At 39.5% G+C, this 60,948-nt stretch overlaps 2 protein-coding genes across 6 annotated transcripts; both read right to left on the minus strand.

Moving 5' to 3' along the window:
- Positions 1-2,632: 2,632 nt before the first annotated feature.
- LOC132116802 (POU domain, class 4, transcription factor 3-like) lies at positions 2,633-4,287 on the minus strand. The gene is made up of 2 exons (XM_059525659.1): positions 4,141-4,287; positions 2,633-3,861 (listed from the first exon to the last, which is right to left on the minus strand). The coding sequence occupies exons 1-2, from the start codon at positions 4,234-4,236 to the stop codon at positions 2,959-2,961; spliced, it is 999 nt and encodes a 332-aa protein (XP_059381642.1). The 5' UTR covers positions 4,237-4,287; the 3' UTR covers positions 2,633-2,958.
- Positions 4,288-30,635: 26,348 nt separating this feature from the next.
- Positions 30,636-59,659, minus strand: LOC132117489 (RNA-binding protein 27-like). Of its 5 annotated transcripts, none has more exons than XM_059526810.1 (21): positions 59,448-59,659; positions 58,733-58,851; positions 58,423-58,541; positions 57,937-58,016; positions 57,269-57,468; positions 54,315-54,617; positions 52,898-53,119; positions 51,896-52,072; positions 51,087-51,233; positions 50,860-51,001; positions 50,616-50,769; positions 50,260-50,463; positions 49,935-50,078; positions 47,822-47,947; positions 47,639-47,713; positions 41,950-42,117; positions 41,649-41,753; positions 33,190-33,387; positions 33,009-33,092; positions 32,797-32,907; positions 30,636-32,604 (listed from the first exon to the last, which is right to left on the minus strand). In XM_059526810.1, the coding sequence occupies exons 1-21, from the start codon at positions 59,504-59,506 to the stop codon at positions 32,515-32,517; spliced, it is 3,027 nt and encodes a 1,008-aa protein (XP_059382793.1). In that variant the 5' UTR covers positions 59,507-59,659; the 3' UTR covers positions 30,636-32,514. The 5 variants fall into 5 exon arrangements, with proteins under 5 accessions (XP_059382793.1, XP_059382790.1, XP_059382791.1 ...); XM_059526807.1 differs by having other exon boundaries at positions 32,767-32,907; XM_059526808.1 differs by having other exon boundaries at positions 54,315-54,620; positions 59,448-59,658.
- Between the last annotated feature and the right edge of the window lie 1,289 nt (positions 59,660-60,948).

The raw sequence follows: 60,948 nt of genomic DNA on the forward strand, positions 1-60,948 counted from the left end.
ATAAAGAGAAAACAGCCTGCACAATTCCCTCTGAATTGGCTAGTTAAAATAGTCCAAAATAAAAAGGCCTATTTATTGGACATAAAATGAGGAAATTAATCTAAATCGTTCAATAAGCTATTATAATTTCAGTAAGACTTTATTTCAGTTGGCTACACGGAGTTCTTTTGAGGACTGAAATAGCCTATCAAAAAGCTTACAAATCATTCAATCAATCAAATTTCATTGATTCCAAATTATTCAATATTAGAATTTCGGAATGGAGAAAGGGTGATGAAAATTAACCCTAAATTGAGGCAGCACATTTCCTGCCAGGATGTTCCTTATGACACGAATTACTGGCCGATGGACCTCTACCTTAGATCATCAATAATTGAGTCTCCACCACTGGCCACATGCCCCTGCTCTGCGCTCAGCTTAGATTGGTTTACACCATTGTTTGGGGGTTATGATATTAAAAAAAAAGTTGTTCTTAATTATTAATGACCTGCCTTCTCTAATGAATTTAACCCTTCTTCATTATCATATTAGTTTAACAACTTCAATTTGGACCGATGATCCTTCTCGGCAATTAGGAAAGATTATTATTCAGGCTAAAAAAAAAAAAAACGTGCAATTAACAGGACTGTAATTAGTCGTTACGCATTATTTCAATCGCTTAAGCTGCCATTTCTTTCGTGCGTTAAAGAAAACGCCAATAACTTAACTTAAGAGAAATGCGAATAATGGATATAGGGTTAAAACTTATAATTATGCCTCAAAAAGTAATATTTCATACATTCTAATACTAATTTTGGCAACAACATCGTTATGATAATAACAGGCTAATAATTAAAATACCCAGTTATTGACACACAAAAAAAGAATAGAATAGAATAGAACCAAAATTAACTCATTAAGTTGTACATTTCATTCTTTTAATTCACGAAGCCTAATAATAATAATTAAAAAAAAATAATTAACTAAAAAATAATTAAGCTAAAACATTTACTCATTTAAAGATATCAAGCGAAAAACATTTAAGCACATCAGCCTTTAAAAAAAAGAAGAATAAAAAAGAATAGTTATTCCATGCGAACTGTTCGGCTCTAAAAAGTAAAACACTCGAGTCAAGCGAATCTGATTAAAAAGAAACATGGTATCACTTTTATCCTTTTTATCGAACTTTTCCAAAATTTCATAGGCTATACTTTCTTGTTTTTGTTGTTGTATAGAATAATACGTAAATGTATAACAACATCATCTTTAACAGACCTTCGGCACAAAAGGACTCTGATGATCATCGTACCTGAGCAGCGTGTCTTCCTCCTTCCCTCGAGTCTGTGAAGCCTTTCCTGACTAACTACTCTCCCTTCAGCTCTCTGCCTGTTTTATACCAATATACAATTAATATTGCATCGTCATTGCTTAATAATTTCAAATCCCTGTGCACTAAGCCGTGACAGACATTTATTATTTACCAGTGTCTATTTAAACAAGCTGGAACCCGAATTAGAAAAGAGGAACCCCGCTTAAAGTTAGATTGTCCTTTTGTTCTCTCTGTAAATGTTCTTTACATTAGCTGGTGATTAGTCTGTTATTTCGTTCATGTTTAATCACTACTGAGCTCAAGGAGCTAATTAATAAAACAACACCTCATTTTTAAAAATTAATGATAGTACAATGATTTTTATGCGAGTAGCTTTCTTGATATAATTTATGCATAATTAATCAGACACATTGGTGTCCCTTTTCCATATGTGTAATTATTAAATGTTTATATATTAAAATAATAACACATGAATCAAACTCCCACAAAGGCTTTGAAAAAAATCAACAATTTATTAAATAACATTCAAAGTCACACATTTTGTAAAGTGAAGTTTAAACGTGAGAGTGTTTGCAGTGGCTACATTAATGCAAATCAAATAGCAGCATTCTTCATTACATCACCAGGATTTGCATATTATTATCATTTCAACTGATGATCGTTCACGAAAGAATTCCAGTTTGTGAGAATATGTGATTTCCACCATGATTGCATTCACACCTGACAAGAGATTCATTCAAACATTACAAACATTAGTACACATATCTCAAATGACATTTCATGTGACAGTAACAGAAGGAAGACCTTCTGCGCAAATTGTATAGTATACATTTTCAAATACCAAAAACACACGTACACACTTCAAAATATATTTTCACGTGTGATAATACTGAAACAAAGTTTTAGTAGCGGTTAATCTCCTGGAAATGCAATTAAAGTTTTATAATTTCGAAGCTTTTCAAAGGTTTTAGCAGTAGCTATTGCTTCGAAGAGTCCTTTAAATAATAATTTACATTATGACGTTACATAGTGCATGTTGTTGTAATTATTTTATAACCATAATATTGTGCAACCACAATCAGCTAAAAATTATTACACATTAAGTGCTACACAAGTGTTGCTTGCTTGTACAAATAGAAAGTAACACTGTAATGTAAATGAATCAGTTTTTTTTTATTAACTTTTTTTCCAAGTTTGTTTAAATGTTTAAACGGTGTGCGATTTATTCTGCCTTCGGTTGTATGAAAAAAAATATTTCAGTGATTTTCAGAACATAATCGTTTGTCGATCTCGCACAAACCAAAAATATTTTTTGCGCCACTTTTTGCTTTATTGATTTATGTAAATCCCGATTTTAATGCTCGTTGAAAGTGTTTGAACAACTTGTGTTGTTATGGTTTCCTCAGGCACACAAGCCACGACTTAATGAACTTTTAATGTAACTTTTGTCGTTACTGAAATGCTGCAAAAATGTGCAAATAAGATCATTTGACTTATTTATGAGAGAGGTCAAGCCTTTATTAGGGGTTCAGGACCCCTGGAATAATTCGCACACTGGTCCCATCATTTGGAGGTATAGGCTTCTCAAAAGAAAAGATTTAGATCCCTGCATTTGGTGTTCCTAAAATGTCTACTTTGCTCTACCAGCACTAGTGCACTGCCGAATATTTCATCCGTTTCTGTTTTTGCCGCTGATTACAGAACCAAACCCGAACCACGTTCTTCTTTAGATCCAACTTCTCTGCGATCGCCGCGATTTTCTCCGACGACGGTCGCGGCTGGATGGCAAAATACGCCTCGAGCGATCGCTTCTCGGGCGCCGCGATGGACGTGCGCTTTCGTTTCCTCTCGGCCCCGTTAAAAAGCTCCGGTTTTCCGTTCTTCTCCCGGTAAGCCGCCTCGGCCTCCTCCAGCCAGGCTTGGAGGACGTGTTTGAGAGCGATCATGTTGTTGTGGGACAGGGTTAGGGACTCGAACCTGCAGATGGTGCTTTGGCTGAGAGAGCCGACCCCTGGGATCTTCAGGTTGGCAAGGGCAGAGCCCACATCCGCCTGGGTCACTCCAAGCTTTATCCTCCGCTGCTTGAACCTCTCCGCGAACGCCTCCAGCTCTCTGGGATCGGACTCCACGTCGTTGATGCACGCCATCCCGTTGTGGACCGACAGGGTGTGCGGGTGACCCATGGCCATGGCTTGGTGCAAGTGACCCATTTGCAGGTGGTGCTGGTGGGCTTGAGTGGTCATCCCCGACGGGTCGGGCGGCGCACCCATGCCGCTGACCGATAAACTGGAGGAAATGTGGTCGAGCAGATCCCCGTCCAGGCTCTGGTGGCTGAGGTGGTGGTGGTGGTGGTGCGAGGGCAAGTTGGATGAAGGGTGGGATATGGGCACTGTGGACAAAGAGGAGGTGCAGGGCACGCTGCTCATGGTTTGGTAGGTGATGTCCGTCTTGAAAGGGTGACTCTTGCCGTGAGACGCGATGTCAGCCGCCGCCAGAGCTTCCGCGCGGGCCAGCAGACTCTCATCAAAGCCGCTGAATATATTGCCCTGGAGCTGCAAGCAAGAGCACGCATAGGGAAGTCAGTAGGGAATTGTGTCAACTCCGGATTAAAGAACATTCCCAAGCATCCTCCTCAAAGCACAGGTCATAAAAATTAATATGAAAGCAACAGCTTTTCTTGGATAGGCATGTGGGGGGGGGGGGGGGGGGGGGGGCGTGAGCTCAGAGGAAAGAAAGGCCGGGGAGGGAGGGATGGATGGATGCCGGGGCAACTCAAAACACCTCAAAGTGACAGAACGAAGACAATACGAGGAGTTTAGCGTGAGACGTACCTGCGGGGCAGGCAGGCACACCCGCCGCATGCCCTCGGAGCCCGGGTGCAACGCAGGGTGCATGGAGAAGTGCTGCTTGCCGTTCATGGCCATCATCTTCGTTGCGCACCTTGCAGGTGAGTGGACCTGACATGGAGGCGACGCGGCGCTCTGGCTCGACGCTCCTCGTGTGTGCTGTTTCCATTGGCAGCGCCTCCAGGGCTCTCCCCCCACCACCTCCACCCTCACACCGCCCTTCCACCTGCTCCTCTATTTAACTTACAAGTGGTCTGTGGCGCAAGTCTACTGCACCACAGGACAAAAAAAGTTTGACAGTATCTCAATACTTTACACTTCATCAGAGAAGGGATTGTTTTAAATGGGTAACACTATTCTCTATTAATTAGACTTTGTACTGTTACTTTGTAACATTTTTTTTCGGTAATTTCACGGATATTTGTTACAACGCAATGAAGTGCATATAGGATGTTGACTATTTATTAGTACATAGAAAGCAGTTATTAATGCCTTATTCTGCATGATCATATTCCAGATCTCTTCATCCTCCTTAATTAAATGCACAACTACCTTACAAGTGAGCAGTATCCTAAGTAGGAGTTTATTGAGAGGAAACTTTTAGTTAATAGTGAATATGTGTTCCCAAACACTTTAGTGTTACTTTTAAATCATATATGACATTTAACAGTTAATAATAATAATGATATATCTTTTTTTTTATTATTGTTTCAAATTAAATAATATTGTCATTTTAATTTCATATTAATGTCTTAAATGATTACATTTGTAATATATTGATATTGCTAATTTAAGTTTGATAATAATGCATTTTATTTTCATATCGAAAAACAGACAAATAATTTTCTAATAATAATAATCAATAATATTGTTAAATGTGTTAACTATATTAATATATTAAAAATAAGTGCCAAAATGATACTTATGTGTATGATTCTTAATTGTATTCTACAAATTATACCAATTATATATTACATGAAGGCTTTATTAAGAGTCTTACATCATAGGCTACATAATAATTGGCTATTTTTTTTTAATTCGTATACGTATATATCCAGAACTATCTCACATTTAGTGCAAGGAATACATCAAATGTGTAATCAAAGAACGGTTTTGTATATTTTCAATATTAGTAAGTCCATCATCTTGTAGATCATTAAAAATATGCGGTGGCCCGTGTTGTGTAAAATGTTTAGGGTATTTAAAAATGTTGTTCCTATTTTTTTGTCCTTAAAAAAAAAAAAATTCTACAGGAAATCTCCTTGGAAAATACCGATCACCCATATTAACTTGGGAGGAAAGTTGAGGCTCAAGATGAATGGCACAAACTTTCACCTTGGCTGACCCCCAATCTTCACTGACAGAGCTGCTCTCTCCTAACCTGCCCTAACAGCGTGAGCATTAAAAGTAAGCCCTCAGAAACACTTTGACAGCGCTATTAAATGTACAGATTCACCCAGCTGTTGTCCTTTGTTATCAAAGTGAAATGAATGATGTGTAACTCTATTAGAATGAATCATACACAAGAGTTAAACTAGCAAAAGAAAGTCATTAAATAATATCAGATACATAATTTACATACATTTTAGAGTGATGGAACATTTTATATGAACACCACTGAACCTCTCTAGCAAGGCTCCTCCAACTCAAAGTGGGTCAGTAAATGAATGTCATTGCTGTTGGTAACTGGAAGTAAACCCCTGTTCTCCCTCCATGGCTTTTTGACGTGGTGAGCATGCTGCTGGCTGCAGAAAGAGAAGCCAGGCAGTGCAGTGACACAGATGCACCATCTGATCCCATCCACCTCTCCTGTTCCCCCAGACGCTCAATTATTTATCCGCTATGTGGCGGGCATCCATTACCTCTCTGCCATTTTCTCATTCATTACGCAAATTAACAGTGTGTACTTTTTTTTTTTTAAGTCTTGGCAAAATTATAAACATGTCTTGTTTTGCCAACAGTGTCATGATATTCCCAATCTTGTTTATGATACCTTTTATGATAAAGTCACACCCCTATCCTTCTCAAGATAAAGTTTCAACTCATGAATATTTTACAAGCATAACCTAAAAATGCATTCATAGCTCATCGGTTCATCTTGTTTTACATGAACGCTTACTTTTACGTACTGTGAGCGAAATCTTGAGTTGAGGATCAAAATAAATGTTTTGTTTATTCTGGTACTTTTTATTTGTGAGTTTTAACAATCATGGTCAAAAGTTACTTGAATTAAAAAAATAAATAATAATAAAAAAAGTACATTTAACAATGTATACGACATATAAACAAACATGATAAAAAGATATAAATTGATAGTAATGGGTCAATGACATGGTGCATCTTTCTCCTTCATTGGGACAACAAACTTTTAGCTTCGCAAAAGCTGGAGCTACGTTTCACTTTGTATGGATGACATGATGCACATGGTCAAATAATGAATGTATACAATTTTCCATGTAATTTATGTAATACTGCTTTTATACATTGGGTAAATAAACAACAAGTTAATATTAACTTTTTTATTTTTGTATTTTACAATGGAAACATTTTGTCAACAACAAAGTCACAGCATAATTCATATTTTTACTCAAATTGCTTGAGTAAATGATTCAAATAACTTTTTCATACAGACGATGGTTGCACCGAAATTGCTAGGTACCCTTAAAAGAGCATGATCTATGAAGTACCTTGTGAAGTATATAATTCAGACAAACTTCATTCCTCATATTGTCATATTACCAGCCTAAGTTGCATATCTTCAGTCATTCACAAATCCTCCCCCATGGGCTCATGGGAAAGTAAAGTGGCCTCTTTAGAATCACACCAGTTGTAGTAACGCATGCAGGTAATTTTTGTCTACTCTGTTATGAATACAACTAAATTGTTATAATAACAATTCAAAGATTAACACTATTAGTAAAAAAAATACTTTTTACATTTAAAAGTATTAATTAATTAAAATAAATTGTTACTATTTAATTACTTTTTAATATTATTTCCAATGTTGAATAAAGTTATTAGATTACATTACAATATTGTGTTACTAGCTAAAAAGTATCTAATCCCGATGAAAAAGTAACTCAGATATTTTCTTGTAAATTAAAATGTAATGTGTTAATTTACTAGTTAATTAAGGGGAATTAACATGACATTGTGACATCATGTATGTGCGTATTACATGTATTTGCGTAGGCATGTAATGTTTCTGTATAAAGTGACATTGCTAACTGTTGGTCTGGCATGAATAATACAGCCTTTTAAGCAGATCCTTGTGAACAGGGATCATTTTTTTACATTGTTGTCACCTGTACCCAAAACATTTCAGAAGCACAAAGGAAAACCTTTTGGCATGTAAAAGCAAGGAAATTTTAAAGGGATACTCCATCCCAAAATGAAAATGTTGTCATTAATCACTTACCCCCATGTCGTTCCAAACCCGTAAAAGCTTCGTTTATCATCGGAAAACAATTTAAGATATTTTGGAGATACACTGGGAGGCTTGTGACTGTCCCATAAACTGCTAAGTAAATTACACTGTCAAGGTCCAGAAAAGTATGAAAAGCATGATCAAAATAGTCCATCTGCCATCAGCAGTTCAACTGTAATGTTATGAACCGACGAGAATACTTTTTGTACACGTATAAATCAAACATTTTGTAGTGTATGAGCTGAACGTATTCTCCAAAATTGTGCTACAGTGATGTGGGATGACTCAGTGGAGACAAATTGTTGAATAAAGTCATTATTTTTGTAATATTCATATACAGTCAGTGTTGGGAAAGTTCACTTTCTACATGAACTTGTTCAAAGTTCAATTCACAAATTTTAAAATGAACTAGTTCAGTTCATAGTTCAAACTACAAAATTTTGAACTAAAGTTCACAGTTCTAAAAATGAACTAGTTCATAGTTCTTTTTTTTCCATAGCCTACGTTGCTGCGAGCTATTGTTTTTCAAAATTATTGCCACAGCCCATATAGAATCACAGACAGCAATTATTTTATCAGTTTTAACAATGAAGCTATGCGTCAGATTTCATCTTCATATCCAATTTTGAATCCTTATCCAACCATGGCTTACATTAGCATTGAGGGGACAGCATTTCCCCATTGTTGCTTTAATGCTTTGTCTCCCATTCTCACCGACCTTGTCATAAACATCATAAAATTATTTTACATGATCATACGCCTTCTTGCTACATGCTGCTGTCGTTTGCTGTTTTTTTTTGATGACGCGTCACGCATGCGGCGGACGGCGGTGCGACACTGGTGGTTGGTGTTGCCAGATTGGGTGTTTTTCCGCTACATATTAAGACCCGTTTACGGTGTGTTTTAGCCGGACTTTCGCCTGGAAGGCTCTATAGAAATCTGGCACCCTATTGAACGAAGTTAACCTGAGAGAGCGTGCCGTTCACAGACACCAGAATGAACGAGTTCACAGTAACGTTCATCAGGCAGTAATACAGCACGTTCAGTTCACGTTCGCCCAAAATATGAACGAGTTCATGAACTATCGTTCAATGAACGCGTTCAGGCACAACACTGTATACAGTACAAAAAAAGTATTATTTTCGCTTCATAACGTTAAGGTTGAACCACTGATGGCAGATGGATTATTTTGATGATGCTTTTCATACTTTTCTGGGCCTTGTCAGTGTTATTTACTTGGCAGTAAATGGGACAGTCACAAGCCTCACGGTTTTTATCCAAAATATCTTAATTTGTGTTTGGAAGACGAACAGGGCTTTAATGGATCTGGAACGACATGGGGGTAAGCGATTAATAACAACATTTTCATTTTGGGGTTGAGTATCCCTTTAAAAACATATACCCTACAGTGGAAAGGAAAGGAAAGGAAAGGAAAGGAAAAATTTGTGGAGTAAAAATAAATAATTGTTTTTAAAAACTGAAACAAATGTTTTTGCGTTAAAAGGAACAATCAGGTCATGATGACATATACCACAGACAAACTAAACAAACACATTATCAGACGGGTTGAATGGTGACCATGTATCACTGGGCCTTGACAGTCAAACCACCTGACTGATGCTTCTGTAGCATCAGGTTTCACATTGCATGCGTGGAAAGATCAGCCTCACCGTGTCTCCACAAGTCTCTCACTCTGATAGCCGTGCATCTGCCCACATCATCTCAAAACCTCCCATTGTCATCTAAAAACAGATCCATTATTTAAGGGTTGCAATGGTATTTGTGGGCTTCTCATCATCCGGCAACAGCATGGCACTGATTTCAGGTGACATGTTTTATTGATATGGTTTTGGTGAGATGTGACAGGAGTTTGCTCTTCTGCAGGCATTATAGCTCCGATCCACAGAACGACCTCGCCGTCATCATCGGTGTGTTTGCTCCATCCATTTCCATTCGTATCCAGGCTCTAAGCGTGCTTTGAGTGCTTTGCAGCAGCAAAGGATGAGAGAATGACGAGTTGGTAAAGTTGGTGGTTGACGTGCCGTCCCACTGGGAAATCAACACTGCTTGCATTAAATCAAATCGACTCTGAGTGTTTTTCACTTGGCTTCCCAAAGTAAGGGATGGCTGTGCATTATTCATAAGCATTTGAATATGTCAAAACCACTGAAGCCAAATTAACTTTTACACTGTGAGGGAAGGTTGGGTAAGAAGGGTGGGATATGTTGGACAAATATAAGGCAGCAAAACCCAATGTTATTTATGAGCAGCAACCAGCCGGAAATTAAATTATTATTATTTTTTTTTTAATTATTTAGAATCCTGAACAATATGACAAATCGGAATGTGACTGTGATTTTGCCGTGTAGAATGTAAACAATATTTCTGTCAACCAATAAGCTCTGCACTTTTTCTTTGTTTCTACTTTCAATTATATTTACATATATAATGGTTTATAGTATTTAATAGTCATAAATTACACAGTCTACATTAAATTGACTTTTTCATTATATATGTTCAGGTCCAGTTCATCTCCAGTTTCTTATCAAACATTATCTGTAATAATAATAATAATAATAAAAAATGGTTTTCACAACAGGTAAAAACATAATAAATGTGTAATATAGTGCATTTATTTAGCAACATTAATTTATAGCTCAAATTAAATTTAAAAAGTGATTTAGTTATTAGTATTATGATTTTTTTGTATGCTATAACAGAACAGTATTTTGAAATTGTCTTTAAATGTCTATCAAGAGGAATAGTAAGTTAATAATTAATAATTATAAGTTCATAATAATAATAATAATTATAATAATAATGTGAACACACACAAAAAATAGCTTTTACTAAGATTAGCCAACTACTATTCAGCTGCTAGTTAATGCAAATATCTAATCAGCCAATCACATGGCAGCATTTACGCATGTAGACATGGCAAACACAATCTGCTAAAGTTCAGACTTTAGAGACTGTTGAGCTGATAGAAAGACAACACTAACTCAAATAACGACTTGTTACAACCGTGGTCTGCAGAAGAACATTTCTGACACACAGATGGGAGTCAGCAGCAGAAGACCACACTGGGTGCCACAGCTGTCAACTAAGAACCAGAAACTGAGGCTACAATATGCATAAACTCACCAAAAGTGGACAATAGAAGATTGTTAAAGGTTTGCTTGGTCTGATGAGTCTTGATTTCTGCTGAGACATTTGAATGGTAGAGTTATATTTGGGTATAAACAACATGAAAGCCTGGATCCTGCCTTGTATCAAAGGTTGTATCAAAATCATTGAGAATCATTTAAACACAGCCTACCTGAGTATTGTTGCTGACTGTATCCCTCAGTTTATGGCCACAGTGAACCCATCTTGTGATGATTACGTTCAGCAGGATAACGAACTTATAGTGTCACATAGTTCAAATCAAAATAAAAACATTATTAAAAACATAAAGTAAAAACATAGTTCAAATCAAATTCATCTCTATATATATATATATATATATATATATATATATATATATATATATATATAAATATATATATATATTCTTTTTTTTTTTTCAAAATAAAACAGAACTCAAAAACAATCATTTAGAACATCTTAACTATATATATTGTTATAGGAGGAACCAACGACAGACACAGTGGGCGTGGCGTCAGGCCTAGGAGAGGCTTTTATCAACAGAAAATAAAATAAAAGAGGAAATAAACGTGGCCAAGGGGGGAGAGTGTCCAAAAATAAACAGGGGCTTTGGTGTCCTCGTCGTGCTGTGGGGTTCGTGTGGGTCGGGCAGTGTTCATGGAGGAAGGGTCTAGGTAAGGGGCGGAGTCCGGCGGCTCACGTCTCTGGTGGCGCGTGAATCCCTCAACGCACCCTTCCTGGACCCACGAGGACACCAGTGTGCATGCAAGGGGAAGAGACCGGTCTCTCGAGGAGAGGCGCGTTGGGCTCTTAAACAGCGACGGTGATGAGGCTCCATCCACATCAGGTGTGCCCCATTACACGCCGCTAGCCCTGGCTCATCCAGCACCCCTCCTGTCACACACTCACTCCTGTCGGGAGCCTGGTGAAGGGCGGCGATTTAGGACGGGGTGCCGATGATAATCAGGGAGGAGGCAGCTGACTCGTCACATTCCCCCTCCCAAGCTCATCAAGAGAATGCTAAGAGTGTGCAAAGCAGTAATCAAATCAAAAGATGGCTACTTTGAAGAACCTACAATATGACATATATATATATATATGTGTGTGTGTGTGTGTGTGTGTGTGTGTGTGTATGTGTGTGTGTGTGTGTGTGTGTGTGTGTGTGTGTGTGTGAAAGCAAAACAACTCAGACAAGACAAACTACCAATACATCATATTAGCTGATATTATGGAAATACAAAATGCTCATCAGTACAACCCAAAAAGTCTGTTTTAGAGTGGATTAGACGTGAGATAATCCAATGGTGTCAGTTCCATCAACACTTTTTTTCCATCCTTTCACAGAAGGGGGTTTGTCGATTACCCAGTGCAAAAGAATATTTCCCTTTCGAATGTTCACTTCACGTTTTGTATGGGGTAAACTCCAGTTTACTCTGTTACTGAATTTCTGATTTGTTCATGTTTGTGTAACTGCACAAACCAATGGCGCTTTAGCCAGCCAGAAGTGGCGAAGCCAATGTGAATATAAGTCGGCTTGCAGCGTCATTTCATCAGAATCTTTTCCTTCAGCAACGAGGATCATCTCTTTGCTGACTCTGCAAAAAGCCAAAGAAAGAGAAAGAAACTTAACCCGCTCAGTGCCGTCGAAGATCCCTGGCAGAGGATGAGTCTCCCCTGTGGCCATCTGGCACTTTCTAAAAGAGCAAATTAGAGCAAATTTCCACTGAGCATTGTTGCAAAAGATGCGCTGTGAGTGCAGCTCGTTGAAGATGGGCACAGCAAGATTGTCGCTTGCGCTTGCTGACAGCTCATGTTCTCATTGTGAGAATACGAGTTGGTCCAGTCTCCATTCGTGTATTGCCTTCTTTACTGAAGAGAGTACCTCCGGCTCTGCTCTTCCATTTTCTCACTCTCCTAAGAGAAAGAAACAGCTAGCAGTGGCTCTCTGTCAATGGGTGCGAGTGGTGTAATGACGGCCCAGTGCCAGCGTGCCCCTCTTTCTCCACTCCGGCTCATCGCACCGGTGTACTTCGCATGAGAGGATCAATGCTCCTCCTCTACAGCTTGGTTTCCTTTGGCGCTTCTGGGGAAAAGATTGCTGTCGACAACTTGATGTCCTTGATGGCTCAATTCAACGCTACGAGCCTGAAGCCCTCCCTTCATAACAACCATCGTGGCTGAAACCGGCCAACGAGCTGATCCGTGTTCTCTTCAAGGTGGTGGAGGATCTGGGTCTCGAGTGGTTGGCTCCAGATGAGCCTTTTAGACGAGTGGTTCCTGCTAGCGGTCTGCCCAGTTCTTGGCTACAGTTCATGAAGGAATGTGCACAGCGATTGATTTGGCTCTGTGCACTACAAAAAAACATAGCTAAGGCTATCAGCAAGACCATGGCCAGCCTGGTATGATTATGCTTAACACCATTGGATGCAATTCCAGCTGACATCCTATGCAAGCCGAGGAAACGAGGAAGACGAGGAGGGGCACGCGCCAGGCTTCGGAGGCGTCCTTTTAAACCCCCCCCTTCCCTCAGTCGTGATGGCTAATGTACAATCTCTCCGGAACAAGATGGACATTTTACACGCTAGATGCCAAGGGGAAAAATCTTTTCAGGGGCTTGCATCATCGCGCTGTCCGAGACTTGGCTGAAGGACTCCATTCCCGATGAAGAAGTTAGGTTGGATAACTTCACCATCATCCGGGTGGACCGAACGAGTGATTCCAGTAAGGAAAGGGGTGGGGGTGTCTGTGTTTATGTTAATAACCGGTGGTGCAATAACATCAAGACCCATGATAGGGTCTGCACACCTGACATTGAAATGCTGACTGTTTCGCTTCGTCCGTACTATCTCCCTCGGGAATTTTCCACGCTGGTTATCAGCTGTGTTTATATTTCTCCTGGTGCTAATACCAATGCGGCAGCTGAGCTAGCAGCCCAGAATGTTTATGTTATGCTGAATAAATACCCTGAGACTCCGGTGTTTATTATGGGGGATTTTAATAGCTGCAAACTTGACAGTGTCCTCCCATCCTTTAAGCAGTATGTTGATTCCCCCACTAGAAAAAATAATGTGTTAGATCTGTGCTACGGGAACATAAACAATGCTTATACTGCTAGCGTGCAGCCTCCATTAGGCTCCGTGGATCACAACATCATCTTTTTGCTCCCGCAATATAGACAATTGTTGAAGAGAGAAAAGCCAGCTACATACAGCATCACCCAGTGGACAGAGGATACAACTGCACAACTTCAAGGGTCATTTGCATGTACAGACTGGAGTATTTTTGACGGCGACCTTGATAAAAAAAAACGGAAATAATAACTGACTACATCAAGTTTTGCATGGCAACTAGTATTCCAGTCAAAACTGTTAAAAGATATCCCAACTCGAGACCATGGATGACTGGCCAAATAAAACTCAAACTCAAAGAGAAACAACAAGCATTTAATTGCAAAGAGTGGCTTTCACTGAGAGACATTAATCGCTCTGTGAAAAATGAAATCAAAAAGGCAAAACTTGCCTATAAGGACAAATTAGAAAAGGATTTCAGTAGTATGAACACCAGGCAGGCTTTTCAGAAGGTGAAGACACTCACTGGAACCACTTCAAATGCCAGCATTCCTACATCTACTGATCTCAGCTCGTTTGCCAAAGACCTGAACAAATTATATGCCAGGTTTGATACTCTAAATTGCACCATTGAATGTGAAAGAATGCTCAGGAGCCTACCCACTCCTGAAGAGCCACATTGTGCCCCATTAACGGTGGGAGATGTCCACCAGCAGCTCAGGAGGTGCCACACTGGAAAGGCCCCTGGCCCAGATGGAATCACCGGGAGGCTGCTCAAGAACTGTGCCTTGGAGTTATCTGTCCTTCATTCACTTTTTAAAGAGTCACTACAGACAGCAACTGTCCCCCCCCTCTGGAAAACTGCCACTATTATTCCTGTACCCAAAAGATCTTGTCCCTGTGAACTGAATCATTACAGACCAGTAGCACTTACCTCTATAATAGCAAAATGTTCTGAGAAACTGGTATTAAACAATATCCTTCCGGTTGTCGGCCCACAGCTGGATCCTTACCAGTTTGCCTACAGGGCCAAAAGAGGAACAGAGGATGCTGTTGCATGCCTTCTTCATACTCTCCTCCAACATCTGGATTCTCCTGGCCATTATGCCAGGATTCTTTTCATAGACTTCAGTTCCGCCTTTAATACGATACAACGTCACCTCATGATAACTAAACTCCAACAACTTCACGTGCCAACTCTTTTTATCCACTGGATTTATAATTTTCTCAGTGACAGATCACAGGCAGTAAGGGTGGGTAGTATAACATCCTCCACCATTACTGTCAACACTGGAGCCCCCCAAGGCTGTGTCCTCAGTCCGTTCCTTTACACATTATATACTGACGACTGCCGTAGTTCTTCTGACATGACAAAGTATTTCAAATACTCGGATGACACAGCCATACTCGCCCCCCTTAACGGTACGGAATCAGTCACAGCATATCACCAATCTGTTGCCAATTTCACCCAATGGTGTACAGATAGTCATCTCCTTCTTAACATTATTAAAACAAAGGAACTTATCCTGGACACGCGCCAAAAATCCTCCACTGCTCACTGCCATATCTCCATCAAGGGCCAGTCAGTGGACATTGTGGACAGCTTCAGGTACCTTGGCATTATTTTGGACGATAAATTGAGTTTTCACCATCACACCACAGACATTCACAGGCGCTTCCAACAGAGACTATCTGTCATACGTAAACTCAGAACTCTTTCAGTCAAACCACATCTTCTTCTGCTTTTGTACCGTAGCATCATTGAACCCGTCCTTCTATACTGTGCCACCTGCTATTTCACTATGCTTTCTCTCACTAATAGGAACAAGCTTCTTAGAATCACTAAGACTTCTTCAAAAATAATTGGTCTTCCCACACCCAACTTGCCGGCTCTCATTGATGCTGCTACCATTCGCAGAGCAAATACCATCATACAAAACCCCAGCCACCCTCTTAACTCATGTTTCACCCTTCTTCCCTCAGGTCGCAAATATATACAACTGCCTCATAAAAAATCACGACTAGGGAAAAGCTTTGTAATTTCAGCAATAAGAGCGCTGAATTTACAGAAAGCCTAATCTACTCATGTGTACAAAATTCTGTGTTGTACGTGTATGTTATGAGTGTTGAATGTTACTTTTGGTACGGACTGTGGAAACAAATTTCCTCTATTGAGGACAATAAAGAATTAATAAAAAAAACTGTAACCAGAAGGTCTGATAGGAAATCTGCAAATTCTTTTAAGAATTCTGTATACAGCCCTCGTGGTCTATACACAGTAGCCAGAGCAAGAGATACATTAGATTTCTTTTGCATATCTGACAGTGTAACATTAAGCAGAAGTATTTTGAATGAGTTAAACCTGTATTCTGTTTTCTGAGTAACCTTGAGAATATCACTATATATTGTTGCAACACCTCCACCACGACCAGTCTGACAGGGCTCATGCTTATAACAATAGTTTTGTGGAGTCGACTCATTTAGACGAATATAATAATTTGGTTTTAGACAGGTTTTAGTCAAGCAGAGTATATCAAAACTATTATCTGTGATCATTTCATTTACAATAACTGCTTTGGGTGTGAGTGATCTAATATTTATGAGCCCAAACTTTAAAAATGTTTTTTATTCATTTATTATTTTATTCATTCATACTTTACATTGTTCTGGTTTAATCACGATAAGATTTTCTTTAGATCCTACATTAAATTTATATTTAAAAAAACAGCCTAGGATGCTCCCAGAAAAGATGCCAATTGGAGGTCTGCGCAGGACTGTTTTTTAACTCCTGCTCCCGCCAGCTCCCCCTGGGGTTATATCCGCACCCACCCATTCCCGATATATATACACTCTTTGTTCACCCGCTGTCTGCTTAGAATAATTTTCTTCCCGACCACCCCGCTAAATTTAGATTTCGTTTCCAGAATTTCACATTTACATTTCCACGGAGAAAATAAAAATGCAGTCTGCACAAAAATGTTAGATATTATTTTATTCGCCTTGTCAAGATACAAAATTGAACATTTTGCTGCCAACACAGTAGGGGGAAAAATGTCGCAGAGAAAAAATACATAAAAATGTACAAAAATGGAAGCCTTTTTGTTATTTTTATTTGTATTGTCAAAATAAGTAACATTTTGCTGTCAACACAGTTGAACGTCCTTCAAGGACAGCGCATCCAAGCTTTGCCATTCTTTTTGAGGGCCGTATATTTACCACCGGTACAGTCTGCCCTGAGGACCATTATGCACATGCTGCGCACACAGACCCCTCAAATACAATGCATGATGCAGAAAAAACTGGTCCATGCATGCAGCGCGTGCATGCATAAAGGTCCTGAGTGCAGGGCAGGCTGTAGCCTATACCGGGTGGTCGATAAGATTAAGATTAAGTAAAGCGAAGATATGCTGTTCTGAAAGGATGTCGGGAACGTGATATTGAATGACCGACCGCTCCCAATCAAATTACACCAGAGTTACCGACCGCTACCGTGTTCTAATTCCAATTATTAACAAATAGTAGTTTCTGTTCTTTACACCATGACAACTACCATTCATTTAAAGCAACAAGTCTACTGAACCTTTCGTGTCCTTGTCAATATGTGGGCAGTGGTCCTGACACAATGATCGTCGCTGTGGGCGTCGTGCTGTGAACCGTCTCGATCAGGCTCCTGAAGTCCCTCTTCAGCATCTCTGTCTGCCGTAGTGTGGCGTCGTTAACCCTGGCATGAAGCACGACCGCTCTGGGGCTCTCGTTGGCCTTCAGGATCATGGGTATCTGTGCAGAAACATCGAGAACACGAGCACCAGGGAAACAGTGAGTGTGCACTCTACCTTCAGCTAACGTAGCACAGACGTGTCGAACGATGGAGTCTCTGATGATCACAGTGTCGTGTCCCATCTCGCGGAGGGGAGCGAAGCGGTTCTGGTCGGAGATCGCGAAGAACAGAGGGGGAGAAGTCATCGCCCCGGGGCCTGTTTCGCATCCTCCGCTGTGGTGTCCCGGCGCTGGAGTGAAGGACATCTGGGAAGATCGCGTCCTGGGTGCACCGGGCCTGTGCAGAGAAACACACGGAGTAGACGTGGTGGGAGGCTTCCAGCATGGCTCTCCGCTCTCTGCTGGGCCTGCCTCACCTCCAGGTCACGAATCTGCTTCTCCACGGCCTCCAGCTGCATTTCAAAATGCATCCAGCTGCAATCAAAACGCGTCCTCACCTACAATCAAAGGTAGACATACATCTGTCATTAAAGCAAGTAACAGTGAGTAAAGCAATGGTAATGTGTGTGAATAGAGTATTAGCAATGCAAGCGCGGTAAGCAGCAACCATGCTGCCGATGCTAATGGGCGATAAGCTAATAGCGGACCTGGGAGATCAAAATAAAACTAGTGATAACGAGGTGCTCTGAGTGATTTTGTTGTAGAATACGATAGAGGATATATTCACACTTCATAGAAACGGAAATTATGGTGTATAAAATTGATTTTTAAGATTAAAAATAGTCGATTAAAAGAGTATAGTGACAGAGTTCAAACGCAGTACAAACGGCAACCACAAACAGGTCACGTCAGAATGTTCAGAGCATTTTATATCAAAGTAAAACATTGCTCTATTAAAGCTGTGGCCCCTTTGACATCTTTATGCCTGTTTCAGTCAGGTGTACTGTTGGGACTTACCTCCAAGAGGAATGTTGTTACGACAGATGCTTCAAACTCAGGTTGGGGAGCTTTGTTGGCGGGCAATCCAGTGTCCTGCTCCTGGTAACCTCCAGAACGGTGCCTGCATATAATTGGTCTAGAGCTCCTAGCAGTCTTTCTGGCCCTGAAAACCTTTCTGCTGGGCTTTCATAGGTACCATGTCCTGGTCCATTCAGAAAGAAAAATGCAGCCTAAATCAATCGCCAAGGCAGTCTGAGGTCTCACTCCCTTTACAGGCTGGCTTGACACCTCTTATTCTGGGCACAGAACTCTTTTCTCTTAAACTGGTTCACATGCTGGGCAGTCTAAACCATGCAGCAGACATGCTGTCCAGAGGCAATGTGGCTCCAGGAGAATGGACCCTACATCTTCATAGATTAGAGAAATCTAGTCTGTCTTTGGGAAGGTGGAGGTAGACCTCTTTGCCTCAAAAAGACAGCTCTCACTGCCAACTTATTTCTTGATACAGCGAAATGCTTTGACCCGTGGTTGCCCGGGGTTCACCTTCTGCCCGATAGCCCTGCTTCCACAGGTCATCAATTGGGTCAGGGAGACAAAATGCTCAGTTCACTTAGTGGCCTCACTCTGGAGGAACCAGGCTTGGTTCCATGAGTTAGTAAAGCTCTCAGGAGCATCCCTGTGGCCAATACCACTGAGACGAGATCTTCTCTTGCAGGCAAAAGGCATGATTTGGCATCGCCAGCCAGAGCTGTGGAGCCTTCATGTATGGAGCCTCGACGGGAGCTTACGCAGCTCCCAGCAAGATTGAGTGATACCATTTTAGAGGCTAGAGCACAATCTACAAGACACCTTTACGCCCTGCAGTCGGTGACTTTCAAGCACTGTCAAAAAGTGCTTCCTGTCTGGAGTTTGGGCCCAGCAACTGTAAAGACATCCTTAAGCCTAGACATGGATATGTTCCGAAGGTGCTTTCAACTCCATTCAGAGCCCAGGTAATTACCCTTCTAACGCTCCCCACTGCAGATGATGAGCAGGCTCCCAGTGTTCTCTGCCACGTCAAGGCCTTGAGAATATATCTTGAATGTTCAAGCCTGTTCAGACAGTCAAAGCAGCTTTTCTTTTGTTTTTGAGGCCACTCTAAGGGGCTGCTGGTTACAAAGCAAAGACTATACACTGGATAATTGATGCTATAGCCATGGCTTATGCCTCAGAAGGTTTGCAATACCCATTAGATGTGAGGACCCACTCCACTAGAGGAATGACCTCCCCCTGGGCTTGGTCCAGTGGAATCTCTATTGGTGAGATATGTGTGGCTGCCAGTTGGTCCATTCGCCATCCACCTTTGCCAGATTGTACAGCCTAGATGTTCCTGCTCTCAAGGCATGGATTTTGATCTAAAACAAACACCAAAATCAACACAAAAAGAATCACTGATCAAAAAATTTCTCTTCTCATTTGGCTCTCAACGAAGGCGGACACATTTTCTCTCCCTCTCCTCCCCCTTACCTTCCCTGCTTGCTTTCTCATCTCGTCTCATCTCGTCTATTGTCTAATACGTGAGAGACTCTCTCTGCAATGCTCATGTATTTGATCAACTGGTCTCTCAACGCAATTGACACCACCTTCTCGTTGAGAAGCTTGGGTTCGGGGGAACTTGACTGCCCTGCTGGAACGTTCGCAGCTGGCTACACGATGGATGCGTGGGAGAAGTGGCGGGTCGTGTGTCTGGCGGCTCTTTCCGTGGAGGACATTGAAGATATCTACCTATTCGGAACCATGATAACATGTTTTCTATTGATTGGATTAGGCTTTGCCCTGGGTTATCGAAGAATTCAGAAGATGGGAACAGCTGTCCAAAGCCTCATAAGGCTGCCAGTCATGATTTAAGCAGTGGGCAGACCGGTCAGCACTGAGACTGAGACTATTAACCGCAATATGGATAACATCACGGAGAAGCTCACAGCTTTGCAAAGGAAAATGGATTTGGAGACCAGAATGGACAAAGAGAGTAAAGTAAAGTAGAATGCGGCTACTCGCCCTAAGACCACACAATCACAATCTTATCTTCTTTTGGCTCCCCTCTACCAGCACTGGCCTCGGTGTGGTGGCTCTCCAGGCCTACAAATACACAAATTCTTACCAACATACACACACACATATGCACATATATACAGATATGCATTCTGTACTCCCAAAGGAGAATAGTCTGGGGGTTATTTTTTTCTCCTCCCCTTCCTCATGTTATGCTGTATTCTTCCTCAATTCCCTGTCTTCCTGTCCTGTCTACCCCCTTGTCATATTGTATGTATGTTGTGTATAAGTATGTACGGACAGGTTGATGGCTAATTTCGCTGGTACTTGTGACTAGTGTAAATAAAGGGCTACTACCACTACTACTACTACTACTACGGAAATTAAACTTCTGCCATGACCGTCCCAGTACTCTGACCTGAACCCTGTGGAAAATACAAACCTGATTCCAAAAAAGTTTGGACACCGTACAAATTGTGAGTAAAAAAGTAATGGAATCATTTACATAAACTTATATTTTATTCACAATAGAATATAGAAAACATATCCAAAGTGAGACATTTTGAAATGTCATACCAAATATTGGCTTATTTTGGATTTCATGAGAGCTACATATTGCCAAAAAAAGGGACAGGTTGTCACGGTTCATGGGTCAGTGCATTCATCTTGTGTCTCTGTCTGATTGTGTACATCTGTTAACTAGCAGCAGCTGCGGTAACGAGCACCAGCTGCAACTCATTTGCGCTGCCTTTAAGTTTGGCTGGCATCCTGTTCATGTTATTGGATCGTTGATTCTTGTCTGTCTCTCTTGTCTAGTTCTGGTTCCTGTTCCTCCAGTTGGCATTCTCTGTACCTTATTCCTCGCCCACCTGGGATTCCAGCGCTGGGTTTGAGTTAATGCAGCTTGAGCGGTCTGGACGTGATTCATCTGGGGTTATGTCATCAACTTTCTACGTTTCTCATTGCTGGCTATCTCAGTTACGCAAATAAACCATTTTTGCCCTTGCACTTGGATCTCGAGACTCGATCATTGTTCAGGGATAAAGGAATATATCCACTCTGTCGTGCTCCTGCTCGCCTCATCAGGAACATTTATCCATAATTTGCCGCTCATTCTATCTCCCCCGGGATTTTTTATCGATCATTGTTACTGCTGTTTACTTCCCACCACAAGCAGACACCGGTTTGGCTTTGTCTGAGCTTCACCATGCGCTCAGGGGCAACATCAACAAACATCCTGATGCTGGTATTATCATCGCTAGGGAATTTAACAAAGCCAACCTCAGGCAAGTTATGCCTAATTTTTAACAACATGTATCCTGTCCAACTAGAGGACCGAATACACTGGATCATTGCTACACTCAGTTTAAGAATGCCTACAAAGCTCACTCACTACTGGCTTTCGGCAAATCGGACCAATGCCGCGATTTTCCTCACACCGGAATATAAAAAAGGCTCATTCAAGATCCCCCAGTGCAGAGGGTGGTGACGCAATGGTACACCCACTCAGAAGCCATGCTACAGTCGTCTCTTGATGACATAGACTGTGACATGTTTTAGGCAAGTTCATCTGATGTCAGCGAGTTCACGGATGTAGCATTAAGCTTTGTAAACACTAGCCACAGTCAAGACTAGCCGAAAAAGCTACGGATACAATAACTATAAGGACCTTCTCAAATCATAAACCATGGGTGGACAGAACAATTTGTGCAGCAGTAAACAAACACACTGCTGCTTACAACGCCGGTCTTCTGTCAGGAAACATGAGCGAGTACAAAGCATTGTGCTATGCTCTCCTACGCGAAGTAAGAACCACCAAATACAGATACAGGGAACGCATAGAGTCACATTTACAGCTAAATGACTCCCGACGCATGTGGCAGGGACTAAGGACCATCTGTGCCTTTGGAAATAAATCATCTGCTGAGGTGAGAGCAGATCCATTGCTGGCTGATGAGCAAAACACTTTCTACAACCGATTTGAAAGCAATCTAAGCAGCACGAGTCTGCCGATCAGTGCGTCAGGAAGCGGCAGCCACAGCAACAATGATCATGTGATCACTGTGTTGGAGGAGGAGGTTCGGAGGGCACTAAGGCAAGTGAATGTCAGGAAGGCAGCTGGACCTGATGGTATTGCTGCCCATGTTCTGAGGTGCTGATCAGCTCGCTGGTTTGTTTACATCCATTTTTAATGAGTCTCTTGCTACATCGGTGGTTCCCACCTCCTTCAAAAAATCTGTCATCATCCCTGTGCTTAAGAACAATAAACCCTCTTGTCTGAATGACTATCTTCCAGTTGCCCTCACATCAATAGTCATGAAGGTCTTCGAGGGACTGGTTAAAAACTACATCTGCTCCTCCATCCCTGATACTTTGGATCCTCTTTAGTTTGCCTATCACCCAAACAGATCTACTGATGATGCCATCTCTCACATCCTGCACTCTTCTCTCACACACATTGACAGCAATAACAGGAACTATGTAAGGCTGCTATTTATCAACTATAGCTCAGCTTTCAATACTATAGTCCCCAAAAAGGTAGCTTCCAAACTCATGGACCTTGGCTTGAATTCTTCACTCTGCAACTGGATTCTTGATTTCCTCACTGGAAGAACTAGGCCAGTACACCTCCAACTCCATCACCATGAACGTAGGAGCCCCACAGGGCTGTGTCCTGAGTCACCTGCTCTACTCTCTCTACACACATGACTGCGTGTCTTCAAACAGCTCCACATCTATAATCAAATTTGTTGATGGTGGATACTGTGGTTCTGGACCTCATTCACAACAATAATGAGACCGCATACTTGGATGAGGTAGAGAAATTAACATCATGGTGCCAGGACAACTGTCTCTCTCTGAATGTAAGCAAAACTAAAGAACTGATGGTGGACTTCAGGAAGAGACAGCAGCAGCCTTATACTCCTCTTATGATCAGCGGGACCCCTGTGGAGAGGGTGAGCAGCTTCAAGTACCTTGGTGTAAACATCTCCTAGGACCTGACTTGGACTACACACATTCAAACACAGGTCAATAAAGCCAGGCAAAGACTGTACCATCTGTGACAGCTGAGGGAATTCCGGGTCTCACCAACAATCCTGAAAACTTTCTATTCAGGGGCCATAGAAAGTGTATTGACTCAGTATATCTCAGTGTGGTATGGAAACAGCTCCAGTCAAGACTGCAAAGCCCTGCAGTGAGTTGTGCGCTTAGCTGAGCGAATCTCCAGGCCTGCTTTCCCCTCTCTGCAGGACATGTACCTCAAACGCTGCAAAAGCAGAGCTGTTCAAATCATCAAGGACTCTATCCACCCCAGTAACCATCTATTCACTTTGCTGCAATCTGGTAAGCGCTTCGGTAGCCTGATGGCAAAATCCTAGAGACTCAGGAGAAGTTTCTTCCCCCAGGCCATCAGACTCCTAAACTCAAAACCAGCCTCTTAACATCTTCATGTCTCCACTTAATATTCACTTTATCAGTAAGATATTCATCACTGACAGTGTCAACCTGTTTGCACATTTGCCTCTTGTACATTCCTGTGTATCTTAATATTTAAGACTACAGTTTACTTTCATGCACATTATTTTGCATTCTATATTTAATTCTACAGTATACATCTTTTTTATATTTTATTCTTATATTTTTATGGTTTACCTTTATTTCATTCTTTCATAGCTATATTTATGTATATTTTCATCTGTGTTGTATTCTTTAATAATTGCACTGTCCATGGAGTGGACCTGACTCACATTTCACTGCTGGTTATAAATGCTCTTTATAATTGTGTATGTGACGAATAAAAATCTTGAATCTTGAATTTAATAGGATCTGAGCACTCCATGTCCTCAGGTAAATTGATGATTCTAACGTACATCTGCGTCCCTGGTTCTCCAGGTCGTCAACATGATCAACTAGCTCACTCACCTATTTTTTATTTTTATTTTATGGAGCGGAGGCCTCCATGTTAGCTTGCTGGTCCTCAACCATCCCTGTTTTCATTTATGTTTTTAATTTCTTGGACTTAGTACTTGGGCGGAAATCAGTGAACACCGTAAATGACATGTCCGCCACTGATGCCCCGTTCTCTTAACGGATAAGAGCAGGTTCACACAGAGCATGTTTTACATGTGTAAGCTTCTAGATGTGTAAGATTCAAATATGTTTGTTATTAGTTTAAGTATTTGCTATTGAATTTTCAAATGCGTCGCGTGAGTGTGTGTGAGAGAGAGAGAGAAAGAGAGAGACACAGTGGCGTCAGCTGTCATATCCGTCCATGGCTTGTGTACTGGAAACATACAAGCTTCATCACTGTGTCTGTCCACCACTCTGTTCCCTTTTTGGACTTGAACTGATGGTAAAACTAAGGACATTATTAACTGTCTTTACATTTATTTTGAAAGATGAAGCTCGCGATTATGGAAAGGGTGTTACATATCCAGCAAGTGCTTGCGGTGTTCAGCCAATCACAATGCACTGGGTCAGTTGGCCAATCAGAGCAGACTGCGCTTGTCAGAAGGAAGAACTTTGTAGGAAAACCATTAAAGAGATGTGGGGCATAGAGGACCTACAATAATGTACAGTATGTGAAAAATACTGTTTTTTTGAACATTAAAGCATGTCAACATATTCTGTTACACCAAATACACAAAATAATGATATGTAAAAAATAATCACATGACCCCTTTAAACGAGTTGTGTTCAGCTCTCAGCTTTTCCTTCACAGAACAACCTATGTGACAATAACCAGTCTGGCTTCAAAAACAGACACTGCTAATCAAGTCTTTGGCTGGCTCCAAATGATCTGTTCTTATTCTTCTGGACCTTTTTGCTATCTTTAACTCTGTTAACTAGCAGATCCTCCTTATACCTCAATGGCAGATTTCCTCCAAAGTCTCATGGAGAGGAAGGGTGTCTAAGTCACAAAAGCTAATAACGGGTGCCTTAAGGTTCAGTGTTTGCTCCTTTTCTTTTCTCCATCCATTTACACATTCTCACTGGGCACAATCATAAAGGCACATGGCTTCTCCTACCACCGCTATGCAGATTAGTGATGGGAAGTTCGGATAATTTTACAGACTAAGACTTTTGAGTCTCGTTCAGCAAAATTAACGAATCTTTTTTGAGTAATTTAGTTAATTTTAGCAAAATGTAATTAAAATGTTACGTGTTACTTCCCCAACACATCTAATACTTATGCAAACATTGATCAGACTACAAACAATACAAAACTAAAATGCTATAAGATACAGAAAAGATTAATTAGCACTTAGCATAAAAAGGACATAATGACATAAATTAAAAGCAAATAACATTTTGAATCCTAAACAAGTAACACTACAGTTATATAGTCTAATCTGAACTCAAAAGACATAAATCATACAACAAGGTCAGTTTTGAAGATTAGAATCCACTGTAAAAAAAAAAAATAATACAGAAAGAAAATCTCTTCATCAAAGTTTTTTTTACCATCATATGGACAACATTTAAAGCATAACCAGTAATTATAATAAAAATAATAATACGTACTATGCACCCATTTGTAAGGAAGGTTGTAAATTAACTAATTACTCAAGCCAATGTTGTCACGTCACGTGACAAAAGAACGAACAACCCGAAGACCCGAAAGATGAACTAATCAATTCTCTTTACAGCTTAATACTGCATTGGTTTTAGCGTATGAGTCTGTCACGTGATTAAGGAACGACTCAAAAACCCAATAGACCCAAAATATGAACTAATCAATTCTCTTTCCGGCTCAAGACTGTATTGACTGACACAGGTGAATTACCACTAGAGGAACAGAACCTATAGAATAATGCGTATGTGCAACTGAACGAATCACCCCCCCAAGATGACTCGTTCGTTCAAAATGAACGAATCCTTCAAGAACGACACATCACTAATGCAGATGATACGCAGATCCATCTTTTATTTAAACCTGATGATCACACTGTCTTAGCAGTATCTTCTTTTTCCTTTAAAACCCTCCTGTTACCCTCAAATCTGATAAAAAATTTTATCCACTGGGTCATTTTGACCCTAGTAATTTAAACCTCTAGAATATGATTTTATTTTATTTTTTTTTACAAAGGTTTGTGTCTCAGGTAATTTATGTCTTTGTTGAATACTTAAATAGCCATTGACATCCACCCACCACCTCCCTCCCCACCCCTTATACATCCAGAATACCCATTGCACGACTATGGACAAATTTACAAATCACCATAAAATCTTACTGATTGACCTAAAATTGGAAAAGTATATATATTTTTTGGTGCTTTATTTGTTTTATAATATTTCTAAGTATAGATTATTGTAATCTATAACATTTGGAAAGAAAAACTATTTATTTTATCAAGGATAGTAACACGAGTTATGTTTGGGGTCAATTTGACCCCGGGAAAAACAAACACAATTTCAAACATTTGGAAGATTATTTTTAACAGAACATCATCACAATCAAAACATCAGTAAGGAACACATAACAGTCCTTTTTGTTATCAAGGATTGCAACATACACAATGTGTGGGGTCAATTTGACCCCAAGAAAAATGTATGTAACCATGGCGCTGCGTCCGAAACGCTATGGGAACAAGAATGCCCATGCCGCCAGACTTACAAGTCCCTGCCTAGTGTGTATACAAGGAGCACAATTAAGACAAGAGAAAGAAGAGCCGTGAATGGCTTGCAGATCTAAACCATAAAATCTGATGAAAGTGAGGGGCGTGGACCGTCCAACTGCGTTGCAGATGTCCTGCATAGACACACCTGACAAGAAGGCCATGGAGTCTGCCATACTTCGGTTCAAGTGAGCCTTGACTCCCAATGGTGAGGGGAGATCAGAGGACTCAAGGTTTTAGGATAGCATCCTGATCAACCACCTAGCATAAGCTTCTTCTGGCGGGAGGCCTCAGCCTCAGTGCACCGCAGAGGAAACATGTAACCAGAGGGAGTCTGCCCACTGAATGGCCAACAAGAGAGGCGCGGTAGGCTGTAATGGCCGCCACGTAGACCCTCAGGGTGGAGTGGGCCTGCAGGAACTCCAGAACTGTCCCAACTAATAACTGGGTCATGCTGGCAGTCTTCATGGAGGGAGTTCTGGATTGAAGGATGATTTCAGCAACCTCGGTTGAGAGACCAAAAGCTACGAGATGTGCCCCCTCAGGGGCCACTCCCATAACTTCCATAGCTCCGGGCGGGGATGGAATATTGTGTCCTCCACCTGTGAGAGGAGACCCCTCCTGACGGTAATCTCCCATGGAGTGCCGTCGAGGAGAGAAATCAGATCCGAGAAACATACTCAGCCCACCCAGAATGGGGCTACTAATAGAAGATGGACCCCATCACGGCATACTCTCAGCAGAACTCCTGGGAGCAGAGCGATCAGGGGAAAAGTGCACAGACGAAGGCTCGGCCAAGTCTGCACCATGGCATCCAGCCCCAGTGGAGCTGGATGAGTCACAGAAAACCAAAGGGGACAGTGCAATCAATGTATCTGAGTAGCAAACAGATACACCTGACTGTTTATATTCTGTATAATACTGTAAATATTCTCCATATCTGCTTCACCACCTCAGGGTGAAGCTTCCATTCCCTGGGCCTCGGCCCCTGCCTCAACAGAATGTCTGCTCCCATATTCAGATGCCCAAGAATGTGAACTGTTCACAGCAAGAGGACCACACAAAGATCTGGTACGATAGTTTGTACAAACTGCGTGAGCACAGACCCCTTGGTGGTTGATATAAGAGACCACCGCTGTGTTGTAGGTGCGCACCAACACATTGTGGCCTCTTAGGTCTGTGAGAAAGTAAAGTAGTGCTCAAAGCACGGCCAGCATCTTCAGGCAGTTGATATGCTATGTCAGATGGCGGCCACTCCACAAAACATGGGCAGGGTGGCCACTCATGACCGCAACCCAGCCGGTGAGAGACGCATCTGTCGCTAGCATTACGCTGCAACATATTGCCCTTCCAGTGTCAGCATTCCAAAGGATTGCTGTTGCTTCTCCTTTTGACTTGTAGACTCCTGCCAAAATGAGTAACCCGATGTAGGCTTGCAAGTCAGTCACATTGAAGTCTTTCCAACCATCCCCATACACATACCTACCCCCTAAGTTTGTCATTTCAAGTACATCCTTTTCAATTGATGGTGTGATGAAAAGATGAAATGCTGATTTTATATCTTGGACATGGCTGACAGCATATCTAGTAGGCTCTGGAAACATTTTGATGACATTAGCAGCACTAAGTCTACCCTGTTGTTCAGGTGGTAAGCGGGACCATGATAACTTTCCATTTTTGGAAGGTAATGGGTTTGTGGGTGGTTGAGAGACAACAGGAGGGTCAACATTAGGAGACGCATTCTCATCTGAGGAGGATGCCTCATAATCAGGGTCCTCAATATTATCATCAGTCTCAGACACATTCTCCTCTATGTCACTTTCACTGTCAAAAACCTGTGACAAAATCTCATTGACAGAAAATGTAATTTTCAAATGAGAGAGATGGAAAACATAGAGAGCACACAGAGCACAAAGAAAAATGGTTTAGAAGGCTTCTGTTCATGCTTTTATAATGTTTGCTCCTCCCCTTTGTTTGGTAAACCATGAGAATTAGGTTTTCCCCTCCCCACTGCACGGGAAATATCAAAGTTCACTCAAAAATTATGTTTTCTCCTCCCCCATGGCACGGGAAACATCAAAGTTCTCATGAGAATTATGTCCCATGTTATGTAAACTACTTCAAATATGGTTATGTTAGGTTAGAGCCCTAAAACAGAGGGAAGTTTTTTGAATATAATATTGAATATGTAAAATTAAAATAAACATTATATAATTATAACGTGTTATAGTGACCTCAATAAAACAACCAAAACAAATGTGTGTGAAATTTTAATATTTCTTATGTTTTATACTGCTAAGAGCCTGGAAGGAAGACCGATACTACAAAATGTGTACAGGACATTGAAAAAATATCAGCAGGTTAATTGTATTTATGTTTACAGAGTTGTCCCCATTAAATTAGGAAAATGCATTAAATCTGAAGCAAAAAAATAAAATAAAAAATAAAAAAATAATGTCTTTACAGGCGTTAAATATTGAATGGGGTCAAATTGACCCAAAAGTTAACAGGAGGGTTAAGACATCTCTGCTCAGATGGAGCGTCCTCTGCAGCTCAGCCTTGCAAAGTCAGAGCTATTTGTAATCCATGCAAACCCATCAGTTGACCACAACATCATTGTGCAAGTGGGATGTATAACACTTACAACAACCAGGACTGCAACAAACCTAGGAGTAGTGGTTGATGACCAGCTAAGCTTTTTCACCCATAGCTCAACAATGTCTCAGTTGTGCAGGTTAACACTCTTCAACAATAAACCCTTCAAGTCAGAATGTTAAAGTTACAACTACTAACCCCAACCCTATGAGAAGGCTTTCCAACCAACTTGACTAAGCCTTTATAGATTTTTGCCTAGTTGTTAATCAGCCAAACTGTATCCATGTCAAATTTAAAGTTCTGACGCTGGCTTTCAGGAATACCACTGGAACAGCTCTTCCCTACCTCAACTCACTACTACAAATGTATCCCACCAGCTAAGGTCATTGTATAAGTGTCTCAATGAAGTGTATCAAATGTATACAAATGTATCCCACCAGCTAAGGTCATTGTATAAGTGTGTCTATAAGTGTCTCAATCAAGCAAAACGTCACTCTCCATAACTTTCACCCTTCGTTCCTCTCTGGTAGAACTCCACCCTGGTGTGTCTTCAAACTGAAGACACACCTCTAGCTGGATACCTAATCTAGTGGTCTCATAAATCTGACATTGTGTTGGCTTTTTGATGAATTGCTTTGTTCCTCTTTTGTAAGTTGATATGGATAAAAGTGACTGCTAAATGCATAAATGTAATGAAAATATGTGTGCATGCTTTAAGTTATGCATCTACACATTAACTGGCAACTAGCCCTGGTCTCCCCTATTAGCAAATAATTTATTATATTAATAATTACTTAAAAAGATCTAAAATAAATGATTAGAAATCCAACATCTTAAGAAAAAAAAAACTACATATAGCATCCTATAAGGTGATTTTTTTATGTAGCATAATCATTCATTCAGAGCACACAAAATTAAATAAATACATGACAACTGTTTCAGAGGGGAATAATTCTTGGAATGGATCATGGAATTTTTCTTTTTTTTTCTCCGTCTTTCTCTCTTTTAGCTGAGTTTTCTCTGTCTTTTCTTTTTTTGTTCATTGCAAATAGTTTTATTGCAGGCCAATTGGAACTTAATCTTTTTTTTTTCTTTTGCTCACCCCCATTCCAATATCTTTATTGATTAGCAAACATGCAGCTGTTAGAAATCCATTTTACAAACAAAGAACTGAAAAATACATCCATAGATTTTTCAATTTACAAACAGTAATAAAGTCAAAATCTATTTATGCTAAATGACACTGTACTAATGTGGTGTAATAAAACTGTTGTACAAATGAACAAAATCCATTCTTTAAATTCACACATAGTCCCAGAGTCCTCCTATTAGACCTGCCAGACCTTTCTATGAGTTACTGAGAAACTGAAACATTGTGGATATTGAGAACATATTGTATAATCATTCGGAAAGAGTAGGGCAAACAGGTACATCACTGAATGTTTGGATTCAAATGGCATAGTAACGTGCTATTAAATGTCACATCAACAGTATATATAAAGTTTCAAAGTTTTACACTGGTCCTTCTTTAAAAGGAAGTATAAACTTACATCTTAATTGTTTTAGCAAAGTATGTAAATATGATTATTAAAAAAATATATATGCATTCGTACATATATTTTATTTTTTTACCAAATGAGCACACGCATACAGATGCCAGCATGCTATTGGATAATATCTAAGGTTACAGAAATGGTACATTTTATACCCATTTCTGGAGGACCAGGATTTTGAAACAAGCGGAGTGTCAAATATGACGACAAAAAAAAAAATTGCATGATGTTTATAAGTCACACGGTTACTTAAATAAGCCTCGTTCAGTGATTCATTCATTCTAATGGCTAAAATAATGAAGAGAACAGTCATTACTACTGCAAACATTTACAAAATATACACACACACAAAAAAAATACAAATCTCATAAAACGTCAGCTGCACACTGACGATATAAGGCGTAAATGAAGTGTAAATCAATTCGGAATACATTCACAACACCTCTGTTCATATGTTATCTCAATTACCAATAATAATATTCTCTGACCCTCATCCAAAGCTCTTTTTGGTTTTGGAACACCGCATAGATGTAAGAAATAAATATGAACAGTCGGACACATGGACCATAATGAAGTATGCCACATGGATCTTGCCACATATCGAGTCTCTATTTACAGGAAGTGGCACATTAATCTTGGAGGAGGAGGAAAAATAATCCAACTGGGGATATATATATATTTCCTAAAGTTTAAACAAAAGTGTTGTGAAAGGATCTGATATCATTAGGGCATATGGTTTCTTAACAATGGAAAGAGATGCCTTTAATGAGAACGATGCGTGAGTGTGTCCATTGGGAGAATTTCAACCACAGGCCAAGGTGGCACAAAGTGGAGATGAAGTTTCATGTTAAATCTTACATTGAACTGGGAAAATGTGCGAAAATTTAGGCATAAAAAAAAAATTATAACAGTTGTCACAAATGTTGTGAGTTACTGATATCTGGTCATGCACAGTGAAACAAAATGTTTCCTAGTTGAAACATTTTGCATTCACTCTCAGCAAAAGTGAGAGTTTGATATATAATGCAGAAATTTGAGAATGACAGAAACACTGCAAGTCACCACAGACGTCTCCCGTTCTCTTATATTCTCCCGTATGGAGAATGCCATAAGCCGTTTAATTTTTTCCACTTCTCAAAATACTGAAAACAGTCTTTAAAAGACTCTTTGTCTTATTCAATCTAATATACTTAAATTAGAATTCACAAACAGAAACTAAAAATGACAGTTCTTGAACAAAAAGGGGTGCAGTTTCCCCTTCCTCATCGCCTCCATGAGCGGCTTTCATATTCATCATCTTCATCGTCATCTTCTTCCTCTTCCTCTGGAAGCAGAAAGGGGCTGACTGGCTCCTAGAAGAGTGAGTAAAGATATAAACATATTTAAGAAAAAACAAACAAACATGCAGTATAAACATAGTAATAACATATTTTACTTACACATTCAATACATAGCCCTGCTAATTATATATTTAAAATAAAATATCTTTAGGTGTAATCTGGCTGTCCAATTACCGTCATTACATGAATTCCTGTAGCGCTGACCTCTTTCTTTGACTCTTCCTCTTCTGGTTCAGTGGACACAGATGGAGTTTTGGGTCTGTACCATGAGATCTGTAAAATTCGACCTTTGAACTTAGCCCCTTGGTTTGCAGCCTGAAAAAAAAGATGATTTAGTGCTGTTAAATTGAAGTAACATAATACAATACAGTTTAAATTTAAAACTAAAGAAAACAAACATAAAAAAGCCATAGTACGTTTTCTGCTTCACTTCGGGTTTTGAAGGTCATCACGACACTGGTAGCATCATGGTCACGAAGCTCCTCAATCTCGCCAAATTTCTATACAAGTCATTAGAGTTTATCATAAATTTAGTGATATACAAATACAAATATATACAAATCAAGATACAATCCTGCATCTAAACTCAAGTCTTACCATGAAATGTGGCATGAGCTCCTCCTTCTCTTCCTGTTTGAAGCCAATGATTGTGAGGGCTCGAGGCCGGTGGTCTACAACCATGTGATTGCCTCCTCCACGCCCCCTCAGGCTCCGCCCTCGGCCCCTCCCTCGGCCTCGACTTGGTGCTGCTGGTGGCTTGCCACGCCCAGCCGAGATCAATCCCAACCTTGTTGCCTATGTGATTTTAATACAGAGGGTGGACTGTTAACAAAACTTACTATATATATATATATATATATATATATATAGACCAAGAAATGTAATTTTTACTGTACAGTCTCATCAAACAGTCCTTCAGTATATACAGTTTTCCAACGTAAATATCTAAAGATTCAAAAAATCAAGATACATTTACTCAAATCAGTTTTTTTTTTTTGACCAAACAATCAATGTGAAGCAAGTCTGATTACATCCAGAACAAATATCTGCCAATGTATTCAGAAAAATCTACTTCAAATCAAATTCAAAGGATGCGAAATTCAAATTAATTCAAAACAAGTTTTCATGCCCCATTGACAGATAATTCTTGTTTTAAGCCAAAACTCACTTTATTTTATAAAATTTCTTGGGAAGCAAGATTTCGTCCTTTTACATCTCAATTAAATAATTCTTGATTTAGGGGTACTCAGATATTTGTATTGGAAAACAAGACAAATATAGTGAGGACAATATACATTTACTGGCCACTTTATTAGGTACACCTGTTCAATTGCTTGGAAATACAAATTAATATACAGCCAATCACATGGCAACAACTCAATGCATTTAGGCATCTAGATGTGGTTATGACTTGCTGAAGTTCAAACCGAGTATCAGAATGGGGAAGAAAGGGGATTTAAGTGACTTTGAACGCGGAGTGGTTGTTTGTGCCAGACAGGCTGGTCTGAGTATTTCAGAAAAATTTTCACACAAAACCATCTCTAGGGTTTACAAAGAATTGTCCGAAAGAGAGAAAATATCCAGTGTGTGGATTTTGTGTGGACGAAAATGCTTGTTGATGTCAGAGGAGAATGGGCAGACTGGTTAGAGACAACAGAAAGTAGGGCTGCATGATATTGGGAAAAAATTACATTGCGATATTTTATTTTTCTGCGATATATATTGCGATATGAAATCTAATTAATTTTTTCTTACAAACAAAAATGGGGTGAGCACACTTACATTCTCATATTAAATGATTTAAACATCAGAGTATTATTTAAATTAAGTAAATTATTTGTTTGTAACTTTAGGATATGGTTTGAATTGTTAACATATTAACTAACATGAACTTACCCCGAGCAATACTTTTGTTACTATATTTATTAATCCTTGTTTATCTTAGTTTATAAAGACACAGCTGTTCATTGTTTGGTAATGTTACTTCACAGTGCATTAACTATGTTAACAAATAGTGTACAACTTTTGATTTCAATAATGAAGGCTATAGCCTAAATGTTGAAATTAACAATGTTGTAGAAGTGCAGTTTAGTAATAGTAAATGTTAAATAATGTAGTTAAATAGTTTAATAAATAGAACATTATTGTAAAGTGTTACAGATTTTTTTATACACCAATTCAGACGTCTCGTGAGTTCAGTGTTGGACAGGTCAGTTGTTTAAACCATTCATTAAATTGAATCAGTTCAAAGGAATCATTAGTTCGCGAATCAGACGTGTACGGCACACGTTGTGTAATTATCCTAAACTGCAGAGATATCGCACAAGATTTGACAACACCAAAAACATTTCATCACTGGATTTTTTTTTCTTCGACATTATCGTGTCAATTGATTTTGATTAATATGCGCGAGGGAGAAAGAGCAAGACAGCACTCGTGTTGTTTGAAGACGGTGAAGGTGAGCGTGCGGCCGGGGCTCGCTCGCTCTCTCTCTCTCTCTCTCCTCATTATTATATGCGCCCTGTTAAACTGACAGGACTTAAAAACACATGCAAATGATAAACTTTCACTCTATGATGGTTAAGCTGTGCAATTAATCTGCGAATCACATTCGTCAAGGGTCGGGGAGTAGCTGGGCAGTACGGTTAATGAATAACGGATCAACTACGACAGCCTACATCGCACATCCTGCGATGCGACTATCGTAAATTCGTTCATCGCGATATCGATGCTTAAACGACACATCGTGCAGCCCTAATAGAAAGGCAACAATAACTCAAATAACCACTCATTAAAAACAAGGTATACAGAACACCATCTCTGAACGCACAACACGTCAAACCTACAGCAGCAGAAGACCACACCGGGTGCCACTCCTGTCAGCTAAGAACAGGAAATGGAGGCTACAATTCACAAAACAGGGTTGGAAAAACATTGCCTGGTCTGATGAGTCTCGATTTCCGCTGTTTCGTTCAGATTGTAGGATCAGAATTTGCATAATTCCTGCCTTGTCTCAATGGTTCAGGTTGTTGGTGGTGTAATGTACTGGTAGATATTTTATTGGACTTAATACCAACTGAGCATCATTTATATGCTACAGCCTACCTGAGTATTGTTGCAGACCATGTCCATCCGTTTATGTCTACGGTGTACCCATCTTCTGAAGGCTACTTCCAGCAGGAAAATGCACCATGTCACAAAGTTCAAATCATCTTAGACTGGTTTCTTGAACATGACCATGAGTTCACCTTCCTCAAATGGCCTCCACAGTCACTAGATCTCAATCCAATAGAGTAGCTTTGGAATGTGGTGGAACGTGAGATTCGCATCATGGATGTGCAGCCGACAAATCTGCAGCAACTGCGTGATGTTATTATATCAATATGAACCAAAATCTCTGAGGAATGTTTCCAACACCATGTTGAATCCATGTGTAATGAATTTGAACCTTGCTAATCTTCGGGAAGAAGGAGGCGGGAACCGGCGGACAATCAAATAACACTTTAATAATAAAAATAAACACAAAACAGCGCACCAGCCCCTCACGGACGACTGGTGCGCTCAAATAAAAACCAAAACACAACTAAAAGCCCAGGCCTGGTCCTCTCTCCTCCATCACTGTCGTCGCTCCAGTTTTATATCCTTCCATCTCCTCCGTGGGCCTCGAGACCGGCGGGTCGAACAGGTGTAGCTCATCTCCAATCACTCCACCGGCCTCGCTCCCATGTCCCTCGGCCCGCCCCACTCGTCACATACCCCCATCGCCCCTCGCAGGCCGGGGGGTACTCCTGAGACTGCGCTCTACCCCCCCCCCTCCTCCCTCCGGGGGGACCGCTCACGGGGACCTGCGGGAACCTGGGGGTAGGACAGGCGAGGCGAGAGAAAAGGAGATGGAAGGAGGAGCGACAGAGACGAGAGAGGGGAGAGAGGAGAAAAAAAAATAAAAAAATTCCGGTTCCCAGACACACTGCTGCTCGGCCCTCCACCGGCTGGGCGATCTCCTCCGCGGTGCCTGGCGGTGGCACTGGACGGCCCTCGGCGGACGGCACGACACCCCTCCGCCGCCCGGTGGACGGCGACGGCTCCTCCGGTTTTGGGCAGCCGGCAGGAGTCCCCCGTTCCCTGCCCCTCTGGATACCTTCACGGAGGCAGCAGGCTCCGGCCCCCTGGCGAACGGCGCCGACTCCTCCGCTCCCTCACGGACGGCAGCCGTCCCTCCTTATCGTGGGCGGTCGGCAGCGAACTCGCCCGTCCCCGGCAACTCGCTCCAGTCCACCGCCTCGAGCGTCCATGGCGGCATCCTCCTCGCCTGCTCGATGGCACCGTGGATTCACCACAGCGGCGAGGGATCTTCAGCAGCGCATCCCTCCTTCTCCCGGGCTTCGGCACCACTGTAATGAATTAAACCTTAATATTCATCCGGAAGAAGGCGGCGGGAACCGGCAGACAATCAAATGAAACTTTAATAATCACAAAATAAACAAAACAGCGCACCAGCCCCTCACGGACGACTGATGCGCACAAAATAAAAACAAAACACAACTAAAAGCCCAGGCCTGGTCCTCTCACGTCCTTCACTGTCGTCGCTCCAGTTTTATATCCTTCCATCTCCTCTGTGGGACTCAAGATCGGTGGTGGGTCGCAGGTGTAGCGGATTTCCCAATCACTCCACCGGCCTCACTCGTGTTCCCACATCCCTCAGCCCCGCCCCACTCGTCACACTATGCCACAAAGAATTAACGCAGTTCAGAAGGCAAAAGGGGGGTCCAACCCGATACTAGGAAGGTGTACATAATAAAGTGGCCAGTGAGTGTACATTTTTTCAGTGAATGCAATATTTAATGCCATGACTTCGTGACTTTAAGAACTTCTGCTCCATCTTTTTGTAAAAGGGTGAACTGAGACTAAGTTCATACCTTCTTTTATATTATTTCTATTGTTCACATTTTTAAAGTACAAGGTAAACAAAGCTATGGAAGTATGGGAATGGTGTAGTGAGAGCTTCTATACTTCCAAAAAGTACTAGACTTTGAAACTTGCCTAGCCTTTACCCTGACTGCAAATAAAAAAATTATAAGCCACAGAGTGATAAAAGCCACACCAAATGCTGGTAATTTCTCTTTCATGCCCTGACTGAACGGTTACTCAGCTAGTGCAGTTTCTTCCATTCGCTCTCTTCCATTAATTGTCTTCCCTAGATCTTTGGCTCATTTCTTACATGGAAGCCGATCAAACTTTAATGGAATGAGAAGCATCAGTGTGTGGAGAGGGATGTGTGTTGTTTAGGGATGGGTCCTTGGGGTTTGGGAAGTGCTCAGAGTTAAATGTGCAGGAGATGAAGTGTAATGACATGCATATTTCACACCTGCTAATTTAAGCCCAGTGCCAGCAGTGCTGTTTATGTTGTTGCTCTTGTTTTAGGAATGCTTATGTTAGGACTGAGAGTGAGACTGTGTTTGAGTGAAATGGATTATGCTGGCTCTGGGTGTGCTCATCTGTCTCTTTTGTTTAGTGGGGGTAAAAAAGCTAAAAAAAAAAATAAAAAAAGTATGGCAAAGTATGGTATAGCAAATACTGGGCTCTCATTTGAGAGGCAAGCTCTTCAGCACCAAAAAATAAATAATAATTGTTCCATTCCAGCTTCTGTGGCTATTTTCATGGTGAGAAATATGTCTAAATGATATGTTTTTATAATTTATGTTTTCTAAAAACTACAAAAAAGTATGTGGCATAAAACCTTTTTTTTTTTTTTTAGGTTTCTCAAGTTAAAACCAGCTCAATCTAATAAAAAAAAGCTTAATGGATGAAGGGATTCAGAAGAGAGAACACGGAGAATCAATAATTAATAGGGCTGTCAGTTGATAACAATTTTTAATTAATTACATGACGTTTCAATTAATCACTCAAATTAATAGCAAATTACATTTTATTTATTTTTTTAAAAACTATATTTGTGTTAAACTAGAAAGAATTAAGTAGACTAGTGTTCAGTGATATGGTCATTTTTCAAATCGTCATATCGTCATTCGTTCTGCTCTAATTATTCGATAAATAAAAATTATATTCGAATTTTGCAAAAAAATAAATAAATAAATAAAACCTAATTTGGTCACTTTCTGTGATTCTCCACGGCATATTTGAAGATGTATGCAAGCAAAAAATAATTAATGAATGAATAAGGGGCCGTTCACATATTCTTCTCCAAAGCGCTCGGGCAGAAGCACTCCTGAGGCGTCTGCCGTTGCTAAGCAACAGTGACGGGCTCTCTCCATGATGATGCGGAAATTTCAGCAAAGGATAAATGGAATTGCAGCACAAAAAAAATCGCTTGCAGTAGCTCTGCTACTAAATTTATGATCAGCTGTTGTTTCATCTTGGCTTAGCTTTCAACGTTGTTACGGGAAAGAATGAAGCTGAATGTTTAGTTCTTGTCACATGACCTGCGGTGCGCTTGCGGCATTCTGAAAAGTTGAGATGTTTTTAACTCAATGCTTTGCGGACGCGCCTGGAAAAACGGGCGCGTCACGCACGCGTCGCTTCCATTATGAGCACGCATACCTCCCGCCTACATTGGAAATAACGAACTTGAGCGCACAAAATACACGATATGCGAACGGCCCCTAAGAACTGCGGTCTTCTACAGTATTTCAAATATGCCGTGGAGAATCACAAAAAGTGACCGAATTCAAGAACATTGTTGAGGCATCTCTCAAGCAACGAATAAACACTGCTAACTTGGAGAATGCAGTGAAAACTCCTCTTCTCGCGTCTGCCCTAGACCCTCGGCACAAACATCTCAGGTTTTCTCAATGAAAACATGAGAGAAGTAAGAAAAAAAAAAACTTTTTTGAACATTATCAGATCATTTCCCTTGATGTGAGTGGTGCGGATGCAGCCGCCGCCACCAACGATGAAGAGGATGCAATGCCCACTCGTCGGAGAAGGCTGAAACAGTTCTTCAGCGATGATTACAGAGAGTCCAGGCGAGACGAGTGGGAACAGTTCTTGCTGGAGCCATGTATTCCACCAGATGAGGATCCCATTCAGTGGTGAAACGAAAACACGAAGCGCTTCACAAAACGTATTCGCTTAGCACACCGATATTTCTGTGTCCCGGCAACGTCTGTGCCGTCAGAGCGCGTTTTCTCCACGGCCGGCCTTATTGTTAACCGACTAAGAAGCCGACTTTCCCCCGATCATGTTTACATGCCCGTATTTATACTTAACAAGAACATGTAAAACAATAGAAAAAAAAGCAAAAAAGATTTGCTGACAGTTTAAAAGTTTCAAAGTTAAGTGTATAGGCTACGTTCTACAATAGCCTAATCGCTGCAGGCTGCTTTACGTTTTTTCTTTGTTCACTTTTTTTTTACTTTTTATTTTGCTTTTAATCTGTACATTTTTTTGTTTGCACGCATTGTTAAAGGTTTTCAGCTACAAAACACGATGTGTAATGTTCAAGCTTATTGTGTGTAAGCTTGTTCAAAATGACGGAAACAATAAATGTTGCTGAAAAATAACGGCTGTCTCATTAAACTTAATCTAAATAAACGAATATTCAAATATTCGTTTTTTGTGAGCTCAAATATTCGAATGTGATATTAGCGGAAAACGCCCATCCCTAACATAAATTAACACGTTAAATATAAAGTATTCAAAACAGGTAAGTTCATATATTATGAGTAAAGCTGAATTGAACTGATGCATCAGTCATACAGCGCTCCTGACCGCGCACCTCATGACGAGTCTGACGCACTGCCACAGAAACAAGAATGAGATGCATCCTAACATAACTGTGGCACTAAACTCATTGAGGACTAGTTTAAAATAGTGCACATATACAGGTCGTTCAGATTACTTATTAAAGTGCAATGAAATTCCTTATATCTGCAGACGATGTATGTCTATTTGAGAATGGAGACTTTGTAACAGCCAAAACTGTGCTGTTAGGAGATGCACAACAACTCTGCTATGGCTTTAAAAGATAAATATGTTCTTTACAAATCTGAGCAAAACATAATATTGTGTTTAAAATATACCACAATATCAACTTATTATTTACTGAACCAAAACAGCTCTGTTACCAACAGAGTTCAAAATACTTTTTTATGTTCCACAAAAGAAAAGTTTGAAATGGGGTGATGTTGGCACAGTGGATAAGACACATGCCTTTGGTGTGAGAGACCCGGGTTCGAATCCACTGTGAGACACCAATGTGTCCCCGAACAAGACACTGCTCCAGAAATGTGCGACCTCTGACATATATAGAAATTGTAAGTTGCTTTGGATAAAAGTGTCAGCTAAATGAATAAATGTAAATGAACTGCTGCATAAAATCACAATTAAACTCCTGATATTCCGGACAAACAGCACTCGTGTGATATTGCTTTCACTGCTCCTGTGATATGGTTTATTGTATGTTATAAATATGAGACAAAAACACATACAGGGGCATTTCTGCACCAATATCTTGAATTTTAGGGCATAAATGCAGTTATGGAGTTGTTGCCCTGCAACATATTTCCCAAAAGTCAACTGTATGAAATGTAAGATGATTTACAGTTTTGGGGGCGAGGGCGGTACGTAAACTGTGTTAAAACATTTTAATCACTTTTGAAAAAATTAATAATTAATAAGTATTAATAATCTTATTTATTAATAATACATGTTTTCTTATGGTATTGCACATTTGAAAGTGGCTTGAGTTGACCGTAACAGCATTGTAACTATAAGCTAAAATGTAAATATTCTTACTGACAGAGTTAAGACTTTAATCTTATTAAAATTATCCACCGCTAGCATCACACATTTGTAGATCATGATAACCACAGGTAAAACCACGTATCACTTACACAGTAAAAATTGATTTCTATTGTTCTATAAAAAATGTATAAAATGTACAACACCTTCTAATAGCAGTTTTTTTAAATGGTGCTAAAACAGACTTATTTTTCTTCCCAAAAATTATAATTTATTTTTCTTTTCTCACTGTATATCAGCATTGACCACTGAAAACCACCCTTTTTCAGATATCACAGATCACAGTGGCCACTTACCTCCACCTGCAACTGACCCAACCTCCTCTTCAGATCTGTGGTGTCTTCTCCTGATGTCAGCTTCTTATGGAAGTCCAACTCTGCGTCAAGCAACTCTTTCTGTGCCTACAGATGAAATAATATTGCAGATGAAATGATGGTTAGACTTAAATTCAGTAAGATCTTCTAAAACAAAGGTGGCAATCTATGTAACTACAGATTCTAAGTTTTGCCTATAATCAGATATCAGACACTATGATCTGTGCTAAGCCATCAGAAGTTTCTTTCAGCAGTAACACCAGTTCTATTAGAGCTGTCTTACATCTGTTTTTGACTTTGTTTGTGTGGTGTTGGCAGTAGCTTGTGAGGTGGGGCTGATCTCATTCTTCAGCTGAGAGATCTTCTCTGTCAGTTCTTTGAGTGTCTTCATGATGTTGGCTCTCTCCTCTGGCTTCATCCCTCTGTTCTTTTCCAGGCGGTTTATCAGCACCTGCAGAAGACGTTTCAGGTTTAGTGTCATCAAACAGGATGTACAAAACCTCAAGTGAAGTTATTGTGTATTATATTCATTTAACTAAAACTGCATAAGGACAACACATTTATTGCGGGGTCCCCAGTTTTGATTCACCTATTAAATCGATCATCTTAGGCCTAGTCCACACGGACACGGGTATTTTTATAACCAGAATTTTTCCTCCTGCGTTTAAAAAAAAAATCCCATCCACATGAAAACGCAAAAACATGCTATCAAGCGCTGTCAAGAGCATGCCACACCAGCAGGCAGTGATATAACCCAAATTGTAAAGTCACCTTGGCCAATCAGAAGCAGTCAGCAGCGCACAATCCGACGTCAAACACAGCGGATAACGGCGCACACTCTGACGTCGCAAGGCAAAAACCCCGGTTATACTGTCCACACGACAACACTGCAACCGGCGTTTCTGAAAATGCTCACCCTGGCCGTAGTTTTCAAAAATGTTCGGTTTCGGTGCCCTGAAACTGCATTTTCGTGTGGACGAAAGGCCGAACCGCGTAAAAAAAGTCACGGTTAAAAAAATACCCGTGTCCGTGTGGACAGGGACTTAGAGCGCTGGGTGCCTAATAGGGCTGTAGCTATCGAATGTTTTAGTAATCGAGTATTCTACCAAAAATTCCATCGATTAATTGAGTAATCTGATCATTTAAGCTTAATTAATTCAATAGCTATCAAATATTTTAGTAATCAAGTATTCTACCAAAAATTCCATCGATTAATCGATTAATCGAGTAATCGGATAATTTAAGCTTAAATAATTTAATAGCTATCGAATATTTTAGTAATCGAGTATTCTACCAAAAATTCCATCGATTAATCGAGTAATCTGATAATTTAAGCTTAATTAATTTAATAGCTTAAAGTGCAATATTAATTATGCAAGAGAAAATAAGACTCCTGAAACTAAGTTTCCTTTTTTAGAAAAAAAAAATATATATTTACTTTTTAAATGCATAGAATGCAATGCATACATCAAAAAATAAACATTTAATTATTACCCATTATTTCTCTGTCTGTACTTGTACTGTGAATAATGACAATAAAGTTGACAGATGAATTAAGTGCATTTAAGTGCCATTCAGTTGGGGTTTTAAATAAAGCATTTTCTGAGATGAACATTAAACATTAAAAACATAAAACATTAATTTAATTTATCTTTTAATTATTGAAAATTAAGCGTCACGCGCGTTTCAGTGTGTGTTAATAAAGACGCGCTTCTGCTCCATTCATTAACAGAGACACGCAGAACATGCAGGATTCATATTTAAACAGACTTTTCCGGCTTAATATTTACAGATATAAGTCCATATCATGATTTGATGTAAGTGCAATGACCTATTTTTGATTAATTCATTCAATATTTGGCAAATTTCCATGCCATTCCGCGTTAAACTGTAAATTCCGTTTTTATGACTGGATTCCGCGATTCCCTCCGCGTTTTCTGCATCGCGGAAATCATAGGGCCTTAGTTGTGGTATGGCAGCTCTATCTTGCAATGGACACACGCCACGATGTTCTCTTTACGTTTGCCCGCGCCCTCAAATCAAAACACTGCTGACTCCTTGCAGTATGCGATTTCGGATGCAGCGCTTGTGTCTAGGGGTGTGACGGTTAGTATATAACCGTGAGACCGGCGGCTATAGTTTAACACCGTCATTAGAACTCTATAACCGCCAAAACCGTGTCATTAAAATATTTTTTACAACATTTTTTAGATAGGATCATAAGATGCGCAATATATCGGGAGACATGGTTTTTACCACTTAATGAAGTTTTGTAAATCGTCAGACATGATATTTACCACTTCATTAAATTTTGCTTTGTAGAAAACCTTTCTTAAAAACGAATTTCGTTTGTACAAATTTTATCTTAATTTTAATAAATGTTTCATCAACCAATTGCATGTATTTTAATAAATAAAAAGCAAATATAGCAGACAATGATAACCGTGACATGGAAGCGCCAGCGCGCCGCGTTCACTTGCACTTCACTGTGAACTAGAGCGCATCTCATCGTAAATGAAACTCAGCGTAGGCCTATGCCTCATACATTAGCATTAAATATCTTTGCTGCATCCTTTCTAGAACAGACAAGGGCTTTTTTTTGCGGCTTGGATCAGCAAAGCATTGCATCGTCCATAGACCGCAAAACAATCAGCGGATGGCGGGTGGGTGCGGCTTTGAAATTTGCTCAAAAAACGTTGGCGCGGATGATGAGTTTTGTGATGTGGTTGCGGATGAAATAATACCCCATCTGCGTATCTCTATCGATAACAACATTTAACACTACACAAATATTAATAAATTTTTTTTAATTTAGGCGATTCATTTCCCATAGTGACATAGGACTGAGGTGCCGGATCCAATAATAAAATGTTCCGGATCCAACGTCGGAGGTGACGGAACATGTTCCGGCTCAAATTAAAACTTCGTGAAGAAAGGTAAAACCGATGGATCTCGTTGCGAAAAAAATGTTACATCACCTATATGGGCACATTTCGGGTTTAAACCAGATGGCAACGGAAAACCAGAAAATCTTGATGAGCCTGTGTGCAGAATATGTGGAAAAACGGTATTTGTTACAAATGCCAACACCACTAATCTCCGTAACCATCTGAAGATAAACCACCCTGCGGCCTATGCAGCCCTTGGATTAAGCACTGTTTCTGCTGCCGCTCAACCATGCACATCTGGCCAGAGGCAGTTGAATATGGCCGAGGCATTTTCCAAGGCGACGAAATATAAAAAAGACAGCGACAAATAGAGAGTACTAACAGATAGTGTGACTCGATATTTGGTAGTAGGAATGGTACCCTTGCGGACAGTGGAAAAACGTTCATTTAAAGAAATGTTGAATACTTTCGACAAACAGTACGAGTTGCCTGGGAGAAAGTACTTCTCACAAACAGCTGTTCCGGCCTTGTATAGTAAGGTAAAGGATAACGTGCAAAGAGAACTCCAGGAAATCAGTAATTTTGCACTGACAACAGATATGTGGTCAAGCGTGAATATGACCCCATATATGAGCCTGACCGTTCACTACCTAGCAAAAGACTGGTCACTGAAATCCAAGTGTTTGGAAACAAGCTACACGTCTGAAAGCCACACAGCGGAACACTTGTCCGAATGCCTGCAGTTAGGATTGCACGACTGGGGTCTGGATGAAAAGAAGCTGTCGTGTATCACTACCGATAATGGAGCGAACATTGTTGCTGCAGTAAGCCAATTAGGATGGCCGTGGCTAAATTGTTTCGGACATAATTTGCATCTGGCTGTTACCAACGGTGTAAACAGTGAAGCTGCCCGAACCGGCTATGTCGGTCCCTAGTGAGCGTTTTTTTCTCAGAGCTGGAAGAAAAAGAAAGAGCTGATAAAGGCACAAACAGAACTTCAACTCCCACAGCACAGCCTTATTCTGGTAAGAATTGTTTTAGCCAATAGTTAACTCTATATTATACTGTTCTATTAATATGCATGCTAAATAAACAGTAATTTTAAGCAATGCTGATATGGGTCTTGCAGATAAGGTTATAATACTAATATAGAGTAGTCTTACTCATTAGATTTTCATTATGATATTCTATTAGTTTTTGCCAGAATTGGTTTTAGATGATTTTTTCATCTGAATATAAATCATAAAGGCAGCAATATGCTATAGCATGGTACTCGTTTTATTTTTTTCTATTACTGTACGTCCTCTTCCAATAATCATATATTTTATTATTTCACAGGATTGTCCTAAACGGTTGGGAACAAAACAAAAAATGATAGAGAGAATTTTGGAACAAGAGCAAGCGATCGCACGTGTCCTGGTCTCAGATAGAAAGCACCAGCATCTGATTCTTAAATGGCAAGATAAAGAAGTTTTAACATCGCTTCAAGAATCTCTAAAACCTGTGACTTCACCGACATTTTCTCTGGGGAACGTTATGTAACAGTTTCTTCAGTAAAGCCTGTCCTGCAACTGTTGACATGCGATCTTTTAAAACCAAACCCCAATGAAACAGATCTGACAAAATATAAAACGCAAAATGTCCAGCGTACTGGAGGACAAATACAGTGCCCCAGCCACTCAGGAGCTTTTGGCAAAGTCACCTTTCCTTGACCCACGATACAGAGGCAATGGGGGGGATGGATTGGAGGAGACAAAAGATGCACTTCGGGGGGAAATTGTATCAGCTGACGAGGGAAACGGAGGCGGAGTTAGTGGTGCTTCGGAGGCTGCTGCTGCTGGAGATGATTCGGGAGAAGTCTGTGCACCACCCCCTCCCAAGAAGAGAAATCTTGGAGATCTCCTTAATAAACGGAGGTCTGAAATCTCTGCCCCTTTACCGATCAGAGCGTGCGCTGACATGGAGTTAACCCGCTATCTCCAAGAACAACCAATTGACTCTACGGCAGATCCACTAGCATGGTGGGGAGACAATGAAACACGCTATCCACTCTTAGCAAAATTGGCACGTAAATACATGTGTATTTGTGCTACAAGCACAGCATCAGAGCGAGTTTTTAGCACTGCGGGGAACATAGCTACCCCTGTCAGATCGTCACTAAAACCGAGTAAAGTGAACATGTTGGTGTTCCTGTCACGGAACTTGGAAGTCGAAAAAGATTAGGAAATTAAAATGTCATTGCACTTTTTTTTGTTTCCTTTATTTAGTTAGTATAATTAAGGTATTATTACAACAGTCATTGTTCGACTTTTTTTCTTTGATAAAGGTATGTAGATTTTATCATTAGTAATTTAGGCCTAGGCTACTCATTCATTTTAGAATGAATGAGTAGAATCTTATAGAATTTAAGTAGCCTACTTTTTTTAAAAGGTTTTGTTTACTGTGTGTGATTTATTTAAAACAAAGCACGTTCATTGCAAAGTTGTTGTTTTTTTTGTAAAGGATTTGTTCATTGTGTGTGATTCATTTAATGGAAAGCACATTCACTGCTAGTTGTCTTGCTGTTAATTTTAAATAAATGTAGAGCAAGTAGCTAATCAGTGTCTGCTCGTTTATTCAAACTAACACCCCCCCCCCCCCCCCCCCCCCATAAAGTCGCTGTAATGCATTTAAAGATAATAAATATGCATAATGATTGCTGCAATAAACTATACATATTTAATATATTATTTACTTAAATTATTAGAAATAAATCATTTGACAATGAATACATTTTGGGGAAAATTAGAAAAAAAACTTCTTGAATCAGTTTTTTTTTAAGAAACAAATAATAAGTAATTAACATTGTTAATTTTACACGAAGTACACAGCAAATATGACATGAATATCACATTCTATGCACTGTCAATAAAAATGTCTTTGACACTGGCAAGAAGGAACAACTGACAACTTTCAGCCGTATGACATTCAACAGTACTCTGAAATGTGGAATTAAAGTAATAAAAAAAAAATACATTAATGTGTAGGTTAATACAAGATTTCAGCTTTTTGTATATCAACAAATGTTTTGTTATATCTTCCTACCTTCTGACATTCGATCTGTTTTTCAAGCATTTCTTGTTTCTTCTTCCTCATGTCTTGCTGCAGTTTCAGCGCCTCCTGAAGACCAAAAGGTCAGAGGTCACATTAGCTCACTCATAAGTACAATCCAGGCTATCACCACTGCTATCGGTTTACAGAGGGGAGAAGGAGAAAGGAAATACTCACCTGCTTCTTTTTCAAAACCTCCTGAGCTTCCAGTACTTTGGCCGTTTTTCCCAATGATTTTGATGCGGTTTTCAACACAGTGCGTGAGAACGGACCCTTCGCTAAGCTTGAAGGTGGTGTCAAACCCTTGTTTAGCAGAGAAATTACAGTAAGTGTTGACCGATTATGAACACATTATTTGTATTAAAAAAAAAACTATTTTTATATATATATGTACACACACAGGGGTTAAAATAAAACAACAACAAAACAAAATTCATTTGAAAGGATACTATGGCAAAGTTATTGCTATTATTTTCATGAATTGACCTGAAGAATGGAAGCTGTGTCATACACTTGGAAAATTATGAGCTATATCACCTCTTATCAACACTAGAGGTGTGACAATACACTTTGCTCATGAGATAAGACAAAATACAGATTCTTGGTTCACTAGAACGAGAATATTTTAGTACCATTTAAAAAAAAAAGACAAAATATTTCTCTTTTAATAGCAAAAAGTAAAACAATTCAGTTGTATTAAGAAATATTTTAATCTAGGGCTGCAACTACCGGTAATGATTATTTAACGATGAGGCAATAATATTTGGTTCAAATGAAATATCAAAACCAAGAAATTACATGACTGAATTGAACAACAATGTTAAAATACATAATGTAATATGCATATGCATAATGAACATAACCAACTTAAGTACATTATGTATTAAAACAAATACCTGCAAAGGGCACCAACACATTTGGCCACATGCAGAAACTTTTATTTTGAAATTGCTAGTATATACAGTAAATGGCATATTTAGAAACAGTCTGATGTCTTCTCCTGTGTTGGCAAAGGATTATAAATGATTTACATTACAAACCTAGTGAGATAATGCACAGATTTCCCAGATCAACGTTAATTCAAATTGTAAACAGAGGAAGAGTTTAGCCCCTTTCACACGTACAGTACTGGTAAATTACCTCTAAGTTACCATTAATAGAAATCCCGGTAAATTTTTCTTGGCAATAATATATTTCTTATGGAAATGACATGATTACTCTGAGAGGTTTACAAAGCTCTGCTGCTTTTTAATCAGCTTTTCTATCGAAATATGCATAAAAAATACATCTTTGACTATCGGCCTCACAGCTTTTTGTTCGGGCTTCTATATAAATAAAATGTTAATATGAGTGTTTTTAAAGATGTCTCTTACACTCTTTGTTTTTTAATATAAATAAAAAAATAATTTCTGCAATGGATTTTCAGCTTCATTACTCCTGTCTTAAATGTCACATGACCCTTCAGAAATCATGCTGATTTGCTGCTCGAGAAACAAAAAAGGTTTTTAATGCTTAAACTTTTGTGAACCCATTTAAAAAATGTATTTAAAAATAATAATTATAATAGTTTGATTCAAAAAGGCCACAACAGTTTGATTATAAGATTTAGAATGTTACAAAAGATTTATATTTCATATGAAATAGAAATAATATTTCTTGAAATCTTATATATTCTTTTGTACATTCTAATCAAATAATCCTAAAAAAAAGTTTATGGTTTCTACAAAATTACTAAATCGCAGAAACTAAGTTCAACACTGATAAATAAAAGGGTTCCTCATTAATAACTGTGCATTACCAGTAATAATTACTAATACTTGAGCAGCAAATCAGCATCTTAGAATGATTTCTAAAGGATCATATGACATGAAAGACTGGAGTAATAATATTGAAAATTTTATTTTAGTATCACAGGAATAAATAACGTTTTAAATTAGTCAAATAGAAAACATTTTTTTATTATAAATTTGTTTTAAATGGTAATAAAATAAAATCACAATATTACTTTTTTTCTGTATTTTTGATCAAATAAATGTGGCCTTGTGAGTAAAAGAGACTTCTGCCAAAAATATATATAAAAAAAAGCTTCAATTACACCATGCTTTTGGTAGTGTAAACACATAAAACTAAGTAGACCCTCGGGAAAAAATTAAAATGCTCTTTATGATAAAAACTTGAGAATGTCTGGGGTCATTTGTAAGTTGCTTTGGATAAAAGCGTCTGCTAAATGACTAAATGTAAATGTGTTCTCTCAGTCAGATGTGTGCAAACATTCATGTGCTTTCTTTACCACTGAAGGTTCCTGGCTGGGGCTGGTAGGTTCAGTGCCGCCCGTGACGCCCGTTGTGCCCCCGGATCCTGGGGCCGTCTGCTGTTTAGGGAAGGTTTTATTGTTCAGCACGTACGATCCTGCTGGGTGCTGCTTATTAATGACCTGTGAACAAAATTTATTTCAGTCAAGGAATGTAGACAACTGGCAAACAAGCTCCCATCTGTGAAACTTAATCGTTAACACAAATGTTCCAATGAGGGTTGGCCAGTAAAGAGTCCATTTCCCAAATATTAGAACCCAATGAAATGTAAGAATAGCCTTTACTCAGACACTTCTGCCAGACCTTGTGTGTTGTGGGATGTTGTTGTCCAGGGTTTGTGCTCTGACTGGGTCCCTGTTCCTGTGTGTTCGATGTGGTCTCTCGATGCCAGTACACTCTGATGAAGCGGTTATTCAGAACGGCTTCGGTGCTGGAGATGGCCCTCCGAGCCTCATCATTAGCTGTATACTGGATCAATGCCGCCTCAGGGTCGCCCCCAAACACCACCTGTAGAAATCACAGGACAGGACGCAGTTTTACTTCAGAACAAAGTGTACCAAAAGCATTAGATGACCACGATGACATACATCAAACTAAAAAGGAATCTTTTTGAGAAAGCATGCAGTTGATATCCAAGTGAATCTATTTAGAATGCGTACCTGGATGTTGACTATCGTTCCAAACTTGCTGAAGTGCTCATTGAGTTTGGTGATGTTGTTGAGCTCCCGGGGGATTTTGCGAACCTCTAGTTTGGTGTTTACATAATGGTTCTTTTTTGGGAAGGTGGGTTTATGCTGGTTATTGAAATTTTGTCTGTAAAACAGAAAAGACCCCGTTACACCACATGAGTGTACATCAGAATCTGTGTCTGAGGATAAAGATCTCAGCTCACTCATCACTCACTTTTCCATCCAGGGTTTTTTGGCCTGTGGTCCGTCTGTAGATGGTAGGCATCTCTTCCTGTTCTCCTGCTCAGAGCTGTACCTCACATCGCCACACGACACACTTGTGATGGCTGGCTCTGTCTGGATTACTATGTTAGCCGCTAAAACATGAATAAACCAAAGTTTAGTTACATGTTACCAAAACGAACGAGTTTAAAACTTTAATGAAATACACACATCTGATACCTCGGGAGTTTTGCCCGTCACCAGCGGTGAGGCCGATGAGATTGGGTCTCTGCGTCTGGATGCGTGGGATGAAATGGCGGTATTGAGCTCTGCCTGGCCCGGTCAGTCCCGGAGACTCTGGGTTATAGGCCTCAGGGTCATAGTTGTCTGTATGAGACAAGATGTGCATGTTAAAACATATGCACTGCATGCAGGGGAAAAATATATAATAATAGACACTGCTAACAAAAGATGTAGCTTATTTCCCTTTATTCAATCATGTATTTGTAAGCACGGTCTCAATTTTAATTATTTAAAATTGTTTTTCAATTTTAAAGGGACAGTTCACCTTCAGTTGCTGTTCCCTACTGACCTGATAGTATGAAGAAAAAAAAAAAACACTATGTAAGTCAATGGAGACCAGCAACTGAAGGTGAACTATCCCTTTAAATAACAGAGAAAAAAAGCTCAAAAAGATGCAAGAAGTAAAATGCAACAACAGCACAACTACAGGGTCAGAATCTGTTACTGCAGCATTCAAGAAAAAATATAAGACCAGGACCACCACAGACAGAAAGATGCTTCATTTTCTTTAAAGGGGTCATACTTCCTTCTGTGAAGTCCACTTAAAATGTCAGAGATGCTGATAATTAAAAACAAATTATAATTCAGATGGATGGGAAAAAACGGAGTAACTGGAGTTTCTGTCCAGTGCATCAAAACCAGACATTTTCTTCCAAAATGAGATGACCCCTTTAAAACACACTTCTAACAGTAAGCTCTAGAAGACCCACTGCTCAAGCTGAGAACAGAGAAGCGCAGTGGCTTACATTCAGAGAGAGTGTACTGAGGGTGGAGAGAGGCAGAAGAGGAGGAAGAAGAGGAAGGAGGAGGTGGTGGTGGAGGAGGAGGGGGTCCCACTCCAGGCAGGGCCAAAGGGGAAGAGGTTCTGCTGGTTCTGGAGTGGGGTGGAGTATCTATCCCAGGAGCTGGGATTAGAGGAGGCCCTAAAACAAGACAAGAGCAAACTGAACTACACCTTAGGACGTGCCGTTAATATAAAGTCACACTCGAGATTTAGAGTCCAAAATTGTGATACATTTTAACAATTAACAAATGCATTTACTTTATTAGCATTCAATTTTTTTAATAATCTGAAACATGTTGCAGCTTAAATTCCAGAGCGCCTTGTATAATGCAATTAATGTCAAAAATGCAAAACAAGTGCATTTCCCACATGCAGGTAGCATAATTTCCACTTTAAATACATTTGTTTAGGCTTAGGGTTTATGATACATGTTGCATATAATGAAAGCCACTCTAATTTGTGTTTGTTTTACAGTTTACACTTATTTTTCATTCCTCTTTTGTTTGGAATACTGTTAAATTCAAAAGATTTGTTGTAGAATGAGGGAGACTAAAATATGGGTTTTATAGTGTTTTTAATGTTTGTTTGTTTTTATTCACGGTTGTACATTATTCTTATTAAAAGAATAAATTTGACTTATGCACTGATGCCACTTATCTGTGTGACCTTTTGCCAATTTGTATTCAGATGCAACTTATTTTCTGGAAAATACTGCGATGCATAGTGTAAGATTTGAATATCAACTGATTAATTAAAAATGTTAAAAAAAAACAATTAATTGCACTACATTTATTTTTCCAAGATTTTCAAATCAATTAAAAATTGTATGATGTAATAAAACTTGCTAAATTGACAATGATAAATAAAACAAATAAGCAAAGATAATACAATTATTTACTTTTTTTTTTTTTTTTTACTTTGAGGAAAAACTAGTCTAGCATGCTGAAATCAAAGCGACACTCACCTGGCATGGGGTAGATGCCCGGAGGCGGAGGCTGTCCGTGGGGAGGGCGCAGCGGCATGGGCATGCGAGGAGGAGGCTCGGTCATTGGCGGCATAGGCATCCGGGGCAGGCCTGGTGGGGGTGGAAACGGGATCATGCTAGGAAGTGTGACGTCATCCACGATCAGAGGGTCATTACCGTGGTCAAAAGGACAGAGATCGCCTCGTATGCAAAATCCTTTCTCTGTCAACAAAAAGAAAACACACACATCAAAATCACCAATATCACAACAGAAGAAACAGAAAGCTTGACGGTTTTCACATTTGAGCCTAATAGTATTTTATACAAATACTGTTGAGGTGGATGAACTTCTGGTCAATCTTCTGTGGAGTTTGCTCCATGTATACAGTGCTGTGTGGATCAGCATCACATCTGTCCATACAGTATATTATAATGTATTTGACCTCTTGAAACTAAAAATTGCACTAGCAAAAAAACATTATGTGTGCTTGTTGAAAGACACAGATGGTCAAATCAAGTGCCAAATCACAGCTTGTTTAATAAGATCAGGGCTAATGGAGCGAACCTGTGGAAACTCTCCTGCTACTCTCAGCAGTGTGAGAAATACCCTCGCTCCAGAAAGACAGGGTAGTAAATATAAACACTGCCGGTTTAACACCGCTCCCAGAAGGCCATGCAGTGAGGATGCTGCACCATAGTCATTAGTGATGCTTTAGAAACAGACACCCCGAAGAGTTAATGTGTCCTTCGAGAGCATCAAGACACATCAGTGTTTCTGATGTCTTATACATCACTGGACTTACATTTGAGATATCCAGTGGCTCCAAAATGTATTTGGACCTTAAATCTGAAAATATCAAACTAATTCACTTTTAAGAAACATAGTACAAATGCAATAAGTTTTTTCACAAAATGTTTGTTAGGTTTAACATGCTTAAAAGAGCATTTTGTCTTCATTTTGAACAGTAACTATTTTAACAAAGCAAAAAAAAAAAATGTTGTAGATATTCTGGTTGTCAAAGATTAGTGGAACATGTTCATATTTAATGTGATGAACTACCCCTGTGGTTATTCTAGAACACCAGAGTGTTTTGGTCAGCTCACCAAAAAAATGAATCGCTGCAATACTACTAAATTACATTTAATTTTATGAATTATATTTAATTTTACACCTTTTTTTTACTTTTTCTATACAGATTTTGTTTTATTTCAGTTGTCATTATAGTAATTTTAGTACTTAAACTAATTTCTGTTCTAATTTTCATTAAAGTTTTTCATGAAAAATCCATCATCTAGTTAAGCTTTATTTCGGTTACCAATAGCTTTAACAACATTAGAAAAGATTAGAAAAGTGTGGGCAAATTCACTCAAGCACCATATTCACACCAAACAAGTGTCAAAGTGAACAGTGTCTTACCGTCGTAGTCTCTGCAGCGATGTTTGTGCGTGCTGCTCTTGTTGAAGCTCTTGATGTCTGTGTGGTTGGTGAAGTATGTGGACCAGCTCTCTGTAGTGCTGTCGGGCAGGTGAGCCGGTGCTACCACGGTTACGGCGTTGGGGACGGCGGGGCTCCCTGAGGAGGGGAACTGGTGCTGAGGAGGGGGCAGAGGGAGCAGGGGGGGCGGATGGGTCTGCTGGTGGTGTGGGTTACCCATGTGGCCAGAGGATGGGACGTAAGGCTCTGTGTCCTTCCGCTCCTGCTCAAATTTGGATCTGTGCTCTGCTAAAATAAAACACATTTCAAATAGAGACTTATTTGTTTGCAAAGAAAGAAAACGTAAAAAAAAATACGTTTAATAAGCGGCATAACCCTCAAATATTTCTGCTTGCTTACAAGCATTTTTTTTTCATATTCACCCTGCATACATACTAGTCATATATATATATATATATATATATATATATATATATATATATATATATATATATATATATATATCTAAAAGGCATAAAAAAATCATTAAAAAAACATCTCTATGTTGCCCCTCAAAAATTGCTCAAATTTTCTTCACCACCCTGACATTTTTATACCAAATAAAAATAAAACTCTAAATTATGCTTACGGTATTATAAAAGATGCATATTTAAGTTCTTACTAGGGGTGTGGGATATATATCAACAGCTCTAATATTGTAATTGTTGTTTTAACAATGTGAGATTTGACATTCGAGTATTTTGCTAAAACCATTCAAAACACCCTTACAGTGCAGGCATACATTAGGCTACGTGAAGTTAAACTAGTGCGAGTGCACATCACAATCAATGCAAGACTCAGTTTAATAAAATGCATTTAGATTGATCGCAAAATTCAAGATATGGGGAGAAAATGTATATTTATATCTATATAATTCATATATTTAATCAATATTGCACCAAGAGTGCTGTTTTTTTTCTAAAAAAATGACTATGATTACAAAAGTAATATTGATTTGAATTTCATTTTAACATTTTTTGTTTATTATATCAAAACTTTTTATGCATTTGTAATCACAGGTTAAGCAATCATGTCATGCATTAAGCAGTGTGTAAAAACATCTAAATGCCACTTCAGATGCAGCTTCTGATTCCTCCGCATTGCTAAGATTAATCTTACTGGTACTGATTTAATTAGCTTGGTAACAGCCCAAATGCCTTATTATACTAATGAACTGATTACAGGTGCATCTCAAAGAAATTTAATATCATGGAAAAGTTCTTTACTTTCGGTAATTTCATTTAAAAAAGCAAACGTTCATATATATTAGATTCATTGCACACAAACTGAAACATTTCTTTGAAAACAGTTTTTTTGTTTTCATTCTGATGGTAATGACTTATAGCTTAGGAAAATAAAAACTTCTGTCTATCAGAAAATGTGAATATTTTCTCAAAGATCAATCAAAAAAAGATTTATGAAACAGAAATGGTCAAGGTCTCCAAAGCAGGCTTAATTAGATACCCAATACATGGTTGGGGCTCCTTTTCAACAAATTTGAACTAAAGTCCTGCTGCAAAATGAAATCAGCATCTCCATAAAGCTTGTCAGCAGATGGAAGCATAAAGTGCACCAAAATCTCCTGGTAGATGGCTGCATTGACTTTGGACATGATAAAACACAATGGACCAACAGCAGACATCACAGCTCCCCAAATCATCACTGACTTCAGAAACTGCTTCAATTCTGTGTCTCTCAAGTCTTCCTCAAGACTCCAGACTTTCCTCAAGAGAACTTCAAACCACTGAGCAATAGTCCAGTTCACAGAAATCAAGATCCTTCTGACGTTTTTCTGGTTCAGGAGTGGTTTGGTTCTAGGAATGTGACATCTATAGCTCTTTTCCTGAAGACATCGGAGTTTGGTGACTCTTGATGCACTGACTCTGGCTTCAGTCCACTCCTTATGAAGCTCTCCCAAGTTCTTGAATCTGCTTTACCTGACAATCTTCCCAAGGCTGTGGTCATCCCTGTTGATTGTGCACCTTCCTACAACACTTTATCCTTCCAGTCAACTTTCTATGAATATATTTTGATACAGCACTCTGTGAACAGCCAGCCCTTCCAGCATTGAGCTTCTGTGGCTTACCCTCCTTGTGGACGGTGTTGATGATCGTCTTCTGGACAACTGTCAAGTCAGTAGTTTTTCTCATAATTGTGGATGCATGTTCTAAACTAGCCCAAGAGGTACCCAGTATTTATACTCAAAATTAATCAAACTAATCAACCTCAAAATGGAATTTTCTAATTCTTTGAGATGCTGAATATTTTATTTACCTAAGCTGTAAGTCATAACTATTGAAAAAATTCAGTTTGTGAGCAATGAATCTATAATATAAGAAAGTTAGCTTTTTTTAAATTAAATTAGAAAAAATAAAGACCTTCTCCATGATATTCAATTTTTTTGCACCTGTAAATGTAAGAATTTGAGTCAGAAGACAATGCACACTTTTAGGAAAAATGGCTTTATAAAGGTAAAAATGCACAATTAAAAGGTAAAAATCAATGTAAACTTTTTGGAAAAGGTTGATTTCTACCAGTGTGTACCGACCCCACACAGAATATGAAGAATTTCGAAAACTTTAGGAGTCAGCTGTCCACGGTAGTAATTAAGATACCAACACAATAACACACTCAGTAAAATATCATCATTTATAAAATCCCAGAAAATATTGAGATATATTTTTGTCAATATCGCAGAACCCTAGTTCTTCCATGTTTGAATTTCATTTATTCATGTGTTTAAGAATTACATAATAGCTCTGGCCAAAAAATTAGAATCATATTATGGAACAATTACCCATTAAAATTAAATACATTGCTAAGCACTCTGTTGCACATAAATTAACTTAAATTTAGGTAAATGTAAAGTGACAGAAGTGATCTGGGCCAGTCCTCACCTCTCCTCTGATTGTGCTCTCTTTCTCGGCTCTTTCCACGGCTGCCACTGCGGCTACGACTCCTGCTTCGACTGTAGCTCCTCCCCCGTGAGCTTCCTCCTCGCCGCTCATGTCGGTCTCGATATGATTCTCCTCCACTCTTTCCATGACGGTCCGGTTCCCGCCGCTTACGGTCATCTCTCCTGCGGTCATCTCTAGTCCTGAGTTCAGACACACAGACACTGCGTGTTCCTGATATGAGTCTGATTGATATATAGTGGACAGATTTGACTGCTACACGTTCAGTGAGAAGGGGTTTTGAACACATATCATGAAAGTTCCATGGAATAATCTGAGGTACCATGCTTGGACTCAAAAGCAGTTCTTTTTTGAAGAAGAAATTAATACTTTTAATAAACAAGGATACATATGACGGTGCACAATTTCTCTTTTAAATTTTGCTCTTCTCAACTTTCTATTCATCAAAGAATCTTGAAAAAATCTGTATATGAAGAAACTTAAGTGCAAGTCTTTCAACACTGATAATAAGAAATGTTTCTTGAGCAGCAAATCATCATATTCAAATAATTTTGAATATGTGAAACTGAAGAATAAAAAAAACTATAACCTTTATATATACACAATACCCATCTCAATCAGAAGGAAAAGAAGCATTTTTGAAGACCGACCTTGATTCATTGAAGTCAGAACGATTCCTTAATGGGCTTCTTCTTCTTCTGTTATCCCTATCGTCTTCAACATGACTAGTCTGAGAAAAAATTTAAATGTGTTACTAACAACAATTTATTTATTAACACTAGAAATCTGTCATGACTATTGAGGAGTGTAATGCACCACTAGTCAGTTTTATTTTTATGCGCCCTTAACAATACACATTGTTTTTACAGAAAATCGTGATGCTAATGTCATAAAATCATCATGCCTTGTAGTCGCATTTTGCCGATCAGTGCTGGGCAATAATAAAGTTTACATTTTTCAATGATATAAACTATCAAGCAGTTGCTATATAGTATATATCACTTTATGCGATCATACACAGTATAATTTGAATACACTTATGTACCCAGCTTTATATACAGGGCTGTGGAATAATACGGTTTACATTTCACAAGATTAAACAACAAGAAATATCTTATGGTGTAATTTTATATTACCTCTTCCTTCTCCTCAAGCTTCTGCACTGGGATTTTACTCTCTTCTTTAGCAGCTGGATTTCCCAAATAATTTTTGGTGGTTAGACATTCAAAGAGTTTATCGACAAACCCTGTAGTCTCTGTGAAATGAAGAGAACAGTGAATCAATTCAGCAAATACCCAAAGCACATGATAATCTTTTAAAATCATTCATATTCGAGATTAAACACAAAGGGCCTGAATTCTCTAATAATTAGATACTTATCTGCATAGCTACTCACAAGTTTCTACATTTAAAAATAAACAGCTGTGAAAGGAATTTTACCAATACCTTTCTGAAGGAAGACGTCCAGCTGATCCGCACACAATGCTCTGAGCTCTTTCTCTGGTTTGTCCTTCTTCACTAACGCCACAACGTAGTTTGCCAGTGCAGATGGGTCAGCTTCACATCTGTAAAACATCTCTGGTTAATTTCATGTAAATCCACACATGCGAGAGACAAGAAGTCTCCTGGCTAACTCAAGTCAAGTGTATCCATGCAGGTCTTCTAAAACAACCACGACATAAGTGTTGTTTACTAGTAGCTTTTCCAAGAGGTCTACTAGGATGCACAGAAATCAAGCACATGACAAGTTGTCAGCTAGTGATACAACCACCAAACACACTACTGAGGTCAAAAATAAACGGTCTGCCTGCTGACCACACATTCTAAGGCTTTAAAACTAAAATAGCTTGTGCCCTGATCCGGTTTTGGCCCAGTCTATGAAAACTATCAGACGGTTTTGATGACCACCCCACTCAGCCAAGCAGACCCTATTAGCTTAGCTTCCAGCTACATTGTTTCTAACTGGAAGTCATGTTAGAATTCTAAACGTTATGACCTTATGTATAAACACAACAAAAAATTAACTGTCATTAAACACCAAATCTAAGGAAACGATAACTATTCGCTGCGCGCTTAAATGCTTTGAAATCCTGCTAAGCTGTTAGCATGTTAGCGCCGCCAGTTAGCTTCAGTGTTTCAAATGTCACTGTTCATCACTTACATGGGTTCAAGAAGTTTCGCCAACCAGGATTTCAGAGCTTCCACATTTTCTATAATCATCCTGGCGCGCAACTGATTAATACTGATAAAAGGCTGGGTGTTTACTCGTAACTCTTTCTAGCATCGTCTAAAAACACGCTCTGGGCCTTCTGTGTAGTCACTAGCACGTCTCGAGCTGCTGGAGCTTCTGAGCAACGTCACAACGCAAGGACGGCAGCCAATCACAGAGCTGCTTCAACTTGCTATTACGCATATCTTAAAATAATAATAATAATAATAATAATAATAATAATAATAATAATAATAATAATAATAATAATAATAATAATAATAATAATAATAATAATAATAATAATAATACACCAACAACAACAATATAGCTAATTAAAATTAAATTACAAAATGTTTATTATTATTGTGGCATTTTGATTGTAGTTATGCTATGACTTCTATAATTTTAATCACTGCAAATTAAAGACAGTGCTCCCCAAATTCCATCAGCATGTTTCCTGCCACACCAGAGGAGACAAAACTTTGGATCATGTTTACCCCTCTCCCACACCTCGGACAGTCTGATCCCCTTTCTTTGTTTCTCACCCACAAATATTCACCCCTCATCAACCGTGTGAAGCCATCAGTGAGGACAATCAAAGTGTGGCCAACTGGAACAAACTCTTTACTTCAGGACAGGTTTCAACACACTGACTGGAATATGTTTGCTTCTCAGGCTGCCTGTGGCTCTCACACGGACATTGACATCTATACCTCCTCTGTACTGAATTACATCAACACCACCATTGACAGTGTTACAACAGAAAAACAGATAACAACATACCCTAATCAGAAGCCATGGAAGAACAAGGAGGTGCAACTTCTGCTGAAAGCCCGCAACACTGCCTTCAGGTCAGATGACTCTCAGGCCTACAGTAAATCCAGGGCTAACCTGAAAAGGGGCATCAAAAAGGCCAAGTACTGCTACAAGCTGAAGGTAGAGGAACACTTTTCCAACTCTGACCCCCGACACATGTGGCAGGGCATCCAGATCATCAGTGACTACAAGTCAAGCAACTCCACTCCAACAGTCACGGACGTCTCCTTCCTAAACAAGCTAAATTTCTTTTATGCGGCCACCAAGATAACACACTCAGCAGACAACCAACCCCTGTAAACTCACCTCCACAGATGTCCACATTGCATTGAGCCAGATCAACGCACGCAAGGCTGCTGGCCCAGATGGCATTCCTGGACGTGTGCTTAGGGCATGTGCAGAGCAGCTTGCAGGGGTTTTCACAGACATTTTCAACCTGTCCCTGACCCAAGCAACTGTGCCAACATGTTTTAAGTCCACATCCATTGTGCCAGTACCGAAACACTCCTCCCCAATGTGCCTGAATGACTATTGCCCCGTACCACTCACACCCATTATTATGAAGTGCTTTGAGCAACTGGTCCTAGCACACCTCAAGAACTGCCTCCCACCCACACTGGACCCACACCAATTT

This window comes from Carassius carassius, chromosome 36 (genome assembly GCF_963082965.1).
Source record: "Carassius carassius chromosome 36, fCarCar2.1, whole genome shotgun sequence".
NCBI classification, from domain to species: Eukaryota; Metazoa; Chordata; class Actinopteri; order Cypriniformes; family Cyprinidae; genus Carassius; species Carassius carassius.

Excerpts from the sequence above, each read along its gene's own strand:
- LOC132116802 (XM_059525659.1), bottom strand. The coding sequence starts at position 4,236 with ATGATGGCCATGAACGGCAAGCAGCACTTCTCCATGCACCCTGCGTTG. Across the intron at positions 3,862-4,140 it reads TGTGCCTGCCTGCCCCGCAG|CTCCAGGGCAATATATTCAG; the intron begins GTACGTCTCACG and ends TCTTGCTTGCAG.
- LOC132117489 (XM_059526806.1), bottom strand. The coding sequence starts at position 59,506 with ATGATTATAGAAAATGTGGAAGCTCTGAAATCCTGGTTGGCGAAACTT. Across the intron at positions 53,120-54,314 it reads TCGCTGCAGAGACTACGACG|AGAAAGGATTTTGCATACGA; the intron begins GTAAGACACTGT and ends TTTTGTTGACAG. Across the intron at positions 51,002-51,086 it reads TGACGGGCAAAACTCCCGAG|CGGCTAACATAGTAATCCAG; the intron begins GTATCAGATGTG and ends TTCATGTTTTAG.